General features: G+C 47.1%; 1 pseudogene; it reads left to right on the plus strand.

Moving 5' to 3' along the window:
• Positions 1 to 32,825: 32,825 nt before the first annotated feature.
• LOC123450575 lies at positions 32,826 to 55,799 on the plus strand (annotated as a pseudogene).
• The last annotated feature ends 16,290 nt before the right edge of the window (positions 55,800 to 72,089 follow it).

Here is a 72,089-nt window from a genome sequence, read left to right on the forward strand (position 1 = left end):
CCAAACCTTGTAGATTGATAATGACACGTACTGCTCCAGAGTGGTACCGTAATCCTGTCTTGGAGGTCATGTTGTTGGACAACAATGAATCTACGAGCCATGGAGAAGCGATGGTGGGTCTGGATTCTGAGAAATGGCTGGAGGCCATGTGTGATAGCCCGAGACCGACGCTCCAGAAGATTCCCCTTTTATATCATTGCCGCCGTGCGATTAGACTGGTTGTCGCATTCATCTTTGCATCATTCGCATCATCTGCATTGCATAGGCACTCGGTTACCGCATGTTTTTAAAACTTGCATCCGTTATTAGTTGCCGGTTCTCTCTGTATTCGTCGTTGACCGTTTTGAGACCGACCACACTCGCACAGGGTCGCGACACTGTTAAAAATATTGTTTTTAAAAAGTGTGTTTAAAATATTTTCAGATTGGGTTGAAACTTGGTGTGCGGTCTTATTTTAATGTAGGTAGGCCGTCTGCCAAATTTCGTCGCAATCGGAGTTCCTTTGATACCCGAACGGTCGACCGTAGCGGCACCATCTTCGGTTTATCGTCGGAAGTTTTTCAGTGTTTTAAATCGCGTTGCCGGGCCGCACCACTTCCCTCTCATCTTAGCCAACACCCCTCTACACGACTTAACCTAGACACCTAACCCTAGGACGTTTCCGGACCTTCCGATCGCGATCAGAGGGTCGGGAAACCACCCGTAGACCAAACCCTAGCCAAAAACTGCTATATATGGACACAACCACATCCAAAATACAGCCTTCTCTACCCCTGCCTCGATTTCCGTACATCCCAAACCCTAGCTGCCACATGTATCCCCCTCTCTCCCACCAGCGCTGCCGGCCTGCTCCGGCATGCGTGAGGCCCGCCCGGGCCCGTAGCCGCCGCCGCATCCGCGCCCCTCGTGGCCGAGCTCGAGATCGAGGAGGAGCCCCGATCCAAAGCCCCTTCGCGAGCCCCTGCGAAGCTCATGTCATGCCTCCCTGCATCCCCGCGCCTCCCCACATCCCTGCGCCGGTCGTGGGAGCTCCAACCCGCCAGAGTGGTCACCGTGCCGGCCAAAGCTCGCCGAAGTCGCCGCTTGTTCCCATCGTGAGGAGCTCCAGCGTCGCAACCAGATCCAGAACCGATCGAAGGAGCTCCCGCTCCCGTTGACCAGCCTCGTAGCTCCTGTGCCCCGAGCGCTCGGTCTCCTCTGCTCACGTGGGCTGCTAGGGGGCCTCACCGTCCCATCTCCCGCAGCCTCGTTCGTCGGCCCGGGCAGCTCCTCTCCAGGGCGAGCTGCTCCCCTCACCTCCAAGCCGCTTGGGTCGATCCCATAGGTGAGCCCCGCAGCCCCCCTCTATTTTCGCCTAAGCATGTTTTATTTGTTTAGAGCCCATGTATGCTGGCCCAGATTAGCAGATTTTGGCCCGTTAGTGTTTTTTTCCAGTTTTGCGAATTTATTTAATTTCAGAAAATCGACATATTTTCAAATGCTCGTAGATTCTAATCCGTGCGTCGGATCGCAACGAGTTAGTTATGTATCTTGGCTAGAATTTCACGTAGATTACTAATTTGTAACTCCCATGCATGTTTATGGGTGTTATCTGTGCTGTTTGCATTGGTTTACGTGTCGATGTGTTAAAAATGGTTTAGGTCGCAGTTATTTAACTGTAGCTCCGTTGGAGATGAGCCATATATGTAAATGGACCAGAATGACGTGTAGTTTCTTGTGAACCACTTTGGTTTGCCGTTTAACAAACATAAAAGATGATTAGTACTAATCTAGACAGATTTAGAATTTAACAAGTGGGGTCAGTTTGGAGACGCTAAATGTCGTTTCCGGCCTGATTAAAAAGGCGTAGATGGGTAGTTTAATTTGTGCTTCATCCCCTTGCCATGTTAACAACATTTTAATATTGTCATGTACCTAAATGAGAGTGAACTAAATATGAAGTGTAGAGTTCCATGTGACTGTGTGCATTCGCTCACTTAATGTGTAGCGTTTGACTGTGTGAATTGCCATGCCATGCCCTGCCTTGCATATTTGAATTGTTCATGCGTCATATTAGGGTGACCATCATATCGTGCATGTATGTTGTGGTGAATATTGTGTGTTGATGCTTGTTTCCAGTTTGCTTTGTCTCGATAGAGTTCCGCAAGCGTGTCGGAATGTGAGGACCCGTTCGACTATGTTGGTTCATCTGCTTCACGCAGTTGTTCTTCTTCCGAGAAGGATCTCAGGGAAGATGATTGTTTCCCTAGATACCATTACTATCATTGCCATGCTAGTTGTTTCCTTTCTAAAGTTATGCCTCGCTACCTACCACCTGTTAAATATAAGCCTCTCAACATTTCCATGAAAACCCTCAACCTATTCACAACCTAGCAAACCACTGATTGGCTATATTATCACTTGCTTAACCATGTGTTAGAGTTGCTAGTTACAGGTGCAGTTGCTTCCATGTGTCAACATGGGTTCCTTGTTATATCACCCTACTAAATGCTATTTAATTTAATGCACCTATATATTTGGTAAAAGGTGGAAGGCTCGGCCTTTCTAGCCTGGTGTTTTGTTCCACCTTTATCGCCTTAGTTTCGTCTATCGGTGTTATGTTCCATAAATGAGCACTCCTAACATGCTTGCGGTTGTTATGGGGACCCCCTAGATTCTCGTTTTGGGATAAAGCTCGTCTGGTAAGGACCAACATTGGTATTATATTTGCCCAACATAATAATTCTGTTAATATAGAAAACATAGGGCGTCATGAACCCGAAGAGTAATTCAACATAATACAGGGAGGGCCAGTGCTGATGGTGCTTGTCCAAAACAGAGCAGCTTATTAACGCTACTCGGGGCAACTCTGCGTTTGGCGTGGTAACCATCGCTCATCCGTCGCGTCCTGAGAATGAGATACTCGGCTCCTATCGGGATGTCGGCACGTCGAGCGGCCTTGCTGGACTTGTTTTTCCTTTCTCGAGCGTCTTGTGCGAGGGATTCCGAGGATGCTTTGGCTAATCTCGAGGTTGAGGTTTTCCAATAGGAACCCGAGGAGATCATGGGTTTCCCTGATCGAGGTCATTCCGTCACAGCGTGTGGTAGTTTGTGATGGACTAGTTGGAGCACCCCTGCAGGGTTAAATCTTTTGGAAAGCCGTGCCCGTGGTTATGTGGCAACGTGGAAACTTTGTTTAACATCCAGTTCTAGATAACTTGAAGTAAGCTTAATTAAAATATGCCAACTGAGTGTGTAACAGTGACTGTATCTGTCATGAGCTCCTTCTCCGATCGAGGACATAGTGGGGTTATGTCTGATGTAGGTAGGTGTTCAAGATCATTCAGTTGATCATTATTAGTTCACGTCCATTATGCGTAGATCCTCCCTCTTTTATTCTTGTACTCGTAAGTTAGCCACATGAAATAAAGGCTTAGTCGTTTGCTGCAGCCTCACCACTTATCCATACCTCACCCATTAAGCCTTGCTAGTCTTGATACCTTTGGAAATAAGATTGTTGAGTCCGTGTGGCTCACAGATTCTACAACACCAGTTGCAGGTATAGGTAAAGCAATACTTTGACGTGAGCGCGTTGAATTTTCATTTGGAGTTTTGGTCTTCTTCTTCATCGATCTAGGATGGGTTCCACGCCAGCAGCCTGGGGTAGCAAGCAAAGTTGTCAGAATCGCGATTCTGAATCAGATCGGATCTCCGTTGCTATGGGTCGTGAATCGTAGAATCTTAACTACCAGGATCGTAGAAACTTAGATTTTATGAGCAAAATCGTAGAATCGGAGGGTCTATTTTGGATCGTAAGATCTTAAGATTCTAAGACTTGAGTCACGATTCTGACAACTTTGATAGCAAGGATGGACGTCATTCTTTTATCGTTTATTTTCATCCGTAGTCGGACCCTCCTCTTCTTCATGATGATTGTATATATTGTACTGATGTGACTCTGATGTAGCTTGTGGCGAGTCTAAGCCAATTCCATATACTCACCTTTTTAGTACATGTACTTGTAATGATATCCATTCTTGCGAAACGAGGAGATGCGTTTCTATCCCTGTCGTGGCCCTCGCGCCAAAATAAGGATAGGACCGCATCTTGGGAGTTACACCATGAAATTCGAGATAGGATCCATGTATGAAAACAAAGTGTGGACTTTGGAAGAACTACTTGATGGCCGTAAGGCTATTAAGTACTAATGGATCTTTAAAAAGGAAGACATGTTGTGATGGTAAATGTCACCATTTAGACATGCTATGATGGTAAATGTCCAAAAAGTTCAAGGAGTTGACTAAGGTTACTTTCTCACTTGTAGCAATGCTAAAGTCTGTTGGAATTATATTAGGAGTTGCTGCATTTTTCAATTATGAAAACTGGCACATCGATGTCAAAACATCGTTTCTTTAACGATTTCCTTGAGGAAAGGTTGTATGTGATACAACTAGAACGTTTTGTCGATCATGAGGATGCTCAAAGGCATGCAAGCTCCAGTGATCCATTTATTAACTAGTGCAAGCATCTCGGAGTTGTAACAAGCGCTTTGATGTGTGATCAAAGCTTTTAGTTTATACAAAGTTTATGAACAAACTTGTGTTTACAAGAAAGTGAGTGGGAGCACTATGAAATTTCTGATAAGTATATGTGGTTAACATATTGTTGATCGGAAATGATGTAGAATTTCTCGAAAGCATAAAGGGTTGTTTGAAAGGATTTTTTCAAATGAAAACCTGGATAAAGCTACTTAAAAATATTGGGCATCAAGATCTGTATAGATAGATCAAGACGCTTGATAAAACTTACAATGAATACATACCTTGACAAGATTTTGAACGAGTTCAAAATGGACCAACCAAAGAAAGAGTTCTTGCCTGTATTCTAAGGTGTGAATTTGAGTAAGAAACAAAGCTCTACCTCAACAAAAGAAAGAGAAAGGACGAAAGTCGTCCCCTATGCCTTAGTCGTAGGCTCTATAGTATGTTATGTTCTGTACCGCACGTGGTGTGTGCCTTGCCATGAGTCTGACAAGGGGTACAATAGTGATCCAGGAATGGATCACTGGACATCGGTCAAAATTATCCATAGTAACTATAGGACTAAGGAAATGATTCTCGGCTATGAAGGTTATAAAAGAGTTCATCATAAAGGGTTAAGTCGATGCAAGCTTTGACACCAATCCGGATGACTCTAAGTAGCAAACCGGATTCGTGTAGTGGAGCCGTCATTTCATAGTTCCAAATGGAACATGGAAGCATCATCTACAGTATGACATAGAGATTTGAAAATTACACATGGATATGAATGTTGCAGACCCATTGACTAAAAACCTCTCTCACAAGCAAAACATGATCAAACCCCACAACTTATTGGGTGTTAATCACACGGTGATGTGAACTAGATTATTGACTCTCGTGCAAGTGGGAGACTATTGGAAATATACCCTAGACTCAATAATAAAGTATGTATTGTCATATTTCCTTGCTCATGATAATCGTTTATTATCCATGCAATAATTGTATTGATTGGAAACCCATATACATATGTGGATACATAGACAACAAAGTGTCCCTAGTAAGCCTCTACTGGACTACCTCGTTGATCAAAGATGGCTAAGGATTCCTAGCCATAGACATGAGTTGTCATTGTATATCAGTATCACATCATTAGGAGAATGACGTGATGGACAAGACCCAAACCTTAAACATAGCGTTTGATCGTATCCAGTTTACTGCTTTTTCTTTATGCATGTTAATGTATCTGTTCTATGACCATGAGATCACGCAACGCGCCGACACCAGAAGAATGCCTTGTGTGTATCAAACGTCACAATGTAGTTGGGTGACTATAAAGAAGATATATATGTATCTCCGAGGGTGTTTGTGGAGTTGGCATGGATCAAGACTCGGATTTGTCACTCTGTATGATAGAGAGGTATCTCGGGACCCACTTGGTAATACACCATCACAATAAGCTTGCAAGCAATGTGGCTAAGGAGTAAGTCACTTCATATTGTATTATATAACTAGTAAAGATACTTGCCGGTAATGAGATTGAACTAGGTATGGAGATACCAACGATCGAATCTCGGGCAAGTAATATACTGATGGACAAAGGGAACTGCATACGGGATTAACTGAATTCTTGACATCATTCGTTTGACCAATATATATCTTTATACAATGTGTAGGAACCAATATGGGCATCCAGGTCCCACTATTGGTTATTGACCGCAGAGGTGTCTCGGTCATGTCTGCATAGTTCGCGAACCCGCACGGTCTGCGCATTTAATGTTTGGTGACGAAAAAATAGTTGAGTTATTATGTTGGTGACTCAATGTTTTAGGAGTCCCGGATGAGATCCTGGGCATCACGAGGAGCTCCAGAATGGTCCGGAGGTAAATATTTATATATGAGAAGTCATATTTTTGCTACGGGAAAAGTTTCACGTTTTTCCGATATTGTACCTGGAAGCTTCTAGAAGGTTCTGGAAACTTCTGGATGAGTCCGAAAGTCCACCAAGGGTTCAACCATGTCCCAAGGGTTTTCATGGGATAAGGGGAGGCTCCCTGATCTTACTAGGACAGGCGCACAACTCCATCAAGGCCCATGCAATTGGGAAAGGTGGAAAGTCCACCTTTCTATGGAAGGGAAAGAGGACTAGGATTCCACCTCCTCCCACCTTCACTGAGCCCTAGGGCTTGGGGGGCTGTTCCCCACACTTGTCCACCTGTATATAGAGGGGAGGGGCGCCCCAAGAGGACACACCAAGCCCTTGGCGCCCCTATCTCTCCCTCGATCGTTTTCTCCTCCGTTTGCGGTTTTGGTAGCGATCGGTGTAACCCTACCGTAATAGCATCACCACCTCCACCACCATGCCATCATGTTGTGGATAAATCAAATACTACTTCACCCATGCTCGCTGGATCGAGTTGGTAAAGGTGTCATCGAGTTGTACGTGTGTTGAACGCAAAGGTGTCGTCCGTTCGACACTTGATTGGGATGTTCGTGATTGGATCACGGGACGGGTCGTGATTGGATCGCAAAGACGTTCAACTACATCAACCATGTTTCTCAACGCTTCCACTTAGTGACCTACAAGGGTATGTATATGCACTCCCGCTCTCGTAGCTTCTGATTTCCATAGACAGATCTTTGTAGCGTAGGAAATTTTGTGTTTCCCATGCGACGTTTCCCAATAGATGTCCTCACTCGGGGGCTCCGCTCTGAACCTAACTTGGCCCAAGCTCTAAATGTTTTGAGTGTAAAAATATTTGTTCACTCAGGAACCTTACAGTAAACTTGACTTCGTCTAACTTAAAAAATCCTGAGTATGAAAGATTTCCATACTTGGGGGCTTAGTTGTGACCATGTTGTTATCTAGGCTATAACGTTCTATGCAAGGAAGATATACTCGCTCGTGGGCTCCGCTGCGAACCTGACTTCGTGTGGGCTCTAAAAGTTATGAGTGTGAGAAGATTTCTTCACTCGGGAACGTTAGCTGCGAACCTGACTTCGTCTAAGTTAGAAAATCTTGAGTATGCAAGATTTCCATACTCGGGGGCTTAGTTATGACCATGTTGTCTTCTAGGACATAATATTTCAAGTAAGTTAAATATCCTTGCCCGAGGGCTCTACAGTGAAGATGACTTCGCGTGAGCTCTAGATGTCCCGAGTGTAAGAAGATTTCTTCACCCGCGGACCTTAGTTGCGAACCTGAATTCGTCTAAGATAAAAAAATACATAGTGTGGATGATTTCCTCACTCACGGGCTTAGTTCCAACCTCAGAGTCGTGCAAGCAATAACATTCCGAGTGAGGAAGATTGTTGGGGAACGTTGCATGGGAAACAAAAATTTTCCTACGCGCACGAAGACCTATCATGGTGATGTCCATCTACGAGAGGGGATGTGTAATCTACATACCCTTGTAGACCGTACAGCAGAAGCGTTAGTGAACGCGGTTGATGTAGTGGAACGTCTTCACGTCCCTCGATCCGCCCCGCGAACAGTCCCGCGAAGAGTCCCACGATCTAGTGCCAAACGGACGGCACCTCCGCGTTCGGCACACGTACAGCTCGACGATGATCTCGGCATTCTTGATCCAGCAAGAGAGACGGAGAGGTAGAAGAGTTCTCCGGCAGCGTGATGGCGCTCCGGAGGTTGGTGATGATCTTGTCTCACCAGGGCTCTGCCCGAGCTCCGCAGAAACGCGATCTAGAGGTGAAACCGTGGAGATATGTGGTCGGGCTGCCGTGGCGAAGTTGTCTCAAATCAGCCCTAAAACCCCACTATATATAGGAGGAGGAGGGGGGAGACCTGCCTTGGGGTCCAAGGACTCCCAAGGGGTCGGCCGAGCCAAGGGGGAAGGCCTCCCCCTCCCAAACCGAAATCCACTTGGTTTGGAAGGTGGAGTCCTTCTTCCCTTTCCCACCACCTTCTTTTTTTCCTTTCCTCTTTGATTTTCTTTCCTATGCGCATATGCTTCTCTTGGGCTGTCTCACCAGCCCACTAAGGGCTGGTGCTGCATCCCAAACACCCATGGGCTTCCCCGGGGTGGGTGGGCCCCCCCGGTGAACTCCCGGAACCCATTCGTCATTCCCGGTACATTCCCGGTCACTCCGAAAACCTTCCGGTAATCAAATGAGGTCATCCTATATATCAATCTTCGTTTCCGGACCATTTCGGAAACCCTCATGACGTCCGTGATCTCATCCAGGACTCCGAACAACATTCAGTAACCAACCATATAACTCAAATACGCATAAAACAACGTCGAACCTTAAGTGTGCAGACCCTGCGGGTTCGAGAACTATGTAGACATGACCCGAGAGACTCCTCGGTCAATATCCAATAGCGGGACCTGGATGCCCATATTGGATCCTACATATTCTACGAAGATCTTATCGTTTGAACCTCAGTGCCAAAGATTCATATAATCCCGTATGTCATTCCCTTTGTCCTTCGGTATGTTACTTGCCCGAGATTCGATCGTCAGTATCCGCATACCTATTTCAATCTCGTTTACTGGCAAGTCTCTTTACTCGTTCCGTAACACAAGATCCCGCAACTTACACTAAGTCACATTGCTTGCAAGGCTTGTGTGTGATGTTGTATTACCGAGTGGGCCCTGAGATACCTCTCCGTCACACGGAGTGACAAATCCCAGTCTTGATCCATACTAACTCAACGAACACCTTCGGAGATACCTGTAGAGCATCTTTATCGTCACCCAGTTACGTTGCGACGTTTGATACACACAAAGTATTCCTCCGGTGTTAGTGAGTTATATGATCTCATGGTCATAGGAACAAATACTTGACACGCAGAAAACAGTAGCAACAAAATGACATGATCAACATGCTACGTCTATTAGTTTGGGTCTAGTCCATCACGTGATTCTCCTAATGACGTGATCCAGTTATCAAGCAACAACACCTTGTTCATAATCAGAAGACACTGACTATCTTTGATCAACTGGCTAGCCAACTTGAGGCTTGCTAGGGACAATGTTTTGTCTATGTATCCACACATGTAAATGAGTCTTCATTCAATACAATTATAGCATGGATAATAAACGATTATCCTGATACAGGAATTATAATAATGACTATATGTATTATTGCCTCTAGGGCATAATTCCAACAGTCTCCCACTTGCACTAGAGTCAATAATCTAGCCCTCACATCATCATGTGAATTACATTGTAATAAATCTATCACCCATACAGTTCTGGTGTTGATCATGCTTTGCCCGTGGAAGAGGTTTAGTCAGTGGGTCTGCTACATTCAGATCCGTGTGCACTTTGCATATATTTACGTCCTCCCCTTCGACGTAGTCGCAGATGAGGTTGAAGCGTCGTTTGATGTGTCTGGACTTCTTGTGAAACCGTGGTTCCTTGGATAGGGCAATGGCACCCGTGTTATCACAGAACAAGGTTATTGGATTCGGTGCGCTTGGCACCACTCCAAAATCCGTCATGAATTGCTTCATCCAGACACCCTCCTTAGCTGCCTCCGAGGCAGCCATGTACTCCGCTTCACATGTAGAATCTGCTACGACGCTCTGCTTGGAACTTCACCAGCTTACCGCACCCCCATTAAGAATAAATACGTATCCGGTTTGCGACTTAGAGTCGTCCGGATCTGTGTCAAAGCTTGCATCGACGTAACCTTTTACGGCGAGCTCTTCGTCACCTCCATACACGAGAAACATCTCCTTAGTCCTTTTCAGGTACTTCAGGATATTCTTGACCGCCGTCCAGTGATCCACTCCTGGATTACTCTGGAACCTACCTGCCATACTTATGGCCAGGCTAACATCCGGTCTAGTGCACAACATTGCATACATGATAGAACCTATGGCTGAAGCATAGGGGACGGAGCGCATATGCTCTCTATCTTCATCAGTTGCTGGGCACTGAGTCTTACTCAATCTCGTACCTTGTCAAACTGGCAAGAACCCTTTCTTGGACTGTTCCATTTTGAACCTCTTCAAAACTTTATCAAGGTATGTGCTTTGTGAAAGTCCTATCAGGCGTTCTGATCTATCCCTGTAGATCTTAATGCCTAGAATGTAAGCAGCTTCTCCTAGGTCCTTTATAGAAAAACTGTTATTCAAGTAATCCTTTATGCTCTCCAAAAACTCTACCTTGTTTCCAATCAGCAATATGTCATCCACATATAATATTAGAAACGCCACAGAGCTCCCACTCACTTTCTTGTAAATACAAGATTCTCCAACCACTTGTATAAACCCAAATGCTTTGATCACCTCATCAAAGCGTTTGTTCCAACTCCGAGATGCTTGCACCAGTCCATAAATGGATCGCTGGAGCTTGCACACCTTGTTAGCATTCTTAGGATCGACAAAACCTTCGGGTTGCATCATATACAACTCTTCCTTAAGGAAACCGTTAAGGAACGCCGTTTTGACATCCATCTGCCAGATTTCATAATCGAAAAATGCAGCTAGTGCTAACATGATTCTGACGGACTTAAGCATCGCTACGGGTGAGAATGTCTCATCGTAGTCAACTCCTTGAACTTCTGAAAAACCCTTTGCCACAAGTCGAGCTTTATAAACGGTCACATTGCCGTCAGCGTCCGTCTTCCTCTTAAAGATCCATTTGTTCTTAATAGCCTTGCGGCCTTCAGGTAGTACCTCCAAAGTCCACACTTTGTTCTCATACATGGATCCTATCTCGGACTTCATGGCTTCTAGCCATTTGTTGGAATCTGGGCCCACCATTGCTTCTTCATAATTTGCAGGTTCATTGTTGTCTAACAACATGATTGATAAGACGGGATTACCGTACCACTCTGGAGCAGCACGTGGTCTCGTCGACCTGCGTGGTTCGACAGAAACTTGAACTGGAGTTTCATGATCATCATCATTAACTTCCTCCTCAACCGGCGTCGCAACGATAGAGGTTTCCCCTTGCCCTGTGCCACCATCCAGAGGGATGAGAGGTTCGACAACCTCGTCAAGTTCTATCTTCCTCCCACTCAAATCTCTCGAGAGAAACTCCTTCTCGATAAAAGCTCCGTTTTTAGCAACAAACACTTTGCCCTCGGATTTGAGATAGAAGGTGTACCCAACTGTCTCCTTTGGGTAACCTATGAAGATGCACTTTTCCGCTTTGGGTTCCAGCTTTTTAGGCTGAAGCTTTTTGACATAAGCATCACATCCCCAAACTTTAAGAAACGACAACTTTGGCCTTTTGCCATACCACAGCTCGTATGGTGTCGTCTCAACGGATTTTGATGGTGCCCTATTTAAAGTGAATGCAGTTGTTTCTAATGCATAACCCCAAAATGATAATGGCAAATCGGTAAGAGACATCATAGATCGCACCATCTCTAATAAAGTACGATTACGACGTTCGGACACACCATTACGCTGTGGTGTTCCAGGCGGTGTTAACTGTGAAACAATTCCACATTGTCTTAAGTGAGCACCAAACTCGAAACTCAGATATTCACCCCCACGATCAGACCGTAGGAACTTGATCTTCTTGTTACGATGGTTTTCAACTTCACTCTGAAATTGCTTGAACTTTTCAAATGTTTCAGACTTGTGCTTCATTAAGTAGACATAACCATATCTACTCAAATCGTCAGTGAAGGTGAGAAAATAACGATATCCGCCGCATGCCTCTACGCTCATCGGGCCACACACATCGGTATGTATGATTTCCAACAAGTCACTTGCACGCTCCATTGTTCCGGAGAACGGAGTTTTAGTCATCTTGCCCATGAGGCATGGTTCGCATGTGTCAAGTGAATCAAAGTCAAGTGACTCCAAAAGTCCATCGGCATGGAGTTTCTTCATGCTCTTTACACCAATATGACCTAAGCGGCAGTGCCACAAAAATATGGCGCTATCATTGTTAACTCTAACTCTTTTGGTCTCAATGTTATGTATGTGTGTATCACTATCAAGATTCAATATGAACAATCCTCTCACATTGGGTGCATGACCATAAAAGATGTTACTCATAGAAATAGAACAACCATTATTCTCTGACTTAAAAGAGTAACCGTCTCGCAATAAACAAGATCCGGATATAATGTTCATGCTCAACGCAGGCACTAAATAACAATGATTTAAGTTCATAACTAATCCTGACGGTAACTGAAGTGAGACTGTGCAGACGGCGATTGCATCAACCTTGGAACCATTTCCCACGCGCATCGTCACTTCATCTTTCGCCAGCCTTCATCTATTCCGCAGTTCCTATTTCGAGTTGCAAATATGAGCAACAGAACCGGTATCGAATACCCAGGCACTACTACGAGAGCCGGTTAAGTACACATCAATAACATGTATATCAAATATACCTGATTTTTCTTTGGCCACCTTCTTATCAGCCAGATACTTGGGGCAATTGCGCTTCCAGTGACCCATACCCTTGCAATAGTAACACTCTGTTTCAGGCTTAGGTCCAGCTTTGGGTTTCTTCGTCGGATTGGCAACAGGTTTGCCGCTCTTCTTCGAATTACCCTTCTTGCCTTTGCCGTTTCTCTTGAAACTAGTGGTCTTATTCACCATCAACACTTGATGTTCTTTACGGAGTTCAGACTCTGCGACTTTCAGCATCGCAAACAACTCGTCGGGAGACTTGTTCATCCTTGCATGTTGTAGTTCAACACAAAGCCTTTATAGCTTGGCGGCAGTGATTGAAGGATTCTGTCAGTGATAGCTTCTTGCGGGAGTTCAATCCCCAGCTCAGCTAGACGGTTTGAGTACCCAGACATTTTGAGCACATGTTCACTGACACACGAGTTCTCCTCCATCTTGCAAGCATAGAATTTATCGGAGGTCTCATACCTCTCGATCCGGGCGTTCTTCCGAAAGATAAAATTCAACTCCTGGAACATCTCAAATGCTCCATGACGCTCAAAGCGACGTTGAAGTCCCGGTTCTAAGCCATACAAGACTGCACATTGAACTATTGAGTAGTCCTCCTTACGCGCTAACCAAGCGTTCTTAACATCCTGATCAGCCATAGCGGGTGGTTCATCTTCTAGCGCAGCATTAAGGACATAATCCTTCTTCCCATCTTGTAAGATTAGCTTAAGATTACGAGCCCAGTCTACAAAGTTGCTTCCATCATCTTTCAACTTAGCTTTCTCTAGGAACGTATTAAAATTCAGGATGACTGTAGCGTGAGCCATGATCTACAACACAAATATATTCAAAGTGGACTTAGACTATGTTCAAGATAATTAGAGTTTAACTTAGTCAAATTATTCGCCAAACTCCCACTCAAAAAGTACATCTCTCTAGTCATTTGAGTGGTTCATGATCCACTTACACTAGCTCAAGTCCGATCATCACGTGAGTTGAGTATAGTTTCAGTGGTAAGCATCCCTATGCTAATCATATCATCTATATGATTCATGATCGACCTTTCGGTCTCATGTGTTCCGAGGCCATGTCTGCACATGCTAGGCTCGTCAAGCTTAACCCGAGTGTTACGCGTGCGCAACTTTTTTGCACCCGTTGTATGTGAACGTTGAGTCTATCACACCCGATCATCACGTGGTGTCTCGAAACGACGAACTGTAGCAACGGTGCACAGTCGGGGAGAACACAATTTCGTCTTGAAATTTTAGTGAGAGATCACCTCATAATGCTACCGTCGTTCTAAGGAAAATAAGGTGCATAAAAGGATTAACATCACATGCAATTCATAAGTGACATGATATGGCCATCATCACGTGCTTCTTGATGTCCATCACCAAAGCACCGGCACGATCTTCTTGTCACTGGCGCCCGACCATGATCTCCATCAACGTGTCGCCATCGGGGTTGTCGTGCTACTCATGCTATTACTACTAAAGCTACATCCTAGCAAAATAGTAAACGCATCTGCAAGCACAAACGTTAGTTATAAAGACAACCCTATGGCTCCTGCCGGTTGCCGTACCATCGACGTGCAAGTCGATATAATCTATTACAACATGATCATCTCATACATACAATATATCACATCACATCGTTTGGCCATATCACATCACAAGCATACCCTGCAAAAACAAGTTAGACGTCCTCTAATTTTGTTGTTGCATGTTTTCGGTGGTGACCATGGGTATCTAGTAGGATCGCATATTACTTACGCAAACACCACAACGGAGATATATGAGTTGCTATTTAACCTCATCCAAGGACCTCCTCGGTCAAATCCGATTCAACTAAAGTTGGAGAAACCGACACTTGCCAGTCATCTTTGAGCAACGGGGTTACTCGTAGCGATGAAACCATTCTCTCGTAAGCGTACGAGTAATGTCGGTCCAAGCCGCTTCAATCCAACAATACCGCGGAATCAAGAAAAGACTAAGGAGGGCAGCAAAACGCACATATCCACCCACAAAAACTTTTGTGTTCTACTCGAGAAGACATCTACGCATGAACCTAGCTCATGATGCCACTGTTGGGGAACGTCGCACGGGAAACAATATTTTTCCTACGCGCACGAAGACCTATCATAGTGATGTCCATCTACGAGAGGGGCTGTGTGATCTACGTACCCTTGTAGACCATACAGCAGAAGCGTTAGTGAACGCGGTTGATGTAGTGGTACGTCTTCACGTCCCTCGATCCACCCCGCGAACTGTCCCGCGAACAGTCCCACGATCTAGTGCCGAACGGACGGCACCTCCGCGTTCCGCACACGTACAGCTCGACGATGATCTCGACCTTCTTGATCCAGCAAGAGAGACGGAGAGGTAGAAGAGTTCTCCGGCAGCGTGACGTCGCTCCGGAGGTTGGTGATGATCTTGTCTCAGCAGGGCTCCGCCCGAGCTCCGCAGAAACGCGATCTAGAGGTGAAACCGTGGAGATATGTGGTCGGGCTGCCGTGGTGAAGTTGTCTCAAATCAGCCTTAAAACCCCACTATATATAGGAGGAGGAGGCGGGAGACCTGCCTTGGGGTCCAAGGACTCCCAAGGGGGTCGGCCGAGCCAAGGGGGAAGGCCTCCCCCTCCCAAACCGAAATCCACTTGGTTTGGAAGGTGGAGTCCTTCTTCCCTTTCCCACCTCCTTCTTTTTTTTTCCTTTCCTCTTTGATTTTCTTTCCTATGCGCATAGGCCTCTCTTGGGCTGTCTCACCAGCCCACTAAGGGCTGGTGCTGCACTCCAAACACCCATGGGCTTCCCCGGGGTGGGTGCCCCCCCCCCCCCGGTGAACTCCCGGAACCCATTCGTCATTCCCGGTACATTCCTGGTAACTCCGAAAACCTTCCGGTAATCAAATGAGGTCATCCTATATATCAATCTTCGTTTCCGGACCATTTCGGAAACCCTCGTGACGTCTGTGATCTCATCCGGGACTCCGAACAACATTCGGTAACCAACCATATAACTCAAATACGCATAAAACAACGTTGAACCTTAAGTGTGCAGACCCTGCGGGTTCGAGAACTATGTAGACATGACCCGAGAGACTCCTCTGTCAATATCCAATAGCGGGACCTGGATGCCCATATTGGATCCTACATATTCTACGAAGATCTTATCGTTTGAACCTCAGTGCCAAGGATTCATATAATCCCGTATGTCATTCCCTTTGTCCTTCGGTATGTTACTTGCCCGAGATTCGATCGTCAGTATCCGCATACCTATTTCAATCTCGTTTACCGGCAAGTCTCTTTACGCGTTCCGTAACACAAGATCCCGCAACTTACACTAAGTCACATTGCTTGCAAGGCTTGTGTGTGATGTTGTATTACCGAGTGGGCCCTGAGATACCTCTCCGTCACACGGAGTGACAAATCCCAGTCTTGATCCATACTAACTCAACGAACACCTTCGGAGATACCTGTAGAGCATCTTTATAGTCACCCAGTTACGTTGTGACGTTTGATACACATAAAGTATTCCTCCGGTGTTAGTGAGTTATATGATCTCATGGTCATAGGAACAAATACTTGACACGCAGAAAACAGTAGCAACAAAATGACACGATCAACATGCTACGTCTATTAGTTTCGGTCTAGTCCATCACGTGATTCTCCTAATGACGTGATCCAGTTATCAAGCAACAACACCTTGTTCATAATCAGAAGACACTGACTATCTTTGATCAACTGGCTAGCCAACTTGAGGCTTGCTAGGGACAGTTTTTTGTCTATGTATCCACACATGTAAATGAGTCTTCATTCAATACAATTATAGCATGGATAATAAACGATTATCTTGATACAGGAATTATAATAATAACGATATGTATTATTGCCTCTAGGGCATAATTCCAACAAAGATTTCTCCCTTAGGGACTTTGTCGCGAACCTAAATTCGCCTAAGTCCTAGTGGACACGAGTGCGATCATAACTAACACTCGAGGACTTAGGTGCCGCCCAATGGCCGCCTAAGTTATTCGATACTCCGCATGAGGTCTCAACCGCACTTAGGGACTCGCGTAACCTATTCAAGGTATGACAAAAACAAGTTCAAAAAAGACGAATGAAAACAAAGAAAGCAACTTGTATATTGTTCAGATTAAAGGTTCAAACGACAGGAGCCCCAGGATCGAATAAGGTTCACCGATTACATTGGCCACTTGGCATCCTGAGGCAAATCAAATTTAAAGTTTTTCCTTCGAGGATCACTCGGATGGAGGTGAATTTGTTGCGTCAAAAAATGTGTCGACGTCGATATCGTCTGCAATCTGGGTGGCATCCTCTTGAAACGTCTCCATGAAGTCCTAGAACTTGACGTGCTTCCTCTTCATGACCTTGAGCGACTTAAATTTCTCCTCCTCCACTCCCTTGAATTGAACTCGGACGAGGGAAAGGGCGACATCATCCCCGTTGAGATGACGACTTCTTCCAGGCTTGCACTCGGCTTGAAATATCCCTCACTTGGTCCATCATGGACTCCAAGTCATTCAGAAGCTCCTCATTGGGAACGATCTCTTGGTCATTCTTCCCGACGTCCCATTGAAGCCTGTGGAGGTAGTCGAGCACTTGCTCAATTTGTTACTCTAATCAGGGAATGACCAGGGCTGATCTGTCCCTGAGGATTTGTAAGTGCATCTAGTGCCACCCCTTGTTGGTTTTGGAGTACTAAAGACAAACGTGTTTGAGGGACTAATGTATTTGTGAGATGTCACAGGTTAGCACAGATAGAAGCATGTGGATATTTGGTTTAACCATGGAAGACGAGCCCTAAAAATGTCTGAAGACACTGATGATGGCCGAAGCCATTGGTGGTGCGTGAAGATAATCGCTTGAAGATAATGAAACGCGAAGACAAATCTTTGGTTGTTTTTGTTTCTTCTTTCCGAAGTCATAGGAACCACCATACTATTAAGTGGGATTGATGTGATCGACGTCAAATGCTGACGTGATGCTCTACCCAAAATACCTATGTCTTCGAGTGAAGACAATGAGAGGAAATCTGTCCATTGGAACACGTGTCGGTTGGCCATTTACCCTGGGTCATTTTGGTCATATCATGTCGGGTTTGCGTGCTAGCTATAAATATCCCACCTCCTCCATCATAAGTTGGTGGATGCTCAGAGTTAGATACGATTGTTGTCATTTTGGAACAACCCACCTCGAAGACATTGAGAGAGAGAGAGAGAGGACTATCATGCGAGGATAAACCCAAACACCTAGAGCTAGCGTGTTTAAGCATCACCGAAGTCATTTTGTTGTGAGTGAACTGAAGACTTCTTATACTTGAAGACTGTGATCTTCCAGACGGGTAGGCATCTTGGTCTAGATCATCCAAGAGTCATTGTGGATTGCAAGGTGACCAAGTTTATACGAGTTTCGAAAGTCTCCCTTAAAGACTTACCTCAGTGATTGGGCATGGCCTAAGTGACCTCGGCTCAATGGGAACAATGGGAAGATGAGGCTACTGGATTTCATAGCAACTGGAACTCGTCCAACAAATCATTCATCTTCATCAAGTTGCTGGTTCTAGCTTTCACTCGGATACATAATGTATTGTACTATGAAGCCATTTCTTGATCAAAATTATCTGAAGACATACCGTGAAGACACTCATACCTGTTGTTTATCTTCATACTATCTAGGTTTATCTTTGATTCATCTTAGTGTGTATGATGACATTGCTTAACATGCATGTATGTCTTTGTTGCATTCCATGCTTTTCATAGATACTTGATAGTTATCCCCACTTTATCCTGTTCCTCTTCCACATACTTTTAATACATTTACTCTTTTGAATCATTTTCATCAAAATCACCAATTCACCTCCCCCCTCTCTAGTCGATAACTAGCACTTTCAATTGGTATCACAACAAGGTACTCCCTTGTTTTGTGTTTCGGTTTAACCACCTAGAGTTTTAGCTATGTCGACTGTAGGGATAATTAAGATCTCCGGAGCGTGCCATGTCTTCAACGCACTCAGTACCCCTACTATAAGAACAAGATGTGTATGCATATCAAAGCCATTGACAATGACCTCTGGTATGTTGTCATGGCTAGAGTTCCCAAGATTGGAAAAGGTGTCACTTATGTTGATGTGAAGAGATTTTCTCAACTGGACTCAACTGCCAAGAATATTATCTATGGTCATCTAACCAAAGGACAATATGGCCTTTGAGTGATCTTGAAACTATGAAGCAAATCTAGGAATGACTATCCACAGTCAATGAAGGTGTCTCATCTTAGAGAGACTCGCGTGTAGATGTGCTCTGCAACCTGTTCAACCGCTTAAAAAGGCCTGACAATGAAAATGTCCAGCTCATGTTTGACCGACTCACTTATATCTCAAATGAGTTGAATTCTCTAGGAGCTACTGATATCACCAAACATGAAGTTTAAAAGAATCTATTGAGATCTCTTGATAGTTGCTTTGACATGCTTTCTCTCATGATCCAAGAAGGCCTAGACTTCAAGGAACTAGATCCAGATGATATACTGGAGAGGTTGAACACCCACGAGTTCCAACAAGCTGAGAAGATGGAAATCTATGGTTCAAGTTATGGTCACTCTCATGTTCTCAAAAAAGAATCTGAATGCAATTCTGATGGTGCCAAAGACATTGGCAAAGAACTAGCTCTTCTCGTAAGGAAGCTCGAGAACTTTGCCAACTCAAAGCGCTTTGGAAAGTATTCAAGGCGCGAGTCCAAGAAATCTGGTGAAATGTCTTTGCGTGACAACAAGAAGCAAATCTGTCACAAAGTGAAGAAAGTAGTTCACCTCATTGCTGATTGTCCTCGATGGGAGAAGGAATCGAAGAAGAAGAGCAAGGAGTATGATCTGACAAATATAAGAAGAAATATCATCACAAGTCTTCTTCCAAGTCTTCATCACATAAGAAGAGAACCCCTGGCAAAGCTCATGCTTCCATTAGAAAGGAAATGGGTTCTGACGCTGAAGCTCAATCTGAAGCTGAAGAGGAATCTAAGGAGTCTGATTTTGAAGTTGTTGGTTTGGCTATGGCTTGTGCATTCGTCTCTCCATCTATCTTCGACCCTGAAGATAATGGCCCCCTCATAAACAATGAAGCCATTGATAATTGTAATGCTCCAGCGTACTCCTTGGCTCCGATAGCAAAGATGAATATCATGATGACTTGAAACCTAGCTATTATCAACTTGTCAAGATTGCCACCAAACAACAAACTACTATGGATAAAACGAAAAAATCTATAGAGAAAAGCGATGACCTATTACGCGACGAGCTGATTATGAACGTAGTAGCCGATGCACTAGATCCGAGTGCGGCTCCGTCCCTTGGGGTAGTATCCCGAATCGGAGGTGGGGCTTTGGCTAGAGAAGTTCTAGTCACTCGGGGAGGAAAAGCATCTTGCATCATGATGTCCGCGTTGACCGAAGGGTTTGGCAAATCGACCTTGTCGTCCCCGTCGAGATCGATCACCTCATGTGGCCCTGCAAGCGCTCAAAGACACTCGGGCATTGAGAATGTGGAAAGACATGACAATCAAATGAAATACAAGTGAGTAGGTCGGCTTTCGAGGATACAACATCTGCTTCTGCTTGTCCCTTCTCCAGGATCTTCGGGTCGAGCAAAGTGGTTGAATATACGCACTACAACAAAAGTCATTCGTGAGATCAAACCATTCGGATTGCTCTCTGAAATATCTGTTGGAAGAGTAAAAGGAATAGACATGAAGTGCTTACGCTGATGCTACACGTACATCCACCTTGATCCATGGTAGGACCGCCTTTTGGTTTTTTGCCACCAAAATCTTGGGTTGCTTGGCCACTTTCCCGGGTGACCCGGCAAGCTGACCCCGCTCCCGTTTGGAGCTACGAGTAGGAAGTGGCCGTAGTCGGCTTGGAGGCACTAGGCCCCTTGCACCATTTGTGCGGGCCCCAAATCTTGGTGCGCCTTGGAGGGAGTCTCAATCAAGACATTTTCCAACGGCAAAGACCTAACATCTTCCCATTCCTCGGGGTCATCACCATCCTCGTGAGACTCGTCTTTGTCATCATTATCCTCTCCATCTCCCGAGTCCTCCTGGTGCTCGGTGTCGCTCGCCACATCAACAGGTGCACAGTCAACGACTGGCACCACGCTCACCATCTTTGTGAAGGTCTGTCAAGTGAAAACAAGCAAATCTATTGAGAAAACAACAATCAACTTCAGGAACACTCGGGCAAAAATATTTGAGATTACCTCAATCGTTGGGTGCTCCTTGTGTAAAGGGACTATCACCCTGGTGCAACGTGGGTTGTCACGCGCTGAGGTGATGGCCATGAGCTTTACCTCCAGTCCTTCGCGTCAAGCTCCTCCAAGTGAGTCCGCGTGGGGTCACTCGACCCCTCGTGCATACACATGGGGTGAGCTCAGGCCTGCATAGGTTGGATCCTCCTCTGAAGGAAGATATCGAGAAGGCCCATCCCATTGAGGCTCTTCCTCTCTATAGTCACCACGGCCATCACTAAGATTTCCACATGAGTCTTCTCCTCCTTAGGCACAGTCAAGGAGGAAGGGGATAACGCTTGTTATGCCAAGTACGACGGGAGGCCCAACTGATCGCCAATGACTGCGACATCCTCACAATAAAACCAAGAGTCCTGCGAGCCCTTCATCGAGTCAGGAAATGACATCGATGGGAAGCTAACTTTCCCACTAAGCTGTATTCCAAGGCCTCCGCAAAGCTGATTCACATGGGTTTTCTACCCTCTCTGTGAGGCCTTCTTCAAAGTCGTCGAACGACATGTGAAGAGGTGCTTAAAGAACCCCCAGTGTGGGTCACACTCGATGAAGTTTTTGCAAAGAGAAACAAAAGCGGCCAAATAGGAAATGTTGTTGGGGGGAAGATGATCAAGTTGCACTCCAAAGTAGGCAAGGAAGGCTCGGAATAATGGGTGTGGAGGCAGCGAAAAACTATGCTCGACGTGGGTCACAAGGAGTACCCACACGTCCCCTTGCGACGATGGCTCGAGCTCACCGGCCGCCAACAGTCGTCAGCTCCCGGCACACAAGAACACTTGGCTCTCGATCTCCAACACGCGACCCTCGATGACCCGCAAGGCCAACTAGCCGCCCTAGATCTGCCCGCTCGACGCGCAAACGCTAGAGGAGGACCCATGCAAGCCCTTCTTTGCCTTCTCAGTCTTCACAGTTGTGCTCCTCGTCATCCTCTGCGGTCCGATCGGCCTTAGAGAACGAGTGACTATAGAGAGAGCGGGCGTCAAGATTCGGTGGAGTGATGGAGGACTTGAAAGGGGAGAAGTGAGATATGATACCCTCTCTCTCTTTCTCTCAACCCACTTCCTGTATACCCCGATCTCGTGTTTCTCGAGCCATCAATCAACGAGCAAGACGAGATCTGCGAGATCCCGTAAACAGTGCATCTAAGGCATGTGGCAAAAATCGAGGCATGGTAATCGATGTGTCGCGTCTACTGTCCCCACTAATGCGATGCAACCACTTCCGCGCATGCGTCGCCCACATTTCAAATCCATGAAAATCGTGCGGCGATTTGTCCTGAGTGGTCTCCATGGCCACTTGCCCAAAAGAACACATTTAGTTCTGCCGAATACCCCCTACGTTCCCTAATTCACTCATATGCATACAGACATGATCGAAAGAGTTGCCCTGGGACGCAAGAAGGATCAATCCTCATTTGTACAAGAGCACTCACAGTTCCAAGCATACACTCACATGAGTTACTAGGATATCTCTCCCGAGAGACAACCGAATGCCACCACATGGCGCAAAGCTCCCAAGCTAGTCCAATCATTCAAAAATCTTCAATCCTGAATCGGACACCCTCGAGGCACCGGAGTGTTTCATCTTTGAACCGAGTGGAAAGGCCCTGAGCTACTTTTCGGACGCCCTCGAGGCACCGGAGTGTTGACACCAGATTTTGGCGTGGAAGAAAATCTTATTAAGATGGATTCAAATGAATAAGTGCTCCACATGAAAAAGTTTTGTGGTGTTGGCATGAACATTTTTGAAGTTTGGGCCATCGCTGTCCAATCTCATCTCGAAGGCCGAAGCAGTGTTCAAAATGCTGAGATTTTATATTCAGAGTACTGTTCGGCCCATTAAGCCCACAAGACAGCTTTGAAGTATGGAAAAATGTTCAACACGGATTGTCTTCGTCTAGTCAAAACGATAGATTTCAACATATAAATCATCTCAATACGAAATTGTGTGCAAAAGTTAGTGCCAGTCCATACCACGAGGACAAAAATGGCGCGCCCAGTCACACACATGTCTGATAAGTAGCGCCACTTAGTCAACTAGAGGACCGAATCCAAATGAAAGTTAAAGATGACCTCGTGGAGTATTCAAGATGGCCTTATTTGGAAAATTGATCAACAGAAGAATTGTTCGTCTCGTTGAGCCGACTGATTTTTATATATAAATCATCTTAATCGGATGTCCTATGCACATTCTATGGATCACGCAAGGAGGAAGACATGAGTTTGGGTCAGTTTTGGGTTGAATCCGAGTTAGAGTGGAATTAGGACTCTAGGACGTGATTTGGTGTAATTTTCTTGTAAGGAAAGCCTAGATGAATCCTTTGCATGTACGGAAAGTCTAGCCGCCCCTTATGTATATTGGAGGTGATGGCCGATTGAACCAACACACAATCAAACAAATCAATCTACTACTTTTTGCCTTTACATTTATCTCTCTCCCTTGTTCTTCTTCTTTCTCGTTCTTCGTTCATTCTTCGTTTGGAGGTCAGCGATCCACAAGTCCCTAGGGTCAGTCAAGACGACCTAGGGCAGCCCATAGCCACCACACTCCCTGACGGGGTCCGTCCCGGGCGTGTGGGGCTTCAGGTGTGCAAAAGCACTCGTCGACTGTCTTGCGCATCACATTGTCAGTCGGGTCTCTTTCGACGTGAGCTGCGGTGTATCACCCCCAGCGTCATGTGTCAACACACTTTTTGTCGACTCCGCTCGGGAAGAAGCTTCGAACGGTCTCCAACCTGTTCTAGCTACGAGGAGAGCGTCATCAAGCGACTGCAATCTACGAGGTAACATGTATCATGAGTCTCCTTACATAGATGCCAATAACCATCATGTTGGTGTTGCTACATCTTTCAATAGACATGTCATGTCGTCTAGCCCTAACAAGCAAATGCCGAATAGTTATTCCATTGGAGAAGCTTGGAATTTACATAATCGCGACATGCAACTTATGGATCCAAACTTTCGTGCATCGCCAACACCTTTCAATATGACGGTGAACAACATGATTAGTTCAAATGCTCAATATAGGACACCCTCATGTACAGGAGTGTGTCCAAAAAATTTATCCATTGGCAGCCGGCTCGCAGTATGCGGGTTCATCACCAAACATGCCGATGGATGGGGGAATCGGCCATGTTTCCCTTAGCTATTTGGCCGGTTATCCCCAATCATCATATACTGTACCTCATGATATTAATTGTCCAGCGACATATGCCACTAAAAATATTCATGATTCGGCTCGCCTTCATTGTTTTGGCCGAGTGAATGGAGGTTCTACAGGAGCGTATGTGCCTAATATTGAAAGAGATGAGGTGCCTCTCGCTGCATTATTTGGCCCAAAATAAGAAGATCAGCGCTATGTGATAAGGGTTGGTTCCTGATTATGAGGCAATACGAGCTATGGTTTTGAAAGAAGACGAAGTATTGCCGGTTGATCAAATTATCAAGAGGAAATATTCAACAACAGTGCATGTCTCCTCACCTATCGTTGCAGCATGTTATACACCCCGTGTACAATTGCAAAATTTTGGCAACATCAATTCAGTGTCGAAAGATCCTAAAAGCATTGGGGGCAAGCCAATACTTGCAGAGACGGATTTGAAGAAAAACATATGGCCCGGATGGACGAGATCAAGTCAAAGCTCACAGGATATTGCATCAACAATTTTACTACACCGACTCTTGAGAAATTACCAACAAAATGTCGACTTGCTTAAGAAACACTCAAGAAGAAGCATGAAGAGGCATATTTACAACAATACGCCGAGTGCCTTCCTCCATGCAGCAACCATGCTGGCCCTTCGGTGATGTTATGGCAAGATAAAAAAGAAACGTTGCAAACAAATTAGAAAAAACAGATTCACTCGACTAGTACGGTGGATCCGGTTGAAACAAAGTCAAATATTACCAAGTCATTTATAGCCAAGTCCAAAAATTCCTTTAAAGCCAAGACAATTAAGGGTTCGGATGAAACCGAATTGAGCACCGAAATGGTTAAGGCTGAGTGCACGGAGTCAAGACCGAGTGCATCGAGCCAGTTAAGGCCGAGTGCAACAAGTCAGCCGAGTGCATCGAGCTAGTTAAGGCCGAGTGCAGCAAGATAGTCGAGTGCATCGAACCGGTTGAGTACATCATGCCAGCCGAGTGGATGGATCCATTCGATTACATCGTCGGCTAATGCCGAGTGCATCAAGCCAATTATTGCTAGGTGTACCAAAATAGAAGATGCAAGCTTCACCAAGCTAAGGAACGGCAAACACATCAAACGGACATGCTCGATTTTTCTGGATGTAAGGGAGCTTACATCATGCCCAATGATTTTTGTGCCAAAGATGATGAGCATTAAGAACAAAAAGAGATGACCAAACAAAATTCGATTAAATATGAACATCAAGAGCGAGAAAGTAAAGTCGAATGATGTTTGGTTAATAATAAGCATCCAAGTTATGAGGCAGGAGAGCCAGAAGAGGAAGTCGAAGTGTTGGAGAGTTATACAGAGGCAGGTCAAAGCAATGTACCTGTTGTGCCGATGTCGCATTCTCCCGACGTCTTCGAAGAGGTTCGCCTAGTCAACAATTTACTTGTCTTCCGATTCGATCAAAATTATACTATCGATGCATCTTCCAGTACAATTCTAATTAATGTTGAAAGACTAGTCGAGATAAGTAATTTGTTTGCTAGGAATAATATTGTCACTAATTATGTTGGACAACATGTTGTACCATTTGTAGAGGCTAATAGTGGCAATCTATTCCAACCAAAGTTGTCACTGTCATATCGGCTAAGCTTCATTTTCATATGGACAACTTTGATTGTTTCATGCCGGGCTAACAGTTGGTCTTAGATGGGACATATATTCTGTAACTATTTTGGTTGCAGAAACATAAAGCATGGTTCAAAGTCCTTCAAGATAGCCGATTCAGGAAAATCGGAAAAAGTGGACAAAAAATGATGCATAGCCGAGTTGGATGATGTTAAGCCAACACCACTCGTTTTCTTAATTCAAAATACAGTATCCCAATATCAGCGAAGGGATGAACAGTGCCCCATTAGTTTGGGCGTAGGTGATCACATTGTCGGTGCATCGTCGACTAATCCAATTATCATAGAAGATCACCATATTGAATTGTCAAGACAAGAGCGAATGCCCAATTCATTCGAGCAGAAAATCAGAGACTACAGCGTGCTTCATCAAGCCACACAGTCGGTCGTCGAAGGACGATTGGAAATTGTTGGAACACAATATGATGGTCAGACGGTGCTACCGCAACAGACAATAGTGCCAGAGATTGACACGTTGACGGAGGCTGGGCTTGCGTTGGTTTTTCCCTTGAAGAGGAAAGGATGATGCAGCACAGGAGCAGTAAGTATTTCCCTCAGTTTGAGAACCAAGGTATCAATCCAGTAGGAGAATCTCGTCAAGTCCATAGTACCTGCGCAAACACAAAAGAGCTTGCACCCAACGCTTTAAAGGGGTTGTCAATCCCTTCAAGATTGATTGCAAACTGAGATCTGAAGGCGGAAAGTGCAACGAAGTAAAAAGTGTAAAGCTGAAAATATGGTGTGGAGTAGACCCGGGGGCCATAGTGTTCACTAGAGGCTTCTCTCAATATAGCAAGTATTACGGTGGGTGAATAAATTACTGTCGAGCAATTGATAGAACCGCCCAAAGTCATGACGATATCTAAGGTAATGATCATACATATAGGCATCACGTCCGAGACAAGTAGACCGATACTTTCTGCATCTACTACTATTACTCCACACATCATCCGCTATCCAGCATGCATCTAGTGTATTGAGTTCATGACAAACAGAGTAATGCCTTAAGCAAGATGACATGATGTAGAGGGATAAACTCAAACCAATGATGAAAACCCCATCTTTTTACCCTTGATGGAAACAACACGATGCGTGCCTCGCTACCCCTTATGTCACTGGGTGAGGTCACCGCACGGTATGAATCCAAAACCAAGCACTTCCCCCATTGCAAGAATCATAGATCTAGTTGGCCAAACAAAACCCACAACTCGAAGAGAATTACAAGGATATGAAATCATGCATAAAAGAGATCAGAAGAAACTCAAATAAGATTCATAGATAATCTGATCATAAATCCACAATTCATCGTATCTCGACAAACACACCGCAAAAGAAGATTACATCGAATAGATCTCCATGAAGATCATGGAGAACTTTGTATTGAAGATCCAACAAAGAGAAGAAGCCATCTAGCTACTAGCTATGGACCCGTAGGTCTATGGTGAACTACTCACGCATCATCGGAGAGGTCATGGTGTTGATGAAGAAGCCCTCCGTATCCGAATCCCCCTCCGGCAGGGCACCAGAACGTGTCCCAGATGGGATCTTCCGGAGACAGAAGCTTGCGGCGGCGAAAAAGTATTTTCGATGATCTCCTGATTTTTTCTGGGATTTTAGGGAATATATAGGCACAAAACCTAGGGCAGAGGTGGCCCAGGGAGCCCACAAGCCAGGGGGCGGCCCCCCTGGCCGCGCCGTCAGGGCTTTCGGGGTCCCTGCAGGCCCCCTTCCTTGATTCTCCGGCTTCCCGATCTTTTTCTGTTTCGGAAAAAATCCTTTTGGGAGTTTCATTCCGTTTGGACTCCGTTCAAAATCCTCCTCTGAAAGGGGTCAAAAACATGGAAAAACAAGAACTGGCACTTGGCACTGAGTTAATAAGTTAGTCCCAAAAAATATATAAAAGGCATACAAAACATCCAAAGTTTGACAAGATAATATCATGAAACCATCAAAAATTATAGATACGTTGGAGACGTATCAAACAGCTATGAGTAATCTTGACGGCGATCATGTGTTGACCCGGCTGCAAGCTGGCTCCTCCCAAGACGAATGAGTACACGCTGAAGATGATGGGGCCGGTTTATCGCGTTAATAAATTATTCAAGCGGGCAATCTTGAAGACAGGAATTCGATCAAAGCTACATCAGAGACATCTAGCACTTGGGGGCACCAACAAAATCCAAAGACCGATGCACGCAAGAGCAAACAAAGCAAGGGACATGGTTAGCACAAAGGTAAAAAGTCGAAAGTCACTTTCGCGCAATTATTCGAAAAATATCAGAACATAAGTGAGGCAAAGAGTGCTTATCAGCCAAACGAACCTAAAACATCGAACTCACCCCCAAGGTGTAAATCTGAAGATCGGGATTGGCGAAAGAAGAAGCTAAACATGCCGACTCCGCGAAATTCTTTTGGGACACCAATGCCATGGTCATCCATGCCTTCCCATGCCGACTTATATTCATATAAATCACGGGACAGGTATAATTCACAAGCACACCATCAATCTTATGCTAATTCACCTCGCCAAGTTTATGCAGCTCCAAGAGAATCAAACTCGCAACCATATGTCAAAGACCGACTCAATCATGGGTCGGACAGGAGCTCATGGATGAGGAAGGAGGTGGTGAAGAAGGTCTACCAAGTGAAAAGTGATGGCCACAAGGATGATGTTTCAAACCCAACGCCAAGTAACCAAAATCCAGTTGAGTTCAGGTTGGATCCAAAGGGAAAGTGAGTGAAGCGGGTAACTTTCAACGACCTAGTCGTCGAGTATGGGCAGGTCAAGACGGAAGTGCCTAAAGTTATGAAATAGTTACCAATGTATAAAATAAGATAACAGTCAGGATGCCCACTCAGGTTATCACATTGGCAAGTGTGGCAGCTGAAGCGGCTAAGAGCCGGAGAGTTGGAGAAGAGGAGCATGGCATGGATCCCCAAGCAAAACTCCCAAGTCAAGAAGGATGCACCAGCTTCTGTTGCAAAACCGGCAGGAGTAAAGGAGGACAAGCAGAAAGCCGACACGCAAACCCAACAATTTTCATCTCACTATAGGAGACTCCGTGCGGTGCATCATACAGGTTCTTCAACCGTACCATCAAAGCTGATGCTCTGCAATTTATCTCCAGCCGAAACATCTGATTTATTTCAGCAATTCACACTTTGGTGGACGGGTTCTCCAGGTACTTTAAGATGAGGACACACGGCCGATATTTCCATATCGTCCCGAGAGGGCATCATGTTGGCAAAGCTGGCATCTGGTTGATGGCGTTCTTCATAGTTTATCTCATACCTAAAAGTCGATGCTCAATTTTATCATAACTTATAAGGATGTCTCGACTGGAGTTGGCCACTATCAATGATTTAGTGCACCGGGTGGACAATTGAAAGAAACATATTTTCCTTATTTACACGATCCGAGTTAAGAAATCACATAGGTTGAACTAAAGGGATGCATCCATGGAGGCGCTTGTGTTATGAAGACAACAAATATCTGAAGAAGCCTTATCGGGATGGCAGCTAGTCGGAGAAATTGGCTAATATAAGGTTATCGCCCTAAGAATGTGAGTGGACGATGGAGTGTTGACATCGTCCTAAGAACAAACGTGTGCAAGTTATTTTTCGGCACACAAGCTTTGCCGAAAAAAACGGGGGCATATGTTGACACCAGATTTTGGCATGGAAGAAAATCTTATTAAGATGGATTCAAATGAAGAAGTGCTCCACATGAAAAAGTTTTGTGGTGTTGGCATGAACATTTTTGAAGTTTGGGCCATCGCTGTCCGATCTCATCTCGAAGGCCGAAGTTGTGTTTGAAGTGCTGAGATTTCATATTCAGAGTACTGTTCGACCAATTAATCCCACAAGACAGCTTCATATGGAAAAATGTTCAACACAGATTGTCTTCACCTCACCGAAACGATCAAATTTGATATATAAATTATCTCCATATGAATTCTTATGCAAAAGTTAGAGCCATCAAAGTGTGACCCTACCATGAGGCCAAAAATGACGCGCCCAGTCAAACACATGTCTCATAGGTAGCACCAGTGAGTCAACTACATGACCAAATCTGACTCAAAGTTAAAGATCATCTCGTGGAGTATTCAAGATCTCCTTATTTGGAAAATTGATCAATAGAAGAATTGTTCGTCTCGTCGAGCCGATTGATTTTGGTATATAAATCATCTTAATCGGATGTCGCATGCAGATTCTATGGACCGCGCAAGGAGCAAGACATGAGTTTGGGTCAGTTTCGGATTGAATCTGAGTTAGAGTGGAATTAGGACTCTAGGACGTGATTTGGTGTAATTTTCTTGTAAGGAAAGCCTAGATGAGTCCTTTGATTGTACGGAAGTCCAGCCGGCTCTTATTTATATTGGAGGTGACGGCCGATTGAAACAACACACAATCGAACAAATCAATCTACTACTTTTTGCCTTTACCTTTATCTCTCTCCCTTGTTCTTCTTCTTTTTCGTTCTTAGTTCGTTCTTCGTTTGGAGGTCAGCGATCCATGAGGCCCTAGGGTCGGTCAGGCCGACCTAGGGAAGCCCATAGCCGCCACACTCCCTGACGGCGTCCCTCCCAAGCGTGTGGGGCTTCACGTGTGCAAAGCACCCGTCAACTGTCTTGCACATCACGTTGTCGGTCAGGTCAACACGGAGACACCCCGAAGTGTCTTTCACTCAGCCAATCAAGCCTCAACAATTAGGGGGCTAATGATGGGGTCACCAACTAGTGGTAGGGTCATGTACCAAACATCCACGGCCCACCTAGGGCCTCACAGGGCCATTAAAGTCTGAGTACTATAGATGCATTTGGATGCATACACTGGATCCAATCGGACCCATGGGGTCACTTGGACGTCTTCCGGTCACTTATCCATACACCAGCACTCGGACAGATACAAGCATGGATGACGTGGTAGCTTCAATGGTCGAGGGACTTCAAACCATACATGAAGTGCATTCAAGACTAGCGTTACCAGTAATGAACATAGTTAGAGTTGTCGTTTCTAGTAACGCATGTAGTTACTCACATTAAATGCTCTTGTAATAACACTTGATGGATCCTGGAAAACTCTATATAAGCCATCCCTGAGCTCTATGAGAAGGGTTCAGCATCCTGTGTAGTCACACACACACCCTAGAGAAAACACAAGCCCCTGGGTATAAGACCTTGGGTCTTAACCTCTTCGTGAGGGGCCCGAACTCGCTAAATCCGAGTGACACTTGCGCCATAGATAGGCTCCGCCCCTCATTCGTACCCCTAGTATTCATTGTGAGGATCTTTCCCACGATAGTCGATGCATGGTAACGGGCTCGTCGATCCCACTTGGTTTGCCATGTAGCACCACCACTATTGGCCCCGGACGGACCGCTCGGTCATGAGCCGCTCCTATAGATAATCGGCCCGAAAGCCGTGCCAACCACATCAGGAATGACGACGATGGATCGAAGCGGCGACACGGCAGGGGGGAGACTTCCAGGATGACGCGGAGAGTAAAACTCGAGATTCGGGCACGCACCACCACCAGAGTGGTGGGCGCCAGGAGGTGAGGGACTCCTGGATTAAGGGTCCTAGGGAGGTTGACTTGTCCCTCGTGGACCGACCATATGGGCCGCATAATTGAAGACCGTATTGATTGATGACTTTATGATCAAGATGGAATGCTCCGAAGAATGGAGTGCACCCCAAGTCAGGAAGACCACATCGTCCCATCTGTCCCCCGCCGAGGTCGATAACATGTGACCCTAGGAACCTTGGTGTCTATATAAACCAGAGGTTCTCATGCATATAGGAAAGTTATCTCATCTAGGGTTTAGCTCATACGATATCAAGGTAGATCGAGTCTGTACTCATTGTTCCACATCTCGTTTCACTTTGGTGGATGGTCCTCGGCGTCCAATGTACCCACCTCGGCCATTGCCACCTCATCTTTGGTCGGTGTTGCCTGCTGGGATATCACCTCGGCCGCCTCATCCGAGGCCTGGGGAAGGGTATTGCGGGACGCATTCCCGCTCTCCGCTAGCTCGACGGGCGTTGAACCCCCCTTTGAGACCTGGTCCATTGGAAGGTCTTAGACAGGGCTGCAAAAAGAACATGTCGTTTCTCATTATTAACAAAGACACAGTGAAATTCCGCTAAATAAAGGATTTGACTCCATACCTTTGGGCCGAGGGCTTGACCCTATGGTTCATCGTGGAACCGTCACAAAGGCTCCGAGCTCCTCATCCGAATCCGGGCCAGCACCGAGTAGGGCGACCTTGCTCTTGCAATGTCCCTTCGGGGCCCGAGGAGGTAGCCCCACCTCGACCCCCTCTGGCGCCTCCCTATTCCTCGTCTGGAAATAGTCTTTCTCCTCCTCATCTTTTGCATTCTCCCCCTTGTGTGTGGAGAAGGCATGGGTGTCCCCAGACTTGGTATCCGGAGAACCCCTCAAATGGAGACTCCCGCGGGTCTCCTTCTTCTTATTCTCTAGCGTCGTGTACGGTGCCACTACCAACATCAAGCTCAGCAATGCTGACCGGGGTTCCTCACGCACGGGAGTTGGGCCATCTACGTTTTCAGCTTTGGCCAGCCAATCTTGCAGGAACGGTAGAAGGAATAATAAGACCCTCGATAAAACTGGAACTTTAAGTAGGTATATGCGCTTGGACATACCTCCAAAGGGGGGGTCTTAGCATCCAAGCTAGTGTCTTCATCCTCGACCGGCCACTCCTGCTGAGGCTTGAGCAGTATCCGCCACAGCTTCTCGTGGGTGGTACGGTAGAACTCCTGCACCACCCAGGGGTTGCTGGGCTTGTAGGACCACATCGGGTTACTCCGATGCTGGCAGGGAAGGATGCGGCGATGGAGCATGACCATCACGTCGGTTAGGTCGATGTTCTTCGCCACCATCTGCTTGATGCGCTTCTGCAGGAGCTTCACATCTGGAGCCGAGCCCCAGTCTAGGCCTTTCTTAACCCACGAGGTTAGCCTCACGGGGGTCCAGGTCTGAATGCGTTGGGCACTACCCAGTTTACTTCTGGCTCTGTGATGTAGAACCACTCCTTATGCCAGCCCTTGATGGTGTCAATCAAGGTGCCCTCCGGCCAAGCCACGTGGCAAAGCTTACTTATCACGGCCCCACCACAGTCGACGTGTTGACTCTTGACTGACTTTGGCTTGACGTTGAAGGTTTTAAGACAAAGGTCAAAGTGTGGATGAACCCGCGGAAAGGCCTTGCAAACAGTGATGAAGTTGGAAATATGCATGACTGCATTCAGGGGAAGATCATGGAAATCTAACCCGTAGTAGAACATCAAACCCGTGACAAAGGGGTGGAGCGGGAAGCCTAGTCCCCGGATGAAGTGGGGGACGAACACCACCCGCTCACCAAGCCTTGGTGTAGGTACCACTTGGCCCTTTTCCGATGCTGATGGGCGATGTCGGTCGCGAGGTAGCCACGACGCTTCAGCTCCTAGATGTCCCCGTCGGAGATGCTGGAGATCTCCCACTTTCCCTAAGAGCCCGAGTAGACCATTGTTGAGCTTGCAAAAGGGGGCGACTGGAAAGGGTGGGAGACGAAATAGATATGGGTGCTCAAGCTTGGAAGAAAGGGGAGTCGAGTTTGGAATGCCAATGGTGGGTTTTGGATCTTTTTCCCTTTTTATGGGAGTTTGTAAAACCAAGGGTTTCCGTTTACTACGTCGTTGGCTCTGCCACTTCCCAAAATGACTGCAATGTTGAGCGCACATCGGCTATCCCGGGTCATTATTCAAAACCCCTTAAATGTGGGACATGATCTACTCATTGATAGGACGTGCCCAGGAAAGTGGCCTCGAGCCACGGTTCGAGTTTTTCATAATGGGTTATCATGAACTTTCGTCAGAAGGATTGCCATATGAGGGATTGTTCACCTTCGGATTTTAAACCTTTAGTTTTAACGACGCCTATTTGAAGAACGTGATGTCACTGGAACGACTAACTCGAAGCCAGCCGAAAAGAAGGGAACTCACCGTGCAAGCCGATTATACTAAGTTTGTGGCTGCCGAAGACCGTACAAATCGGCGTTGGAGGCTAGTTCGGGGGCTACTCAGGGAGTCCTAGATTAAGGGGTCCTCGGGTGGTTGACTTGTCCCCCATGGGTCGACCATATGGGTCGCATCATTGAAGACCGAATTGATAGATGACTTTATGATCTAAATGGAATGCTCTCAAGGCTAGCGTGCACCCAAAGTCAGGAAGACCAGATCGGCCCATCTATCCCAGGCTGAGGTCGGTAACGTGTAACCCTAGTAACCCTGGTGTCTATATAAACCAGAGTTTCTCATGGATATAGGCATGTTATATCATCTAGGGTTTAGCTCATACGATCTCTAGGTAGATCGAATCTGTAATCATCGTTCCGCATCAATATAATCAAGCAGGACGTAGGGTTTTACCTCCTCAAGAGGGTCCGAACCTGGGTAAATACCTCCCCTTTTCTCCTGCAACCTATCGATCCAAGGTCCACTGTTCGAGACCCCCTACCCGAGATCTGCTGGTTTTGACACCGACACGGGGGGTGGAGGGCAGAGCCAAAGTGGTCACTAACGCTCAGGGTGAGGGAGAGCTCTCTTTGTTGGGAGATGAGTCACCTATTATTAAAATTTATGTGGTGTTGAAGTTGTACTTTGTATACATTAGAGCATCTCCCAGAGACAGAGTATACCAATGGAGGAAAAAGTGAAGGAAACTACATCTACAATCGGATAAATATATAAAATTTTCCCGAAGGCCTCACAAGCCTGTCAAAATGAAAGGCATTTTTAATAGAAAGGGGTTTTCCCCTGCCCTACTTTATTAAAGGAGGCATAAAGCCCAAGCGAGAACCATGTCGAGAACAAGCCATCTAAAACGATATAACTCCTCCTAGGAAGCTAGGAAACTAAGACAAATACTCAGAGTAGAGTTCTCCCAACTTAACAGCAAAAGTTTCATTACATGATCATGAAGCCATCTAAAATGAAAGGTATTTTTATTTTTAACTTTATTAATCATGTTGTAGCTTCAAAAATGTCCCCGCCTTTCCCTCGTAGCCTTTTCCTTCCCTACCGGCTAGTGACCGGTCAGAAATAGGGCACCATGTTAAGAGCCCCTCCCCTTGCCCTAGGAAATAGCAAGGCTATTCTTGTAGAATCAACACATTCAATGATGGCCTTGCATAGCATCCCCATCTTCTTCTGCCTCCTCATAGCGACGGTCGTTCTCTTGTTGCGATCTGCGACGCTCACTCCAAATTTGCCAAGAAGAGCAATGACGTCGTCAATGCCCCCCCCCCTCACCTCCTAGACCAATGCCAAGCGCACGCTGATCGTCCGACCGAACGATGAGTTCAAGACCATCCAGTCTGCCATCGATGCCGTGCCTTCTGGGAACTCAGAGTGGGTCATCGCGCTTCTCCGCTCCGGCGTCTACGCGTACGTATGCCAGTTGCCAGCAGGGTACATTGTTCCTTTGTTGGCCGTGGATAGATTTTCACAAACGTGTTTGCATTGCATGCAGGGAGAAAGTTCTGATACCGGAGACCAAGACTTTCATCTTTGTCAGGGGAAATGGGAAGGGTAGGGACCTCCATCTCCTATGAGTCTGCCTCCCCACATAATGCCGAATCTGCCACATTCGTTGTGCACGCACACAACTTCATCGTCTTCGGCCTCAGCTTCAGGGTGCGCGCCTAAACTCTTCTTCTGCGGAACTCCATCCTAAGGCTGCCCGTAATGGTAGTATCATAGGTAGTATCATGCATGCCAACTAGGCATTTTCGATGAGGTGGCATATAATTAAATGAAGAAAGAGAGGGTTGAGTATCATATCATGATACTGTATCATATTAAATGATGCACTACTATGTGTCTTGCATGGCACTAAATGAACTACACTATGATACTAACATACGATACTATGCATTACGGATGTGGTCTCATACACTAGTATCATATGCATGATACTAGTATATGATACTACCCATTACAACCAGCCTAATCCACCACTTCACTGTTGGCTCGTGGACAAAGTGCAGAATGTGGCACGGGCGGGGCTGCCGAATTGTTGGAAATATGCCCTAGAGGCAATAATAAATTAGTTATCATTATATTTCTTTGTTCATGATAATCGTTTATTATCCATGCTATAATTGTATTGATTGGAAACACAATACTTGTGTGGATACATAGACAAAACACTGTCCCTAGTAAGCCTCTAGTTGACTAGCTCGTTGATCAAAGATGGCCAAGGTTTCCTGGCCATAGGCAAGTGTTGTTACTTGATAACGGGATCACATCATTAGGAGAATCATGTGATGGACTAGACCCAAACTAATAGACGTAGCATGTTGATCGTGTCATTTTGTTGCTACTGTTTTCTGCGTGTCAAGTATTTGTTCCTATGACCATGAGATCATATAACTCACTGACACCGGAGGAATGCTTTGTGTGTATCAAACGTCGCAACGTAACTGGGTGACTATAAAGATGCTCTACAGGTATCTCCGAAGGTGTTCGTTGAGTTAGTATGGATCGAGACTGGGATTTGTCACTCCGTGTGACGGAGAGGTATCTCGGGGCCCACTCGGTAATACAACATCACACACAAGCCTTGCAAGCAATGTGACTTAGTGTAAGTTGCGGGATCTTGTATTACGGAACGAGTAAAGAGACTTGCCGGTAAACGAGATTGAAATAGGTATGCGGATACTGACGATCGAATCTCGGGCAAGTAACATACCGAAGGACAAAGGGAATGACATACGGGATTATATGAATCCTTGGCACTGAGGTTCAAACGATAAGATCTTCGTAGAATATGTAGGATCCAATATGGGCATCCAGGTCCCGCTATTGGATATTGACCGAGGAGTCTCTCGGGTCATGTCTACATAGTTCTCGAACCCGCAGGGTGTGCACACTTAAGGTTCGACGTTGTTTTATGCGTATTTGAGTTATATGGTTGGTTACCGAATGTTGTTCGGAGTCCCCGATGAGATCACGGACGTCACGAGGGTTTCCGGAATGGTCCGGAAACGAAGATTGATATATAGGATGACCTCATTTGATTAGCGGAAGGTTTTCGGAGTTACCGGGAATGTACCGGGAATGACGAATGGGTTCCGGGAGTTCACCGGGGGGGCAACCCACCCCGAGGAAGCCCATAGGCCTTGGGGGTGGCACACCAGCCCTTAGTGGTCTGGTGGGACAGCCCAAGAAGGCCCTATGCGCCATAGGAAGAAAATCAAAGAGAAAAGAAAAAAAAGGAGGAGGTGGGAAAGGAAAGAAGGACTCCACCCACCAAACCAAGTTGGACTCGGTTTGGGGGGGGAGACCTTCCCCCCTTGGCTCGGCCGACCCCCTTGGGGATCCTTGAGGCCCAAGGCAAGGCTCCCCCTCTTCCCCCTATATATACGGAGGTTTTAGGGCTGATTTGAGACGACATTTCCACGGCAACCCGACCACATACCACCACGGTTTTTCCTCTAGATCGCGTTTCTGCGGAGCTCGGGCGGAGCCCTGCTGAGATAAGATCACCACCAACCTCCGGAGCGCCGTCACGCTGCCGGAGAACTCTTCTACCTCTCCGTCTCTCTTGCTGGATCAAGAAGGCCGAGATCATCGTCGAGCTGTACGTGTGCTGAACGCGGAGGTGCCGTCCGTTCGGCACTAGATCGTGGGACTAATTGTGGGACGGTTCGCGGGGCGGATCGAGGGACGTGAGGACGTTCCACTACATCAACCGCGTTCACTAATGCTTCTGCTGTACGGTCTACAAGGGTACGTAGATCACACATCCCCTCTCGTAGATGGACATCACCATGATAGGTCTTCGTGCGCGTAGGAAAATTTTTGTTTCCCTTGCGACGTTCCCCAACACGAATAACCCACAGATCCGCAAAGTGGCAGCAATGGTCGGTGGCGACAAAGTTTCCTTCTACCATTGTGCATTCTACAGCACCCACCATACACTCTTCGACCAGGCCGGCCGCCATTACTACCCAAGCTTCTACATCCACAGAAACATCGATTTTATAGTTCTCGAACCCGCAGGGTCTGCACACTTAAGGTTCGACGTTGTTTTATGCGTATTTGAGTTATATGGTTGGTTACCGAATGTTGTTCGAAGTCCCCGATGAGATCACGGACGTCACGAGGGTTTCCGGAATGGTCCGGAAACGAAGATTGATATATAGGATGACCTCATTTGATTACCGGAAGGTTTTCGGAGTTACCGGGAATGTACCGGGAATGACGAATGGGTTCCGGGAGTTCACCGGGGGGGCAACCCACCCCCGGGAAGCCCATAGGCCTTGGGGGTGGCACACCAGCCCTTAGTGGGCTGGTGGGACAGCCTAAGAAGGCCCTATGTGCCATAGGAAGAAAATCAAAGAGAAAAGAAAAAAAAAGGAGGAGGTGGGAAAGGAAAGAAGGACTCCACCCACCAAACCAAGTTGGACTCGGTTTGGGGGGGAGACCTTCCCCCCTTGGCTCGGCCGACCCCCTTGGGGATCCTTGAGCCCCAAGGCAAGGCTCCCCCTCTTCCCCCTATATATACGGAGGTTTTAGGGCTGATTTGAGATGACTTTTCCACGGCAGCCCGACCACATACCTCCACGGTTTTTCCTCTAGATCGCATTTATGCGGAGCTCGGGCGGAGCTCGGGCGGAGCCCTGCTGAGATAAGATCACCACCAACCTCCAGAGTGCCGTCATGCTGCCGGAGAACTGTTCTACCTCTCCGTCTCTCTTGCTGGATCAAGAAGGCCGAGATCATCGTCGAGCTGTACGTGTGCTGAACGCGGAGGTGCCGTCCGTTCGGCACTAGATCGTGGGATTGATCGCGGGACGGTTCACGGGGCGGATCGAGGGACATGAGTACGTTCCACTACATCAACCGTTTTCACTAACGCTTCTACTGTACGATCTACAAGGGTACGTAGATCACACATCCCCTCTCGTAGATGGACATCACCATGATAGGTCTTCGTGCGCGTAGGAAATTTTTTGTTTCCCTTGCGACGTTCCCCAACAGTGGCATCATGAGCTAGGTTCATGCGTAGATGTCTTCTCGAGTAGAACACAAAAGTTTTTGTGGGCGGTGATGTGCGTTTTGCTGCCCTCCTTAGTCTTTTCTTGATTCCGCGGTATTGTTGGATCGAAGCGGCTCGGACCGACATTACTCGTACGCTTACGAGAGACTGGTTTCATCGCTACGAGTAACTCCGTTGCTCAAAGATGACTGGCGGGTGTCAGTTTCTCCAACTTTAGTTGAATCGGAATTGACCGAGGAGGTCCTTGGATGAGGTTAAATAGCAATTCATATATCTCCGTTGTGGTGTTTACGTAAGTAAGATGCGATCCTACTAGATACCCATGGTCACCACGTAAAACATGCAACAACAAAATTAGAGGACGTCTAACTTGTTTTTGCAGGGTATGCTTGTGATGTGATATGGCCAACGATGTGATGTGATATATTGGATGTATGAGATGATCATGTTGTAATAGTTAATATCGACTTGCACGTCGATGGTACGGCAACCGGCAGGAGCCATAGGGTTGTCTTTAAACTAACGTTTGTGCTTGCAGATGCGTTTACTATATTGCTAGGACGTAGCTTTAGTAGTAATAGTATGAGTAGCACGAAAACCCCGATGGCGACACGTTGATGGAGATCATGATGCTGGAGATCATGGTGTGACGCCGGTGACAAGAAGATCGTGTCGGTGCTTTGGTGATGGAGATCAAGAAGCACGTGATGATGGCCATATCATGTCACTTATGAATTGCATGTGATGTTAATCCTTTATGCACCTTATCTTGCTTAGAACGACGGTAGCATTATGAGGTGATCTCTCACTAAAATTTCAAGATGAAATTGTGTTCTCCCCGACTGTGCACCGTTGCTACAGTTCTTCGTTTCGAGACACCACGTGATGATCGGGTGTGATAGACTCAACGTTCACATACAACGGGTGCAAAACAATTGCACACGCAGAACACTCGGGTTAAGCTTGACGAGCCTAGCATGTGCAGACATGGCCTCGGAACACAAGAGACCGAAAGGTCGAGCATGAATCGTATAGTTGATATGATTAGCATAGAGATGCTTACCACTGAAACTATTCTCGACTCACGTGATGATCGGACTTGAGATAGTGGATTTGGATCATGTACCACTCAAATGACTAGAGAGATGTACTTTTTGAGTGGGAGTTCTTAAGTAATATGATTAATTGAACTAATTGTCATGAACATAGTCTAATGGTCTTTGCGAGTTACGATGTAGCTTGCGCTATAGCTCTACTGTTTTTATATGTTCCTAGAGAAAATTTAATTGAAAGTTGATAGTAGCAAACTTTGAAGAGGATTGTCCTCGTTGCTGCGCAGAAGGCTTATGTCCTTAATGCACCACTCGGTGTGCTGCACCTCGAGCGTCGTTTGTGGATGTTGTGAACATCCGACATACACGTTTCTGATGACTACACGATAGTTCAGTGCAAAATACTTAATGGCTTAGAAGCAAGGCGCTGAAAACGTTTTGAAACGTCACGGAACATAAGTGATGTTCTAAAGAGATGAAATTGTGATTTCATACTCGTGCCCTTGTTGAGAGGTACGAGACCTCCGACAAGATTCTTTGTCCACAAAGTAAAGGAGAAAAGCTCAATCGTTGAGCGTATGCTCAGATTGTCTGAGTACGACAATCACTTGAATCAAGTGGGAGTTAACCTTCCAGATGAGATAGTGATGGTTCTCCAAAGTCACTGCCACCAAGTTGTGAGAGCTTCGTGATGAACTATAACATATCAAGGATAGATACAATGACCCTTGAGCGATTCGCGATGTTTGACACTGCGAAAGTAGAAATCAAGAAGGAGCATCAATAGTTGATGGTTTGTAAAACCCCTAAGTTTCGAGAAAGGCAAGGGCTAGAAGGGATACTTCGTGAAACGGCAAAACAGTTGCTGCACTAATGAAGAGACCCAAGATTAAACCCAAACCCGAGACTAAGTGCTTCTATAATGAGGGGAACAGTCACTGAGGCGGAGCAACTCTAGATACTTGGTAGATAAGAAGGCTGGCAAAAGTCGAAAGAAGTATATTTGATATACATGATGTTGATGTGTACTTTACTAGTACTCCTAGTAGCATGAGGGTATTGGATACCGGTTCGGTTGCTAAGTGATTAGTAACACGAAATGAAAGCTACGGCATAAACGGAGACTAGCTAAAGGCGAGGTGACGATACGTGTTGGAAGTGTTTCCAAGGTTGATATGATCAAACGTCGCACGCTCCCTCTACCATCGGGATAGGTGTTAAACCTAAATAATTGTTATTTCGTGCTTGCGTTAAGCATGAACATGATTGGATCGTGTTTATTGCAATACGATTATTCATTTAAAGAGAATAATGGTTACTATATTTTCTTGAATAATCACCTTCAATGGTTTATTGAATCTCGATCGTAGTGTTACACATGTTCATGATATTGGTGCCAAAAGATACGAGGTAATGATGATAGTACCACTTACTTGTGGCACTGCCGCTTGAGTCATGTTGGTATAAATTGCATGAAGAGGCTCCATGCTGATGGATCTTTATACTCACTTGATTTTGAATCACTAGTGACATGCAAATCATACCACATGAGCAAGGCCCTGTTTTCATTGAGATGAAATAAGATAGTAACTTGTTGGAAGTGATACATTTTGATGTATGCAGTCCAATGGGTGCTGAGGCACGCAGTGGATATCAATATGTTCTTACTTCAATGACGATTTGAGTAGATACTAGAGTATTTGCTTAATGAATCACAAGTCTGAAATATTGAAAAGTTCAATTCTCTTTTGGAGTGAAGTTCGTCGTAACAAGAGGATAAACTGTCTACGATATGATCGTAGAAATGAATATCTGAGTTACGAGTTTTGGTACGCAGTTAAGTCAATGTGGAAATTGTTTAGCGGTTCATGCCACCGAGAACATCATAGTGTGATGATGTGTCTGAACGTCTTAGCCACACACTTTTTGGTATGGTGCATGCTATGATGTCTCTCATCGAATTACCACTATCGTTTATGGGTTAAGCATTAGAGACAACCGCATTCACTTTAAATAGGGCACCACGTATTTCCGTTGAGATGACACAGTATAGATTGAGGTTTAGAGAAATCTAAATTGTCATTTCTTGAAAGTTTGGGGCTTCGACACTTATGTGAAAAAGTTTCAGTCTGATAAGCTCGAACCCAAAGCGGATAAATGCATCTTCATAGGATATCCAAAATAGTTGGGTACATCTCCTGTCTCAGATCCGAAAGCAAAGTGTTTGTTTCTAGAAACGGATCCTTTCTCGAGGAAAGGTTTCTCTCGAAAGAATTGAGTGGGAGGGTGGTAGAACTTGATGAGGTTATTGAACCATCACTTCGACCAGTGTGTAGCAGGGCGCAGGAAGTTGTTCATGTGGCGCCTACACCAATTGAAGTAAAAGCTGATGATGGTGATCATCAAGCATCGGATCAAGTTACTACAAGCCTCGTAGGTTGACAAGGTCGCGTACTACTACAGAGTGGTACGGTAACCCTGTCTTGGAGGTCATGTTGTTGAGCAACAGTGAACTTACGAGTTATGGAGAAAGCAATGGTGGGCCCAGATTCTGACAAATGGCTGGAAGCCATGAAATCCGAGAGAGGATCCATGTATGAAAACAAAGTGTAGACTTTGGAAGAACTACTTGATGGTCATAGGACTATTGAGTAAAGATGGATCTTTAAAAGGAAGACATACGATGATAGTGATAATTCACTATTAAGAAAAGCTCGACTTGTCGCAAAGATGTTTCCGACAAGATCAAACAGTTGACTATGATGAGACTTTCTTCTCGTAGCGATGCTAAAAGTCTGTTAGAATTATGTTAGTAGTTGCTGCATTATTTATGAAATATTGCATGTAGGATGTCAAAACATTGTTTCCTCGACGGTTTCCTTGAGCAAACATTGTATGAGATACAACCATGAGGTTTTGTCGATCCTAAAGATACTAGCAAGTATGCAAGCTCCAGCGATCCTTAAATGGACTGGTGCAAGCATCTCGGAGTTGGAATATACACTTTGATGAGATGATCCAGGATTTTGGGTTTGTACAAGGTTTATGAGAAACTTGTATTTCCAAAGAAGTGAGTGGGAGCACTACAGAATTTCTGATAAGTATATGTGGTTGACATATTGTGGATCAGAAGTAATGTAGAATTTTTGTAAAGCATACAAGGTTGTTTGAAAGGGTTTTTCAAAGGGATACCTGGATTGAGCTACTTGAACGTTGAGAATCAAAGATCTATGGAGATAGATCGAAAGCGCTTAATGGAAGTTTCAACAAGATGCATGCCTTGACAAGTTTTGAAGGAGTTCAAAATAGATCAGCAAAGAAGGAGTTCTTGGTTGCGTTGTAAGGTGTGAATTTGAGTAAGACTCAAAACCCGACCACGGCAGAATAAAGAGAATAGACGAAGGTCGTCTTCTATGCCTTAGCCGTAGACTCTAAAGTATGCCATGCTGAGTACCGCACCTGATGTGTGCCTTACAGCAAGTCTATTAAGAGGTACAAACAGTGATCCAGGATTGAATCACTGATCAGCGGTCAAAGTTATCCTTAGTAACTAAATAGACTAAGGAATTTTTCTCGATTATGGAGGTGGTTAAAGAGTTCGTCGTAAAGGGTTACGTCGATGCAAGCTTTGACACTAATCCGAATAACTATGAGTAGTGAAACGGATTCGTATAGTAGAGTAGATATTTGGAGTATTTCCGAATAGCACATAGTAACAGCATCTATAAGATGACATCAATATTTGTAAAGAACACACGGATCTGAAAGTTTTAGAACCTTTGACTAAAACCTCTCTCACGAGCAAGACGTGATCAGACCCCAGAACTATATGGGTGTTGGATTCGTTGAAATCACATGGTGATGTGAACTAGATTATTGACTCTAGTGCAAGTGGAAGACTGTTGGAAATATGCCCTAGAGGCAATAATAAATTAGTTATTATTATATTTCTTTGTTCATGATAATCGTTTATTATCCATGCTATAATTGTATTGATTGGAAACACAATACTTGTGTGGATACATAGACAAAACACTGTCCCTAGTAAGCCTCTAGTTGACTAGCTCGTTGATCAAAGATGGCCAAGGTTTCCTGGCCATAGGCAAGTGTTGTTACTTGATAACGGGATCACATCATTAGGAGAATCATGTGCTGGACTAGACCCAAACTAATAGACGTAGCATGTTGATCGTGTCATTTTGATGCTACTGTTTTCTGTGTGTCAAGTATTTGTTCCTATGACCATGAGATTATATAACTCACTGACATCGGAGGAATGCTTTGTGTGTATCAAACGTCGCAACGTAACTGGGTGACTATAAAGATGCTCTACAGGTATCTCCGAAGGTGTTAGTTGAGTTAGTATGGATCGAGACTGGGATTTGTCACTCCGTGTGACGGAGAGGTATCTCGGGGCCCACTTGGTAATACAACATCACACACAAGCCTTGCAAGCAATGTGACTTAGTGTAAGTTGCGGGATCTTGTATTACGGAACGAGTAAAGAGACTTGCTGGTAAACGAGATTGAAATAGGTATGCGGATACTGACGATCGAATCTCGGGTAAGTAACATACCGAAGGACAAAGGGAATGACATACGGGATTATATGAATCCTTGGCACTGAGGTTCAAACGATAAGATCTTCGTAGAATATGTAGGATCCAATATGGGCATCCAGGTCCCGCTATTAGATATTGACCGAGGAGTCTCTCGGGTCATGTCTACATAGTTCTCGAACCCGCAGGGTTTGCACACTTAAGGTTCGACGTTGTTTTATGCGTATTTGAGTTATATGGTTGGTTACCGAATGTTGTTCGGAGTCCCCGATGAGATCAAGGACGTCACGAGGGTTTCCGGAATGGTCCGGAAACGAAGATTGATATATAGGATGACCTCATTTGATTATCGGAAGGTTTTCGGAGTTACCGGGAATGTACCGGGAATGACGAATGGGTTCCGGGAGTTCACCGGGGGGGGCAACCCACCCCGAGGAAGCCCATAGGCCTTGGGGGTGGCACACCAGCCCTTAGTGGTCTGGTGGGACAGCCCAAGAAGGCCCTATGCGCCATAGGAAGAAAATCAAAGAGAAAAGAAAAAAAAGGAGGAGGTGGGAAAGGAAAGAAGGACTCCACCCACCAAACCAAGTTGGACTCGGTTTGGGGGGGGAGACCTTCCCCCCTTGGCTCGGCCGACCCCCTTGGGGATCCTTGAGCCCCAAGGCAAGGCTCCCCCTCTTCCCCCTATATATACGGAGGTTTTAGGGCTGATTTGAGACGACATTTCCACGGCAACCCGACCACATACCACCACGGTTTTTCCTCTAGATCGCGTTTCTGCGGAGCTCGCGCGGAGCCCTGCTGAGATAAGATCACCACCAACCTCCGGAGCGCCGTCACGCTGCCGGAGAACTCTTCTACCTCTCCGTCTCTCTTGCTGGATCAAGAAGGCCGAGATCATCGTCGAGCTGTACGTGTGCTGAACGCGGAGGTGCCGTCCGTTCGGCACTAGATCGTGGGACTAATTGTGGGACGGTTCGCGGGGCGGATCGAGGGACGTGAGGACGTTCCACTACATCAACCGCGTTCACTAATGCTTCTGCTGTACGGTCTACAAGGGTACGTAGATCACACATCCCCTCTCGTAGATGGACATCACCATGATAGGTCTTCGTGCGCGTAGGAACTTTTTTGTTTCCCTTGCGACGTTCCCCAACAGTAATAACCCAGAGATCCGCAAAGTGGCAGCAATGGTCGGTGGCGACAAAGTTTCCTTCTACCATTGTGCATTCTACAGCACCCACCATACACTCTTCGACCAGGCCGGCCGCCATTACTACCCAAGCTTCTACATCCACAGAAACATCGATTTTATCTTCGGCGGCGACCGATCCATATTCCAGGCAAGCACATTGCCACGATCTAACGCAAAATTCTTATGAATGTCACATCACTGTAATTTTGAACGCGTTCTCTACCTGCAATGCGCGGAGATCTTCATGAAGCCCGATAGAAGGACGCCAATCCTGGGGTCCATCGCGGCATAGGAGAGCAACAACAATGGCTTCGTGTTCCTCAAGGGAAAGGTGTATGGTGTAGGGGAGGTGTATCTGGGCCGCGCCAACTAGGACTACTCGCGCGTCCTCTTTGGCGAGACCTACCTCTCCAAGATTGTCAACCCGGCCAGGTGGATGGACTACGGATACTCAGGCAGCACTGAGTATGTGTGCCGAAGCAAAACAGAGCCTCTGATGGATGATGTGGATATCTTATATGTTGGGGAACGTCGCATGGGAAACAAAAAATTTCCTACGCGCACGAAGACCTATCATGGTGATGTCCATCTACGAGAGGGGATTTCTGATCTACGTACCCTTGTAGATCGCACAGCAGAAGCGTTAAGAAACGCGGTTGATGTAGTGGAACGTCCTCACGTCCCTCGATCCGCCCCGCGAACCATCCCGCGATCCGTCCCACGATCTAGTGCCGAACGGACGGCACCTCCACGTTCAGCACACGTACAGCTCGATGATGATCTCGGCCTTCTTGATCCAGCAAGAGAGACGGAGAGGTAGATGAGTTCTCCGGCAGCGTGACGGCGCTCCGGAGGTTGGTGGTGATCTAATCTCAGCAGGCTCCGCCCGAGCTCCGTAGAAACGCGACCTAGAGGTAAAACCGTGGAGGTATGTGGTCCGGCTGCCGTGGCAAAAAAGTTGTCTCAAATCAGCCCTAAAACCCCACTATATATAGGAGAGGGAGGGGGACCTTGCCTTGAGGCTCAAGGAGCCCCAACGGGATCGGCCGAGCCAAGGGGGGAAGTCCTCCCCTTCCAAACCGAATCCGACTAGGTTTGGAAGGTGGAGTCCTTCTCTCCTTTCCCACCTCCTCTATTTTTTTTTCTTTTCTCTTTGATTTTCTTCCTATAGCGCATAGATCCTTTTTGGGCTGTCCCACCAGCCCACCAAGGGCTGGTGCGCCACCCCCAAGGCCTATGGGCTTCCCCAGGGTGGGTTGCCCCCCCCCCCCCCCCCCCCCCCCCCCCGTGAACACCCGGAACCCATTCATCATTCCCGGTACATTCCCGTTAACTCCGAAAACCTTCCGGTAATCAAATGAGGTCATCCTATATATCAATCTTCGTTTCCGGACCATTCCGGAAACCCTCGTGACGTCCGTGATCTCATCCGGGACTCCGAACAACATTCGGTAACCAACCATATAACTCAAATATGCATGAAACAACGTCGAACCTTGAGTGTGCACACCCTGCGGGTTCGAGAACTATGCAGACATGACCCGAGTGACTCCTCGGTCAATATCCAATAGCGGGACCTGAATGCCCATATTGGATCCTACATATTCTACGAAGATCTTATCGTTTGAACCTTAGTGCCAAGGATTCATATAATCCCGTATGTCATTCCCTTTGTCCTTCGGTATGTTACTTGCCTGAGATTCGATCGTCAGTATCTGCATACCTATTTCAATCTCGTTTACCGGCAAGTCTCTTTACTCGTTCCGTAATACAAGATCCCACAACTTACACTAAGTCACATTGCTTGCAAGGCTTGTGTGTGATGTTGTATTACCGATTGGGCCCCGAGATACCTCTCCGTCACACGGAGTGACAAATCCCAGTCTCGATCCGTACTAACTCAACGAACACCTTCGGAGATACCTGTAGAGCATCTTTATAGTCACCCAGTTATGTTGCGACGTTTGATACACACAAAGCATTCCTCCGGTGTCAGTGAGTTATATGATCTCATGGTCATAGGAACAAATACTTGACACGCAGAAAACAGTAGCAACAAAATGACACGATCAACATGCTACGTCTATTAGTTTGGGTCTAGTCCATCTAAACGTGAGAATGGTTATTCAAAAACTGGGTGTAACGGTTCGGTTCTTACTTTGGGTTTGATTGGTTCAGGTTTTCTTGGGTTGGGATTTTTTTAGTTTGGTTTTGGTTTGGGTATGTGGAGAAACCAGTTTGGGTATAATTGGTTATGGGTTAAAACGGTTTGGTTATCAGCGGTTATAAACTATGGGTCCGGTTTCTATGCATTGGTTATATGCAATAATCAATGACGACCGAGAACGAGTATCTTTGATCCGCGTGCATGCTGTAATGCACTATGTAATTATGTATTATCGGGAAACAACAGATGAAAATCGGAAGTGTTTTCTTGTGCTTTAGCTAAGCAATTTGGTTTTAATACACTTGTTAGTGAGCTTTTCAACCATGGGCATGTTCTTTTTGTCTCTTACTGTGTGTTGACTGTATCTTAAGGATTACTTTGTTTCTAAACCGTTGTAGATGCATTTATGCCTTTTCTATCTCATTTGTTTGTCAATTTGTGTAATCATATGTACATTAAAGCCAACCCATGGTTATGTACCGGGTTTAAACCCACGGTTATGTTTCGGGTTTAAATTGGTTTGGGTGGAAAAAATAGTGGGTTTGGTTTTGGTTGGGCTAAAAATGACACTAAATGGGTATGGTTCAAGTATGGTTTTGAAAGATAAATGAATGGGTATGGTTCAAGTATGGTTCAAGTATGAAACCATTCTCAGGTTTAAGTCCATCACATGATTCTCCTAATGATGTGATCCCGTTATCAAGTAACAACACTTGCCCATGGCCAGGAAACCTTGACCATCTTTGATCAACGAGCTAGTCAACTAGAGGCTTACTAGGGACAGTGTTTTGTCTATGTATCCACACAAGTATTGTGTTTCCAATCAATACAATTATAGCATGGATAATAAACGATTATCATGAACAAAGAAATATAATAATAACTAATTATTATTGCCTCTAGGGCATATTTCCAACAGTCTCCCACTTGCACTAGAGTCAATAGTCTAGTTCACATCACCATGTGATTTCAACGAATCCAACACCCATATAGTTATGGGGTGTGATCACGTCTTGCTCGTGAGAGAGGTTTTAGTCAACGGTTCTGGAACTTTCAGATCCGTGTGTTCTTTACAAATCTTTATGTCATCTTATAGATGCTGCTACTACGTGTTATTCGAAAATGCTCCAAATATCTACTCTACTATACGAATCCGTTTCACTACTCATAGTTATTCGGATTAGTGTCAAAGCTTGCATCGACGTAACCCTTTACGACGAACTTTTTAACCACCTCCATAATCGAGAAAAATTCCTTAGTTCATCAGTTACTAAGGATAAATTTTGACCGCTGCTAGTGATTCAATCATGGATCACTTTCTGTACCTCTCAACAGACTTTGAGTCAAGGCACACATCAGGTGCGGTACCTAGCATGGCATACTTCAGATTCTACGGCCAAGGCATAGAAGACGACCTTCGTCTAGTCTCTTTATTCTGCCGGGGTCGGGTTTTGAGTCTTACTCAAATTCACACCTTACAACACAGTCAAGAACTCCTTCTTTGCTGATCTATTTCGAATTCCTTCAAAAACTTGTCAAGGCATGCATCTTGTTGAAACTTCTATTAAGCGTTTTGATCTATCTCCATAGATCTTGATGCTCAACGTTCAAGTAGCTCAATCCAGGTATTCCTTTGAAAAACTCCTTTCAAACAACCTTTTATGCTTCACAGAAATTCTACATTATTTCTGATCAACAATATGTCAACCACATATACTTATCAGAAATTCTATAGTGCTCCCACTCACTTCTTTGGAAATACAAGTTTCTGATAAAGCTTGTACAAACCAAAAATCTTTGATCATCTCATCAAAGTGTATATTCCAACTCCGAGATGCTTGCACCAGTCCATTGAAGGATCACTGGAGCTTGCATACTTGCTAGTATCTTTAGGATCGACAAAACCTCCTGGTTGTATCACATACAATGTTTGCTCAAGGAAACAATGTGTTGACATCCTATGTGCAATATTTCATAAATAATGCAGCAACTACTAACATAATTCTAACAGACTTTTACCATCGCTACGAGTGAGAAAGTCTCATCATAGTCAATTGTTTGATCTTGTCGGAAACATCTTTGCGACAAGTCGAGCTTTTCTTAATAGTGACTTATCACCATCATCATCTGTCTTCCTTTTAAAGATCCATCTTTACTCAATAGTCCTATGACCATCAAGTAGTTCTTCCAAAGTCTACACTTTGTTTTCATACATGGATCCTCTCTCGGATTTCATGGCTTCCAGCCATTTGTCAGAATCCAGGCCCACCATTGCTTTCTCCATAACTCGTAGGTTCACTGTTGCTTAAAAACATGACCTCCAAGACAGGGTTACCGTACCACTCTGCAGTAGTACGCGACCTTGTCAACCTACGAGGCTTGTAGTAACTTGATCCGATGCTCGATGATCACCATCATCAGCTTTCACTTCAATTGGTGTAGGCGCCACAGGAACAACTTCCTGCGCCCTGCTACACACTGGTCGAAGTGATGGTTCAATAACCTCATCAAGTTCTACCACCCTCCCACTCAATTCTTTCGAGAGAAACCTTTCCTCGAGAAAGGATCCGTTTCTAGAAACAAACACTTTGCTTTCGGATCTGAGATAGGAGATGTACCCAACTGTTTTGGATATCCTATGAAGATGCATTTATCCGCTTTGGGTTCGAGCTTATCAGACTGAAACATTTTCGCATAAGTGTCGAAGCCCCAAACTTTCAACAAACGATAGTTTAGATTTCTCTAAACCTCAGTCTATACTGTGTCATCTCAATGGAAATACGCGGTGCCCTATTTAAAGTGAATGCGGTTGTCTCTAATGCATAACTCATAAACGATAGTGGTAATTCGATAAGAGACATCATAGCATGCACCATACCAAATAGTGCGTGGCTATGACGTTCAGACACATCATCACACTATGATGTTCCAGGTGGCATGAACTGTGAAACAATTTCCACATTGTCTTAACTGCGTACCAAAACTCGTAACTCAGATATTCATTTCTATGATCATATTGTAGATAGTTTATCCTTTTGTTACGATGAACTTCACTCCTGAAACAGAATTGAACTTTTCAATATTTTAGACTTGTGATTCATTAAGTAAATACTCGTGTATCTACTCAAATCGTCATTAAAGTAAGAACATAATGATATCCACTGCGTGCCTCAGCACCCATTGGACTGCATACATCAAAATGTATCACTTCCAACAGGTTACTATCTTGTTTCATCTCAATGAAAACAAGGCCTTGCTCATGTGGTATGATTTGCATGTCACTAGTGATTCAAAATCAAGTGAGTATAAAGATCCATCAGCATGGAGCTTCTTCATGCAATTTATACCAACATGACGCAAGAGGCAATGCCACAAGTAAGTGGTACTATCATCATTTCCTCGTATCTTTTTGGCACCAATATCATGAACATGTGTAACACTACGATTGAGATTCAATAAACCATTGAAGGTGATTATTCAAGCAAATAGAGTAACCATTATTCTCTTTAAATGAATAATCGTATTGCAATAAACACGATCCAATCATGTTCACGCTTAACGCAAGCACCAAATAACAATTATTCAGGTTTAACACCAATCCCGATGGTAGAGGGAGTGTGCGATGTTTGATCATATCAACCTTGGATACACTTCCAACACATATCGTCACCTCGCCTTTAGCTAGTCTCCGTTTATGTCTTAGCTTTCATTTCGTGTTACTAATCACTTAGCAACCGAACCGGTATCCAATACCCTCGTGCTACTAGGAGTACTAGTAAAGTACACATCAACATCATGTATATCAAATATACTTCTTTCGACTTTTGCCAGCCTTCTTATCTACCAAGTATCTAGAGTTGCTCCGCCTCAGTGACCGTTCCCCTCATAACAGAAGCACTTAGTCTCGAGTTTGGGTTTAATCTTGGGTCTCTTCATTAGTGCAGCAACTGTTTTGCCGTTTCACGAAGTATCCCTTCTAGCCCTTGCCTTTCTTGAAACTTAGTGGTTTTACTAACCATCAACTATTGATGCTCCTTCTTGATTTCTACTTTCGTAGTGTCAAACATCGCGAATTGCTCAAGGATCATTGTATCTATCCTTGATATGTTATAGTTCATCACGAAGCTCTCACAGCTTGGTGGTAGTGACTTTGGAGAACCATCACTATCTCATCTGGAAGATTAACCCCCACTTGATTCAAGCGATTGTCGTACTCAGACAATCGGAGCACACACTCAACGATTGAGCTTTTCTCCTTTACTTTGTGGACGAAGAATCTTGTTGGAGGTCTCGTACCTCTTAACAAGGGCACAAGCATGAAATCACAATTTCATCTCTTTAGAACATCACTTATGTTCCGTGATGTTTCAAAAACGTCTTCGGCGCCTTGCTTCTAAGCCATTAAGTATTTTGCACTGAACTATCGTGTAGTCATCAGAAACGTGTATGTCGGTTTTACAGACTCAGTCTGCAAAGTTTGCTACTATCAACTTTTAATTAAATTTTCTCTAGGAACATATAAAAACAGTAGAGCTATAGCGCAAGCTACATCGTAATTCGCAAAGACCATTAGACTATGTTCATGACAATTAGTTCAATTAATCATATTACTTAAGAACTCCCACTCAAAAAGTACATCTCTCTAGTCATTTGAGTGGTACATGATCCAAATCCACTATCTCAAGTCCGATCATCACGTGAGTCGAGAATAGTTTCAGTGGTAAGCATCTCTATGCTAATCATATCAACTATACGATTCATGCTCGACCTTTCGGTCTCATGTCTTCCGAGGCCATGTCTGCACATGCTAGGCTCGTCAAGCTTAACCCGAGTGTTCCCCGTGTGCAACTATTTTGCACCCGTTGTATGTGAACGTTGAGTCTATCACACCCGATCATCACGTGGTGTCTCAAAACGAAGAACTGTCGCAACGGTGCACAGTCGGGGAGATCACAATTTCGTCTTGAAATTTTAGTGAGAGATCACCTCATAATGCTACCGTCGTTCTAAGCAAGATAAGGTGCAAAAAGGATTAACATCACATGCAATTCATAAGTGACATGATATGGCCATCATCACGTGCTCCTTGATCTCCATCACCAAAGCACCGGGACGATCTTCTTGTCACCGGCGCCACACCATGATCTCCATCAACGTGTCGCCATCGCGGTTGTCGTGCTACTCGTGCTATTACTACTAAAGCTACATCCTAGCAAAATAGTAAACGCATCTGCAAGCACAAACGTTAGTTTAAAGACAACCCTATGGCTCCTGCCGGTTGCCGTACCATCGACGTGCAAGTCGATATTATCTATTACAACATGATCATCTCATACATCCAATATATCACATCACATCACAAGCATACCCTGCAAAAACAAGTTAGACGTCCTCTAATTTTGTTGTTGCATGTTTTACGTGGTGACCATGGGTATCTAGTAGGATCGCATCTTACTTACGCAAACACCACAACGGAGATATATGAATTGCTATTTAACCTTATACAAGGACCTCCTCGGTCAAATCCGATTCAACTAAAGTTGGAGAAACTAACACTTGCCAGTCATCTTTGAGCAACGGGGTTACTCGTAGCAATGAAACCAGTCTCTCGTAAGCGTACGAGTAATGTCGGTCCAAGCCGCTTCAATCCAACAATACCGCGGAATCAAGAAAAAACTAGGGAGGGCAGCAAAACGCACATCACCGCCCACAAAAACTTTTGTGTTCTACTCGAGAAGACATCTACGCATGAACCTAGCTCATGATGCCACAGTTGGGGAACGTCGCATGGGAAACAAAAAATTTCCTACGCGCACGAAGACCTATCATGGTGATGTCCATCTACGAGAGGGGATTTCCGATCTACGTACCCTTGTAGATCGCACAGCAGAAGCGTTAAGAAACGCGGTTGATGTAGTGGAACGTCCTCACGTCCCTCGATCCGCCCCGCGAACCGTCCCGCGATCCGTCCCATGATCTAGTGCCGAACGGACGGCACCTCCGCGTTCAGCACACGTACAGCTCGATGATGATCTCGGCCTTCTTGATCCAGAAAGAGAGACGGAGTGGTAGATGAGTTCTCCAGCAGCGTGACGGCACTCCGGAGGTTGGTGATGATCTAATCTCAGCAGGGCTCCGCCCGAGCTCCGCAGAAACGCGATCTAGAGGTAAAACCGTGGAGGTATGTGGTCGGGCTGCCGTGGCAAAAAAGTTGTCTCAAATCAGCCCTAAAACCCCACTATATATAGGAGAGGGAGGGGGACCTTACCTTGAGGCTCAAGGAGCCCGAGGATCGGCCGAGCCAAGGGGGGGAAGTCCTCCCCTTCCAAACCGAATCCAACTAGGTTTGGAAGGTGGAGTCCTTCTCTCCTTTCCCACCTCCTCTCTTTTTTTATTTTCTCTTTGATTTTCTTCCTATGGCGCATAGAGCCTTCTTGGGCTGTCCCACCAGCCCACCAAGGGCTGGTGCGCCACCCCCAAGGCCTATGGGCTTCCCCGGGGTGGGTTGCCCCCCACCCCGGTGAACACCCGGAACCCATTCATCATTCCCGGTACATTCCCGGTAACTCCGAAAACCTTCCGGTAATCAAATGAGGTCATCCTATATATCAATCTTCGTTTCCGGACCATTCCGAAAACCCTCGTGACGTCCGTGATCTCATTCGGGACTCCGAACAACATTCGGTAACCAACCATATAACTCAAATATGCATAAAACAACGTCGAACCTTAAGTGTGCAGACCCTTCGGGTTCGAGAACTATGCAGACATGACCCGAGTGACTCCTCGGTCAATATCCAATAGTGGGACCTGGATGCCCATATTGGATCCTACATATTCTACGAAGATCTTATTGTTTGAACCTTAGTGCCAAGGATTCATATAATCCCGTATGTCATTCCCTTTGTCCTTCGGTATGTTACTTGCGTGAGATTCGATCGTCAGTATCTGCATACCTATTTCAATCTCGTTTACCGGCAAGTCTCTTTACTCGTTCCGTAATACAAGATCCCGCAACTTACACTAAGTCACATTGCTTGCAAGGCTTGTGTGTGATGTTGTATTACCGAGTGGGCCCCGAGATACCTCTCTGTCACACGGAGTGACAAATCCCAGTCTCGATCCATACTAACTCAACAAACACCTTCGGAGATACCTGTAGAGCATCTTTATAGTCACCCAGTTACGTTGCGACGTTTGATACACATAAAGCATTCCTCCGGTGTCAGTGAGTTATATGATCTCATGGTCATAGGAACAAATACTTGACACGCGGAAAACAGTAGCAACAAAATGACACGATCAACATGCTACGTCTATTAGTTTGGGTCTAGTCCATCACATGATTCTCCTAATGATGTGATCCCGTTATCAAGTAACAACACTTGCCCATGGCCAGGAAACCTTGGCCATCTTTGATCAACGAGCTAGTCAACTAGAGGCTTACTAGGGACAGTGTTTTGTCTATGTATCCACACAAGTATTGTGTTTCCAATCAATACAATTATAGCATGGATAATAAACAATTATCATGAACAAAGAAATATAATAATAACTAATTATTATTGCCTCTAGGGCATATTTCCAACATTATAATGGTCAATTTATTTGTTTGTGATTGTTGTTTACTTCAATTTGCAGACATTTGATGCTCAGGGACTTCAACTGCACGGGTCCAGGGGCCGAGGCATCGCAGCGAGTGCCATGGTCGCGGCGGTTAGACAAGACGGAGGCGGAAAAGTTCATCACCATCGACTTCATCAACGGCAAGGAGTGGCTCCCGACGTTCTACTACTGATTACACTGAAACGACATATACATGCATGCTTGCATGTCTCGAAACTTGTACTTGCCAGTGGCGGATCCGGGAATGGGCAAGCCCACAATGAACCGGGCCAGGGCCTAGGCAGCCTTTGTTGACTCTAGCAAATTGCTACGGCATTTGTTACAATCAACAAAGCAAATGGGCCTCACGCCCCAGGCCAGCGTCTGGGTTTCCTACGGCCCAAAACCTCCACTCTTTGTTGCTTGCTAGTAGTTTGTTTTGTGGGGGCTTCCTAGCAATTGTTACTCGTGCTTGTAATGTTGTATGTGATGTCTAAGGCTGGTCATATGTGGGGAGTAACTTAGAGGGTGCTTGGATCCAAGGGACTTATTTTAGTCTGACTAAAAATAGTCTCTTTAAAAGGCTAAAGTTCCAAGCACCCCTGACTAAAGAGGGGCTAAAACTAGTCTTGAGACTAAAAAAATTAGTCAGGGGTACCCCTACTGAAATGTGGATTAGTCATCTCTCTCCTCATTTAACTCCTCTCCTTTAACACAGGCGAGTTCTGAATTGGAGGGTTTGGAGGATAATAAATGCTCATTAACTTGATTTTAGTCTCTTTAGTATTTGGATCCAAGCATGGGTGAGGCTAGCAAGTTTTAGTCCCACTACTTTTAGTCACGGGACTAAAACGTATCCAAGCACCCTCTTAGACTAGTGTCATGCATATGATACTAGTCTAAGTTACTACCTTCATAGTGTAAAGTAACTTAGTACTAGTGTCATAGATGTATTCATTTATTATCTTATAGACTCATCTCATCTCGAAAAACGCTATGTTACAGTAACATATTGTATTACTCTAAACATCTCTTTTATCATTAACTACATGTCACATAAGCAAACTTGCCTTGAAAAACGCTATGTTACCAGTTAAGGTACTCCCATTGGGTTCGGCAGGAGATGGATTGTGTGGGTGGTTGGACTGCTATCTTCCTCCTCCACCCGTGTGCTGATCAACAGTGTGCCAGGAGAGGTGATATACAATAGATGCGGGTTGTGCTAGGGGGATCTATATCCCCACTCCTCTTCATGCTCGTGATGGCTGCCCTACACGCATTGCTCAAGCACAAGGCTACTTGGGTCTTCCGCTCGGCCTTAGGAGGGTCACAATAGCTCAGTTACAATTTGTGATCGACAAGATGGCAGATCGTTTGCCTGCATGGCAAGCTCGACTTCTCTATCGTGCTGGAAGACTCGTACTGGTGAAAACGACATTGGCAGCAATGCCAATCCATGCCATGATGGTGCTGGACATTCCTGTCAAAGTCCTAGATGTTGCCAACAAGACCTGTCATGGGTTTTTATGGAAGGGACGACGAGATGTGCATGGAGGGCACTGCCTCGTGGAATGGAAACAGGTCTGTGCTCCCAAGGAATACAGGGGCCTCGGGGTACCCAATCTTTACCTCCACAGTCTGTCACTAAGGGCGAGATGGCCATGGCTGGTGAGGACTGATCCCTCTAGGCCCTCGAGAGAGTTTAATTTGCATGTGGCCCCGGACTCCTTGGCAATCTACAAGGTAGCGACGAAGTGCACTCTTGGGGATGGGGCTGACACCCTATTTTGGTCAGATTGGTGGCTAGAACAAGGAAGAATCCAAGATATGTTGTCCAACATGTTCAAAGCCGTTAAGAAGGCAGCCACAAAAACTACAGTGCAACAAGGCCTCAATGGTGGATGGTGGCGAGACGTCTCTCCAAATATGACAACACCAGCGCTCCACAAGTTCCTTCTCTTGGTGGATATAAGTGGTCGTGTTGAGCTCACGGCAGGCTCGAAAGACAAGATCGCATGGCTATGCATGGGAGAGTAATAGCAACTTCTTCGCCAAATCGGCCTACTTGGCCTTCTTCGCTCGAAAGGTTAAGGCCGCCGTAGCAGACCAAATTTGTAAATCGCATGCACCGGGATCCGCCAAGTTCTTTGCATGGCTCGCGGCTATGAATCACTGTTGGACGACTGATAGACTCAAAAGGCGGCTGCTCCTCATTCGTCTACGTGCTCATTCTGCGACCAAGAGCAGAAAACCATCAGTCATATAATGCTTGGTTGCGTCCTAGTTAGGCAGGTGTGGGCAGCAATCACCGATAACTGGGCCAAGCCGAAATGGATGCCGCAAGTAGGCTCTAAGATAGTGGACTGGTGGACGTCGCTAAATCCTGAAAGACAGCTAAGAAAAGACAGCTAAGAAAGAAAGTGTGGACCGTTATAAATCTTGTGGCATGGATGATGTGGAAGCACATGAATGACATCGTCTTTAGTGGCTCTTCGTCGTCGGTCCTATTGAGGATAGTGAGGTCGCTTCGAGTTAAGGTAGACCGGTTGCATAGCGCGCTGCACTTTGGCATTCTATACGATGGATGTAATTGTTATTAGTTCTTTGTCATTTTGGCACCTTCTACCTTTGAGCTTGAAAAGAAAGTTAACTTTGACAAGCCTAAGACCTAACTGAGGTTGTACTATATGATGAATTTCTTGTAATAAGATCACCACAGATTTATAGCCGATTTTGAACTCACTACGCGACTATAAAGCAGGAGCAAATCTATTGATGCGTAAAGCAAGAGTGGATTGAAGGAATTAACACACAATCACTTTATTCCTTGAAAAAGATGATAAATATGAAATCGTAAACACACGTTTAACAGGACCGACAAAATGTAAAAATATAAATGCTCAAGTTTAATCGATAATATATGATCATCTATAACCTATATATATATATATATATATATATCCAATGACGTGCAACTACTGCATCCCATGTACGGAGTATTTGATGCATGCACTGGTCTCACACTCGTCCGCCGATGCCGCCGCCGCCGCCGCCTCCGAAACCTCCACCACCTCCACCACCTAAACCGCGGCCGCCTCCAGCACCACCTCCGGCACCAAATCCTCCGCCAAAGCCACCACCTTTGCCGCCTCCGAAGCCTCCACCAGCTCCAGCTCCACCACCACCCCCTAGGCCGCCGCCTCCTCCTCCAGCGCCACCACCAAACCCGCCACCAGAGCCAACTCCCGCCCCACCACCAAGACCGCCTCCGGCACCGCCGGCCAGTCCGCCTCCTCCACCTGCACCACCACCGAGACCACCTCCTCCACCTGCACCGCCACCTAGACCACCTCCAGCCCCACCACCGAGACCGCCTCCTCCACCTGCACCGCCACCTAGACCACCTCCAGCCCCACCACCGAGACCGCCTCCTCCACCTGCACCGCCACCTAGACCACCTCCAGCCCCACCACCGAGACCGCCTCCTCCACCTGCACCGCCACCTAGACCGCCTCCAACACCACCACCGAGACCGCCTCCTCCACCTGCGCCGCCACCCAGACCACCTCCAGCCCCACCACCGAGACCGCCTCCAGCACCACCTGCGCCGCCACCCAGACCACCTCCAGTCCCACCACCGAGACCGCCTCCTGCACCACCGCCCAAGCCACCACCCCCTCCTACGCCGCCACCAAGTCCACCTCCTCCACCTGCACCACCACCGAGACCACCTCCAGCTCCGCCACCGAGTCCGCCCCCTGCACCTGCACCACCACCAAGGCCACCACCTCCACCAAGACCACCGCCATGCCCAAGACCTCCACCAAGGCCACCACCTCCACCAAGACCTCCACCGTGCCCAAGACCTCCGCCGAGGCCACCGCCTGAACCACCACCAAGGCCACCACCTCCACCAAGACCACCACCATGCCCAAGACCTCCACCGAGGCCACCGCCTGCACCACCACCAAAACCACCTCCTCCACCAAGACCACCCCCTAGACCGCCTCCTTTACCGCCTCCAAACCCACCACCAAGACCTCCGCCATGGCCAAGCCCTCCACCAAACCCACCACCGGCACCACCGCCTCCGCCAAGCCCGCCACCACCACCAAAGCCGCCGCCGCCACCGAAGCCTCCTCCACCGCCCAAGTTCTGCTTCTCCAAGAGACGCGCTTCGGCAGCCACTCCAAGAACAAGCGCCGCGACTAATGCCGCGAGCGCCGATATCCACACGCACCTCGCCATCTTGCGCATGAGGAGCTAGCGAGCTGACCGGAGCACTGGACTGAGTTAAGATGTTGCTGCTGCGATCGATGCTTGAAGCCAAGGACGCTGCCTTGGTTTTATAGTACCTGAGCGGAGCTAAGCTAAACCCGATCAAGTGGATCGGACAGTGGAGAATGGAGACTAGAGCGAAGATCTGTGTGCGCGCGTGGAGTTAATGTAGGTGGTTGGCAGAAGGATATGACAACCCAGCCATGAGCCAGCCTAGGTAGCTAGGAGAAGGCGTCTCAACTCTCAACTGCGAGTGTCTCAGCTTGCAGAGCCAAACAAAGCCAGCAGCGAGAGAGAAGAGGCGAAAGAAAGCGGGCACGAGCTGGAAGAGCAGAGACGGGTCCCATCCATCCAGGGGCCGGCCTATCGCAGTATCGCTCGACGACTTGCTTGCTATACATGCACATGGACGTAGGAAGAGTAGTTCTAGTTCTATAGCAGGCTAGCAGCGCGGTATGGCCATGCGTCGAATTGGTGCCGGTGCATTTATGTTCACGCGCTCGCTCGGCTAGCTGCTCAACAAACCGTGCCCGCGGCAGACGCATGTTACCTTGTTGGACAAAACCGATAGTATAATAATCGGTTTTGCTACTCGTATATATGTACTACGGAGTACTACCTACGTACCTCCGCGTGGCTGCATATCCACTGAGAGTTTGAGACTCATATTCATTTGATGTGCATTGCCTAGCTAGCCAGGTGTGCACGCAACGCAGACATGTTAAAACGATTTCATTTGGAACATTGAAATGAATATTAAGACCAACTATAAGTAAGATGATGTAAAGAAGAGTGTCAGAAACAATACGCAGACGCGCTGCGTAACGGAGTAATCCATGATCAACACGTCCCCATTGTAACTACCGGTAAGGTCAGTTGGGTTATGTCACGTGCTGCCGCAAAATGATAGTACAAGTATGTTTCACGATGCTGGTTCTAGAAAGGGAACAACAAGGATTGCCATGCCATCTCCTGTGTTTCGTAGCCGCCGCCTCCATCCACTGAGCCGCCGCCTCCTTCCGTAACCCTAGCCGCCGCCCCTGTAACCCCCTCCCGTCGCCCCCTTTCGTCGCCCTCGTGGGCAACCAGGAGGTAACCCTAGCCGCCGTCATCGGTCCTCTCCCGCTCCTCCTTCATCCTCGTCGCCGCTAGCCGGTAGGGGCGGCGGCGAGGATCCTCTCCCCTTCACGCGACATGGTTGGCACGGGACGGCCGTTCGTGAGGAGGCGCCAGACTAGCGCGCGGTGCGGCGGCGCTGCATGTGGATCCTAGCAGTGGCATGCGGAGCGCGTCGACGACTGGGGTTCGTTCTTGCGACGCGGTGTGGCGGCTGTGAGAGGGGCAAGACATGGTGGTCGAGTGCGTCATTGAGTTCGGGTCAGATCCTTCTGGATCCGGCGTCCGGACGCCGTCGGCCAGCGCAGGGTGGTGGTACTCGTCACTTTTCAGATTTGATCTTCATTCATCCAGATATCCACGGTGTGCTTCTCTCCTGCGGTTTCCTGGCGTTGCCGGCGTGGCCGCGGATGAAGCTGGTGGAGGAGATTTAGATAAGGGAAACGCATTGGTCGGCCCTCGCTAGACGCGCTGACGACGATGCTTAAGGGCGTCGTTTTTCTTTCTGGAGACGTCGGTCTACGTCTGCTCCTCCACTTCCTACCTCACTGCCTCTCGGGTGAAAACCCTAAATCCGGTGGGCGGCGGCGGCGTCCTTGACATCGTGACCTTCCTGAAGGTGTCGCTTTGAGGGTTGAGTGGTGGTGGGCACTAAGTGGGTCCTGGACAGTTGCTGGTGGTGGGCACTGCTTCGGGGGAAACCCTAAGATCTAACTTTCCAGATCGGATGATGACAGTACTCCGGTGCCGTTTCTCTCTTGGGAGCATCGTTTGTGGAGCAGCGCTGGATGACAGAGGCGGGAGATGGAGCGGCTTCGTCTCGCCCGAAAATTTGTGTGGAACTATCAAGTCATGCCTAGCCGACAGGTGCTACGCTGAGTCATGCCTGGTTGGTAGGTCCTACGCACGACAGTTTTTCCAGAATCTTCGTGTCTGAATGAATGAGCGCAGGGCGGTGGCGCTGTTTGGCGCCGTGGTGGCGTCGATCATCTTGCACGGAGCTTTCGGTGGAGATGACTTGCTCGGTGGAGATGTCAAGTCATGCCTGGCCGACAGGTGCTACGTTGTGTCATGTCCGGTATGTAGGTGCTACGCACAACAGATCGTCAAGAATTTTCGCATCTCGACTGACGAGCCGTGGTGGTGTCGACGGATGGACGGACTAGCAAGGATGATACAAATCTCTCTCTTGAAGATGGGTTAGCGGCCTGATGATGATGGCGGCATCTAACACGTGTGCATGTGGTGTACGCTTTAGGTCTGCTGCACCGGTTGTGGGTTCCGATACGTTATGTGGATGTATCGGCGACGACACCGGTTTTAGATATGGAGAGTGAGAGCACTCCACATTATAGAGTTTTGTAGGTGTGCGTGATGACTTCGGATGGGTTGATGTATGTTCTTGTTAGACATATGTTAAAAAATAATAAAATTGGCCGTATGCATCGATTGATGCAGAGGCCGGGGGTTTGAACCTCCTTTTCCAAAAAAAAGATGTTTCAAGATGCTCTTTTTCGAAATAGAATATTGTGAGAGTGCATATGCCCTGTCAATGCCATTATGTTAGCCAGAAGGGTAGCGGTAGCTAGCAGTTACTGGTGTTGACCGTTAACCCTTTTAGGCTGCTCGTAATGAAAGTATCATATGTAGTATCATGCATGTTAACTAGACAATTTAAATGAGGTGACATAAAATTAAATGAAGAAAGAGATGGTTGAGTATCATATCATGATACCATGTCATATTAAATGTTGTGTTACTATGTGTCTTGCATGACTGTCGTGGGTATAAGTCTGACAGTAGATGTATGGGGTACGAAAGGATGGGCAAAGCCTTAGCAACGGTGAGGATGTATGAGTTCAGGGCCCTCTACAGTGGAGGTAAAATCTCTACGTCTCAGTGCTCTTGGGAGCTTAGTGTCGAGTGGAATATAGGGTTACAGTAAAAGCCAACCCCTGCACCGGTGGGGAAGGGCGGCTTATATAGAGTGCGTTGCCCTTCATAATGGCCCGGTGGACAGGGGTGGAATAGTGGCGAATAAATGCCTACGTTACAGGTAATGTAAGCCTTAAATGTTAATAATGGTGTATGAAAACGTATGACCGTTGCCCTCCTGGGAGGTTACGATGTACAGAGTGGAATTCAGTCGGTACGTTAGATATGCTCCGAGTGCTTGTCACCGATTGGATGATGGGGGAGTCCTTAGTTCAGTCGGAACTGTCTAAGGGCCTCATCATTTGTGAAGGGTAGTCCTTGGGTAGGACCTGTAGGGCAGGCCTATGACCCTATCCTAGGACTATAACCCCATCATTAGTCCCTCAATGGATCGGGGTTGGAACGATGAAGTGATGTCTGGAGTATGGATCCGACTGGTATGGAGGTGACTTTGGCGTTGTTTGCCTCGATCCATTTTGTCCTTTCAACCAGTGATCCGAGTGAATATATCGGTGAAACGGACCGTCAGAGACCGAGTGCTTCCGCGGAATCTTTCGACGTGACTGGTCAAACTGACAGCACCGGATTTTCCGGGATCTTGAAATTTCGGTTGCCGCGCGCTCAGCGGGGATGTCGACATCGCCATCGAGTAGGTTTTGCCGCCTCGATTACCGCGCCTTTATCTTCTCCACTAACATCGCAGCAGCCGGTTGGGGAGATAAGATTTCGGGTCCACCTGCTAGTGACCCAGTCGAAAGCTTATTTAAGCCTCTCCGGCGGGATTTCTTGTTGCGTTGCTCATCTTCCTCGCATTAATCCCGCTCCTCCCGCAGCTCTCTACACGCCCCAAGCTTCCTCCTTCCCCTCCCCTCCGCGGATCCATCGCCTTCGCCATGACGAAGGGGCAGGCCAGCAAACTTGAGTCGTAGAAGAAGAAGAAGAAGGGGGCGGCTCCTACCCAGCGGCGACAGCGGGCGCTGCCGGCGGGTTGGATCCAGGGGGATTTCCTCCCCTCCTCGGTGATGGAGGACGACTTGCTGGAGTTGGTGGAGCATGGCATGATCGTCAACAAGTCCTGGCGGTTGCCGGAAGGCGAGACGGAGCCGGCGCCGAAGGAGGGGGAGCGCGTTCTGCTGCTCAGCCATGTGTTCAGGGGCTTCTCCTTGCCTCCCCACCCCTTCTTCCAAGGTATCATGACTTACTTCGGGGCGCAACTCCATCATTTTCCTCCAAACGCAATAGCCCACCTTGTTGCATTCGTCACCCTTTGCGAGTGCTTTCTTGGATGTCCCCTCACTGGGGGCTCTTGAAGTACGTCTTCTCCGCTAGATCCCAAACCGTCAAAAAGCTTAGCCAGTCGGACGATAAGACCCATCTCCTCCAGCTCTGCGGGGGTTTAGGCTTCCAGAAGAAAACAAAGAGTAGCTACCCCCCCTCCAGTTGTCCGAGTCAGTTAGAAACTGGCAATCGACCTGGTTCTATTGCCAGGACATCGCTTGTCCGAATGCCTCGAGTGGGTTGGAACCTTTTAGCCTAGACCGTCCGGGCCCTCCCAGGAAGCTTGCGCTCTCTAAGGGGGAAAAGATCCAGATCCAGCCTTTGGTCAACGCGCTGATAGTTGTCGTCCGCAAGGGAGTCACCGGCACGGACCTGCTGGAGACTTTTCTGGGTCGGCGCATCCAGCCGCTGCAGGCCCGACACCACGCCATGTGGCACTACGCGGGGCCTTCAGATTCCACTCGGTCTCATCCAGAGTGCATGACCGGGGAGACTGTGAGAGCGTGGGTCCGCGACATCGTAGGCGCATGTGACAACCCCGAAGGAGCCCGGCGGGTGAAGCCCTTCCGCGCTGACAATCCTCCTCCGAATGAGGTGAGTGCATCATGCCGAGTGCTTTTCATCTTCTTAGATTTATTACTTTTCTTGTCCTACTGACCGATGTTGCCGACTGTGTTTTGTGCAGGAGTGGACCAACTGGTATTCTACTGTCTTGAACGGGAATCCAGCCGAGGAAGAGGAGGGCAGCCAGGAGGGCAGCGCGGATAGCGCCGAGTACGTCTCCGACAGTGGGGAGACGGAGAAGGAGACGGAAGAGGAGGAGGAGGAGGATGGGGAGCAGAACTCGCCATCTCCACCACCAGAGCACCGAACTAAGCGCTGTCACGATCCCGCTGCTCCGCCGGCTCCTCCAGCGGCCCCGAATGCTCCGCCGGCCCCTCCCGTGGCTCCGAGTGCTCGGAGTGTGAAGAGGACCAGGGACGCTGCTGTCGAGCCCACGGACCAGCCGTCCAAGGTGGCCAAACCTAGTGGGCCTAAGCCTCGGAAAGCTTTGCCTCGGATGAGGATCGCTGTTCCAGTCGCCTCAGCGTAAGTGTCTTGTTCTTCCATCTTCCTTCAGTATCTGATTGAACTCATGCTTATCCGTCGAGTGGATTTCACTCAACGGAGCTGCTACCTCCGCCACCTCTCTGCCGCGCCAGGACGATGACCCCATGGACACGGATAATGCCGCCACGTCCTAGCAAGGTACGTTGTCACGACTCCGAGAGTTCGTATTATTGTTTCGCGAGTGTTGTCTTTGACCTTGACCTTTTTCTGTAATTTCATTTTGTTCAGTCGAGCTTCCTTCGGAGGTGATCCATCTGGAGGACGACGACCAAAGGGGGTCGGAGCCAGCTTTGGCGCCTGTCCTTGAGGTTGTCCCATCTACTTCTGCTCCCACCATGAATGTGCCGCCGACCGAGACGGTGCCCCTCACGGCGGAACCGACTGGAGCTGAGCTCGGGATGCCCAGGGAGTCTTCTGTCGCGCCGGGTCCGTCAACCGTTCAATATGACGCCCGACATCTCCCGGAAGACCAGGTGGGGGCCGCCAAGGACGCCATGGTGCAGGTGGAGCTGATGGTGGGTGATGCCAAGGGAGCGTATGACTCCATCGCGTCTTTGTACAAGAAAAGCTTGGAACTCCGGGACGATATCCGAGTAAGTGCGCTAGTAAGTGTTTACTTTCCTCTTGTCACCCACTGGGGGTTTCAGTGATATACTCGGACACAGTAGGATGATTGTGCAGTCGGTTCACTCCGAGTGAACCCAGTGGGTGTAGTCCCCGAGACTTCTGTCGAGTGCTTGCACCAGCAGTTGTCTTTATATGTATTTTCCGTGATCTGAACAGATCAGAGCTGATCTGCCCGAATGGTACCAGTGGGGGCACTCCGAGTGCACCCACTTGGTGTAGTCTCCGAGAGTAGTGTTACTCAGGTCGGGTAATAGTAGTCTCATAGATTTGTCTGTTTGTCATGGAGCTCAATAGGGACGACCTGTTCGAGCTTCATGCCAGTGGGGTCACTCTTAGAGAACCCACTGGGTGTAGTCCCCGAGACCGCTGTCGATTGCTTGCATCGGCAGGGGTCTGAAGAGCTTTGAGCTTTGATTGTTTTGTCATATGTGTCGATACTTTTTCCTTGTTGAATGTGTCTGATCTTCCCTTTGTGCTTATTTGGCAGAAGACTTGCGAAATGGGATCTGCGTACAATGCTTTGAAGGCTGAGAAGATTCAGCTTGCTGCGGACTTGGAGGCGGCTGTGAATGACCTGGCTGGTGTGAAGGGGGCTCTTGCTGACCAAGAGAAGTCTTTGGAGGAGTCTCGGGAAACCAACAAGGCATTGCTAGCCGAAGTTCAAAAATTGAAGAGTCAAAGATCCGAATGGATGGGCCAGCTGAAGTTGATGAACACTCGGTGCATGGCGCAGGAGAAGTACGTCAACGACTGGGCAAGGAAGATGGTTGCACTGCTTGGTGGTAAGTTTTTGCCGAGTGGTTCTTGACTTTGGAGTTCACTTTGTGCTTACTTTCTGCTTGTCTTTTCTTTGCAGACTTCTGTCGGGACGTTGAGGCTGAAGCAGCTGACATTGAACGGTCGGTTGTTCCGAACGTTCCACTCGGCGCCAAAGCCAACCGGGACTTGCTCCGAGTGCATATTCGCCTTAGCAGAGTGGGACCTTTCATTGGCCGCCTGAGAGAAGTCATCGGCCAGATCGACAAGGAGCTGTGGCCTGAAGACGATTCCCGGCAAGAAATAGATGGGTTGATGACTCGGCTGGAGGACGTCCCGAGCAGAGTGCAGGCATGGAAGAAGTCTGCCGCTCGTTGTGGTGCGGACGTGGCGCTATCTCTGGTCCGAGTGCACTGCAAGGAAGCTCGCGAAGAAAAGCTGAAGACGTTGCAGGTCGCCAACACCAAGAAGCTTCGATTCGAAGATTTCATGGAGACCTTCCCCGACACAGCCACTCGCGTTGCAGACGAAATCGACCTTGACACCTTTGTGGAGCCTGTCAGTCCCGGTGACGCTTGAAAAAAGTTATGGTGAACGCACATTTACCTCGGTATGCCGAGTGATATCTGTATTAAACTTTGGCCACTGCTGTTGGCCGTCACATTCGTGGTTCGGTGTGGATAAGCTTGATTCACACCGAGCCGATGGATCGTAGATCCAACTTTGAATTCGAATCGAATATTTTGCTCTTCTTTCGCTAAGTTTTTTTGACACGATTTTGGCTCGTGGTTTTTGTTTGGCGTTTCTTGGTGAAGCCAATGGCAAACATGCGGAGCATGTAGTTGTCAGTTGTCTTCACATCAACATGAGCCTCAATAAGGGTCCGCTAAGCCTTCGAGTGTATCTCGAGTACACACTCGGGGGAAGCTTTTTACTTAGGCGACTCTGAGTCGCAGCTAAGTCCCCGAGTGTGACCTTTCGTGCACACTCAGAGTGAGTTGTTACTAATGTAGTTGTCAGTTGTCTTCACATCCACATGAGCCTCAATGAGGGTCTGCTAAGCCTCCGAGTGGATCTCGAGTATACACTCAGAGGAAGCTTTTTTACTTAGGCGACTCCGGATCGCAGCTAAGTCTCCGAGCATGTATTTTAGTGCACACTCGGAGCGAGTTTTTACTTAGGCGACTTTGGGTCGCAGCTAAGTCCCCGAGTGCGACTTTTAGTGCACACTCGGAGCGAGTTTGTACTTAGGCGATTCTGGGTCGCAGCTAAGTCTCCGAGTGCGACTTTTAGTGCACACTCGGAGCGAGTTTGTACTTAGGCGACTCTGGGTCGCAGCTAAGTCCCCGAGTGCGACTTTTAGTGCGCACTCGGAGCGAGTTTTTTACTTAGGCGATTCTGGGTCGCAGCTAAATCCCCGAGTGCGACTTTTAGTGCACATTCGGAGCGAGTTTGTACTTAGGCGATTCTGGGTCGCAGCTAAGTCCCCGAGTGCGACTTTTAATGCACACTCGGAGCGAGTTGTTACTCATGTAGTTGTCAGTTGTCTTCACATCCACATGATCCTCAATGAGGGTCTGCTAAGCCTCCGAGTGGATCTCGAGTATACACTCGGAGGAAGCTATTTTACTTAGGCGACTCTGGATCGCAGCTAAGTCTCCGAGCATGTATTTTAGCGCACACATGGAGCGAGTTTGTACTTAGGCGATTCTGGGTCGCAGCTAAGTCTCCGAGCATGTCTTTTAGCGCACACTCGGAGCGAGTTTGTACTTAGGCGACTCTAGGTCGCAGCAAAGTCCCCGAGTGCGACTTTTAGTGCACACTCGGAGCGAGTTTGTACTTAGGCGATTCTGGGTCGCAGCTAAGTCTCCGAGTGCGACTTTTAGTGCACACTCGGAGCGAGTTTGTACTTAGGCAACTCTGGGTCGCAGCTAAGTCCCCGAGTGCGACTTTTAGTGCGCACTCGGAGCGAGTTTTTTACTTAGGCGATTCTGGGTCGCAGCTAAGTCCCCGAGTGCGACTTTTAGTGCACACTCGGAGCGAGTTTGTACTTAGGCGATTCTGGGTCGCAGCTAAGTCCCCGAGTGCGACTTTTAGTGCACACTCGGAGCGAGTTGTTACTCATGTAGTTGTCAGTTGTCTTCACATCCACATGAGCCTCAATGAGGGTCTGCTAAGCCTCCGAGTGGATCTCGAGTATACACTCGGAGGAAGCTTTTTACTTAGGCGATTCTGGATCGCAGCTAAGTCTCCGAGCATGTCTTTTAGCGCACACTCGGAGCGAGTTTGTACTTAGGCGATTCTGGGTCGCAGCTAAGTCTTCGAGTGCGACTTTTAGTGCACACTCGGAGCGAGTTTGTACTTAGGCGACTATGAGTCGCAGCTAAGTCCCCGAGTGCGACTTTTAGTGCACACTCGGAGCGAGTTTGTACTTAGGAAATTCTGGGTCGTAGCTAAGTCTCCGAGTGCGACTTTTAGTGCACACTCGGAGCGAGTTTGTACTTAGGCGACTCTGGGTTGCAGCTAAGTCCCCGAGTGCGACTTTTAGTGCGCACTCAGAGCGAGTTTTTTACTTAGGCGATTCTGGGTCGCAGCTAAGTCCCCGAGTGCAACTTTTAGTGCACACTCGGAGCGAGTTTGTACTTAGGCGATTCTGGGTCGCAGCTAAGTCTCCGAGTGCGACTTGTAGTGCACACTCGGAGCTAGTTTGTACTTAGGCGACTCTGGGTTGCAGCTAAGTCCCCGAGTGCGACTTTTAGTGCGCACTCGGAGCGAGTTTTTTACTTAGGCGATTCTGGGTCGCAGCTAAGTCCCCGATTGCGACTTTTAGTGCACACTCGGAGCGAGTTTGTACTTAGGCGATTCTGGGTCGCAGCTAAGTCCCCGAGTGCGACTTTTAGTGCACAATCGGAGCGAGTTGTTACTCATGTAGTTGTCAGTTGTCTTCACATCCACATGAGCCTCAATGAGGGTCTGCTAAGCCTCCGAGTGGATCTCGAGTATACACTCGGAGGAAGCTTTTTACTTAGGCGATTCTGGATCGCAGCTAAGTCTCCGAGCATGTCTTTTAGCGCACACTCGGAGCGAGTTTGTACTTAGGCGATTCTGGGTCGCAGCTAAGTCTTCGAGTGCGACTTTTAGTGCACACTCGGAGCGAGTTTGTACTTAGGCGACTGTGAGTCGCAGCTAAGTCCCCGAGTGCGACTTTTAGTGCACACTCGGAGCGAGTTTGTACTTAGGAAATTCTGGGTCGTAGCTAAGTCTCCGAGTGCGACTTTTAGTGCACACTCGGAGCGAGTTTGTACTTAGGCGACTCTGGGTTGCAGCTAAGTCCCCGAGTGCGACTTTTAGTGCGCACTCAGAGCGAGTTTTTTACTTAGGCGATTCTGGGTCGCAGCTAAGTCCCCGAGTGCAACTTTTAGTGCACACTCGGAGCGAGTTTGTACTTAGGCGATTCTGGGTCGCAGCTAAGTCTCCGAGTGCGACTTGTAGTGCACACTCGGAGCTAGTTTGTACTTAGGCGACTCTGGGTTGCAGCTAAGTCCCCGAGTGCGACTTTTAGTGCGCACTCGGAGCGAGTTTTTTACTTAGGCGATTCTGGGTCGCAGCTAAGTCCCCGATTGCGACTTTTAGTGCACACTCGGAGCGAGTTTGTACTTAGGCGATTCTGGGTTGCAGCTAAGTCCCCGAGTGCGACTTTTAGTGCACACTCGGAGCGAGTTGTTACTCATGTAGTTGTCAGTTGTCTTCACATCCACATGAGCCTCAATGAGGGTCTGCTAAGCCTCCGAGTGGATCTCGAGTATACACTCGGAGGAAGCTTTTTTACTTAGGCGATTCTGGATCGCAGCTAAGTCTCCGAGCATGTCTTTTAGCGCACACTCGGAGCGAGTTTGTACTTAGGCGATTCTGGGTCGCAGCTAAGTCTTCGAGTGCGAGTTTTAGTGCACACTCGGAGCGAGTTTGTACTTAGGCGATTGTGAGTCGCAGCTAAGTCCCCGAGTGCGACTTTTAGTGCACACTCGGAGCGAGTTTGTACTTAGGAAATTCTGGGTCGTAGCTAAGTCTCCGAGTGCGACTTTTAGTGCACACTCGGAGCGAGTTTGTACTTAGGCGACTCTGGGTTGCAGCTAAGTCCCCGAGTGCGACTTTTAGTGCGCACTCAGAGCGAGTTTTTTACTTAGGCGATTCTGGGTCGCAGCTAAGGCCCCGAGTGCGACTTTTAGTGCGCACTCAGAGCGAATTTTTTAGACCGGAGTCTGCAAACGCGGAAGAATTTTGAATCGGCAAGAAATCAATCTGCTTTGTATTACTTCAATGATACTTGTTCTTTACATTGTCCCCGTCGACGGTTATGTGCAGAAGCGATTCAGGAGATCTCCATTCCATGCTCGCGGTTCGTCCGTCTCCCTGTCGAGGTTGTAGAGTCGATATGCTCCATTGTTCACCACCTTAGAGATGATGAAGGGTCCTTCCCAGGCGGGAGCCAGCTTGTGTGGTCTCTGCTGATCCACTTGGAGTACCAGGTCGCCTGCTTGGAACGTGCGACTCCTGACGTGTCGCGCGTGAAATCGCTGCAGATCTTGTTGATAAATTGTTGAGCGAGTCAGTGCCATCTCGCGCTCTTCTTCTAGAAGATCCACTTCGTCTTGCCTGGCTTGCTCTGTTTCAGCTTCGAAGAAGAGTTCGACTCATGGAGAGTTGTGAAGCAAGTCGCTCGAAAGGACTACCTCTGCTCCATAAACGAGGAAGAACGGGGATCGCCCTGTAGATCTATTCGGAGTTGTGCGGAGGCCCCACAGCATCGAAGGCAGCTCGGTGACCCATGTGCCGGCGGCATGTCCAACTTCTCGCAGGAGTCGAGGCTTCAACCCTTAAATAATAAGTCCATTCACTCGCTCTGCTTGCCCATTTGTTTGGGGGTGCGCCACGGATGCAAAATCCACTCGGATACCTTGGCCTGTGCAAAAACCTTTGAATCTGTCCGAGTCAAAGTTCGTGCCCTTGTCGGTGATTATGTTGTGCGGAACCCCGAATCTCGCGCTGATGTCTCTGATAAATTTTATGGCCGTAAGGGCGTCGAGCTTCTTGATGGGCTTGGCTTCAATCCACTTGGTAAACTTGTCGACTGCTACCAGCAGATGGGTGAATCCTCCTTGGCCTGTTCCGAATGGCCCGACTGTATCTAATCCCCACACGGCGAATGGCCAAACAAGAGGAATTGTCTTCAGCGCAGACGTTGGCTTGTGGGACTTGTTCGAATAGAACTGACAGCCTTCGCATCGGTCGACCATATCTTTTGCCATTTCATTCGCCTGCAACCAGAAGAAACCAGCTCTGAATGCTTTGGCGACGATTGCTCTAGAGGAGGCATGATGACCGC

Source organism: Hordeum vulgare, chromosome 4H, assembly GCF_904849725.1.
Source record: "Hordeum vulgare subsp. vulgare chromosome 4H, MorexV3_pseudomolecules_assembly, whole genome shotgun sequence".
Taxonomy (NCBI): domain Eukaryota; kingdom Viridiplantae; phylum Streptophyta; class Magnoliopsida; order Poales; family Poaceae; genus Hordeum; species Hordeum vulgare.